The 60,000-nt window shown below is 46.0% G+C and overlaps 2 protein-coding genes and 2 long non-coding RNA genes across 9 annotated transcripts; 3 read left to right on the top strand and 1 right to left on the bottom strand.

Moving 5' to 3' along the window:
- Positions 1 to 8,165: 8,165 nt before the first annotated feature.
- LOC127925347 (uncharacterized) lies at positions 8,166 to 9,245 on the bottom strand. Its single transcript, XM_052510238.1, has one exon. The coding sequence runs from the start codon at positions 9,243 to 9,245 to the stop codon at positions 8,166 to 8,168; it is 1,080 nt and encodes a 359-aa protein (XP_052366198.1).
- A 1,094-nt stretch (positions 9,246 to 10,339) lies between these two features.
- On the top strand, positions 10,340 to 38,357 carry LOC118380050 (WW domain binding protein 1-like). 5 transcript variants are annotated; one of them, XM_052510247.1, is made up of 8 exons: positions 10,340 to 10,757; positions 30,803 to 30,844; positions 31,336 to 31,388; positions 32,468 to 32,512; positions 33,669 to 33,781; positions 34,247 to 34,394; positions 34,712 to 34,873; positions 35,622 to 38,357. In XM_052510247.1, exons 5-8 carry the CDS (start codon positions 33,704 to 33,706, stop codon positions 36,728 to 36,730), a joined length of 1,497 nt encoding a protein of 498 aa, XP_052366207.1. In that variant the 5' UTR covers positions 10,340 to 10,757; positions 30,803 to 30,844; positions 31,336 to 31,388; positions 32,468 to 32,512; positions 33,669 to 33,703; the 3' UTR covers positions 36,731 to 38,357. The 5 variants fall into 5 exon arrangements, with proteins under 5 accessions (XP_052366207.1, XP_052366210.1, XP_052366208.1 ...); XM_052510250.1 differs by lacking the exon at positions 33,669 to 33,781; XM_052510248.1 differs by lacking the exons at positions 31,336 to 31,388; positions 32,468 to 32,512.
- On the top strand, positions 12,050 to 13,670 carry LOC127925351 (uncharacterized). 2 transcript variants are annotated; one of them, XR_008120594.1, is made up of 4 exons: positions 12,050 to 12,710; positions 12,842 to 12,869; positions 13,267 to 13,322; positions 13,631 to 13,670. It is a non-coding gene; the product is annotated as an uncharacterized LOC127925351 (long non-coding RNA). The 2 variants fall into 2 exon arrangements; XR_008120595.1 differs by lacking the exons at positions 12,050 to 12,710; positions 12,842 to 12,869 and adding an exon at positions 13,160 to 13,209.
- A 3,185-nt stretch (positions 38,358 to 41,542) lies between the features above and the next one.
- On the top strand, positions 41,543 to 45,758 carry LOC127925350 (uncharacterized). Its single transcript, XR_008120593.1, has 2 exons — positions 41,543 to 45,265; positions 45,298 to 45,758. It is a non-coding gene; the product is annotated as an uncharacterized LOC127925350 (long non-coding RNA).
- Positions 45,759 to 60,000: the final 14,242 nt, after the last annotated feature.

The following is a 60,000-nucleotide window of genomic DNA, read 5'->3' as shown; positions in this document are numbered from 1 at the left end:
ACTCAGCGAGGTAGAGAGATCACACTAATACTAACTCAGTGAGGTTAGAGAGATCCCACTAATACTAACTCAGCGAGGTAGAGAGATCCCACTAATACTAACTCAGCGAGGTAGAGAGATCCCACTAATACTAACTCAGCGAGGTTAGAGAGATCCCACTAATACTAACTCAGCGAGGTAGAGAGATCCCACTAATACTAACTCAGCGAGGTAGAGAGATCCCACTAATACTAACTCAGCGAGGTTAGAGAGATCCACTAATACTAACTCAGCGAGGTAGAGAGCTCACACTAATACTAACTCAGTGAGGTTAGAGAGATCCCACTAATACTAACTCAGTGAGGTAGAGAGATCACACTAATACTAACTCAACGAGGTAGAGAGATCCCACTAATACTAACTCAGCGAGGTAGAGAGATCCCACTAATACTAACTCAGTGAGGTAGAGAGATCACACTAATACTAACTCAACGAGGTAGAGAGATCCCACTAATACTAACTCAGCGAGGTAGAGAGATCCCACTAATACTAACTCAACGAGGTAGAGAGATCCCACTAATACTAACTCAGCGAGGTAGAGAGATCACACTAATACTAACTCAGTGAGGTTAGAGAGATCCCACTAATACTAACTCAGTGAGATAGAGAGATCCCACTAATACTAACTCAGTGAGGTAGAGAGATCCCACTAATACTAACTCAGTGAGGTAGAGAGATCCCACTAATACTAACTCAACTAGGTAGAGAGATCACACTAATGAGATATCAGCTGATGTACGAAGGGCTATATAAATAAATCTGATTTGATTTGATTTGACTAATACTAACTCAATGAGGTAGAGAGATCACAAGTCCCACCAACTAACTCAGCACATCGTGTTCATAAGGAAGACGTGGTCACACACTGTTCTCCCCATAGAGAATGACTCACTCATAATAAACATTGCAGTTTGTGCTCTCCTGTCTGGAGACACACACACTAACACACCTCTCTGGAGAAAGACAGTGATCAGCAGGCTCCACTCCTGGCTACATCACGTGACCAGGTAACATAATCGAGAGAGATGAGTCATCCAGTTGTAAATCTTTCTTTATATGACTCCATTTCTTTCTTATATGGACCAATCATTCTAGTGGCTCATTTAAAGGAAGACAAAACACTGAACATAATAGGGATTGTTTGACAATCAACTCACTTACTCAATTTCTGACTCACGGCACAATTCAAACTTCTTGTTTGACTTTGTGTGTGTTGTACTGATTCTATTAAGAGGATGGCAATGACAAGAACATCCATATTATGGGCCTGGCTGTTTCCCTAATCAGGAAGTACATTTGAATTTGGAACGACTTGTTCTTCTGCATTCCTTACTTTCTGTTCCCTGAGCGTATAAAACATGAACAACGACTGGTACTTCCTGGAACACGGACTGAACTGGTGAATCCAGGTGAAAGCTGGGATCCTTTATTGATGTGACTTGTTAAATCCACTTCGATGAAAGGGTGGAAACAGGTTAAACAAGGATTTTTTAAGCCATGAGACAATTGAAAGGAAAACACCTAGTCAGTTGTCCAACTGAATGTATTCCACTGAAATGTGTCTTCGCATTAACAGTTTTTTTATAATCGCTAGGACACATTAGACCCAATACTTGGGTCACTGTCAGGGTTTTCCTGTGGTGAAGTAGAGGAGGACCAAAACGCAGCGTGGTTATATTGACTCATGTTTAATCAAAAACGGATAAACATGAACACTACAAAACAATGAACGTGGAAAACCAAAAACAGCCCTATCTGGTGCAAAACACAGAGACAGAAACAATCACCCACAAAACCCAACACAAAACAGGCTACCTAAATATGGTTCCCAATCAGAGACAATGACTAACACCCGCCTCTGATTGAGAACCATATCAGCCCAAACATAGAAATAGACAAACCAGACACACAACATAGAATGCCCACCCAGCTCACGTCCTGACCAACACTAAAACAAGGAAAACACATACGAACGATGGACAGAACGTGACAGTCACCTTTTCTAAACTCTTCACACAGTGAGCACAACAACAGTCTATGTGGGCAAAACTATGGATCATTTTTCATTTCTTTGGCACAAAATGCATTCAGTGACTACATCTTTCAATTTTCATTAACTATTTGCTCTGTCACGCCCTGACCTTAGTTATCTCTGTTTTCCTTATTATTTTGGTTAGGTCAGGGTGTCACGCCCTGACCTTAGTTATCTCTGTTTTCGTTATTATTTTGGTTAGGTCAGGGTGTGACGAGGGTAGGTATGCTTTTTTGTTGTTGTCTTGTCTAGGGTTTTTGTAGATCCAGGGTAATTGTAGATCCAGGGTAATTGTATGTCTATGGTGGCCTGAATTGGTTCCCAATCAGAGGCAGCTCTTTATCGTTGTCTCTGAATGGGGATCCTATTTAGGTTGCCATTTCCCTTTTTGGATTTGTGGGATCTTGTCTATGTGTAGTTGCCTGTCAGCATTTGTTTATACAGCGTCATGTTTTTAGTTTTTATTAGTTTGTTCAGTGTTCAGTTTGTCTAATAAAAGAGAATGTACGCATACCACGCTGTGCCTTGGTCTCCTCCATACAACAACCGTGACATTCTCACTCAGACACCACCAAAACTCTATGTACCTACAGGCCAATTTGCACATGTTTACATACTCTTTTCAAAACTGTTAAACTTAAGTTCAAAACCTAAAATAACACAACATTGAATAAGACATCAATTTTCTACATTTCTACAGTAATACCATACTGAAATATATTCCACATCTAAAACATGAAATCCTATCAAAACAATTAGACCAACCACAGCTGATTCCATTGTAGCCGAACATCTACACAGGTGTTAGTCTTTCAATTACATTACCATCTATACAAAAGGGGACATCTTCGGAATAATGCTGTACTGTAATGTAAACATGGACCCAGCCAGAGATAGAGAAGTGACAGAGGAAGAAGAGTGGCTGGGAGAGGGAGAGGAGTATGCACACACGCACGCACGCACGCACGCATGGTGGAAGAGGACTGAGAGGAAGATCAAGAGCTGTAGTCTCAGATGAGATTAGGGATACTATAATTGGTCATGTAATAAATCATGGTCTATCGATGAGAGAGGCTGGTCTGAGAGTGCAGCCAAATCTGCAACGCTCAACAGTGGCATCTATTGTGAGAAATGTCCTGCAAAACGATAGGTAAGATGTGCATTCTGCAAGGGCATCTGACTGAACTGCACATTACAGAAGTAAATTGAGCAAAGCCACCAAACCTTCTTGTGTGTAATTGTTTTTGTATTTCTGCTTAGGATCCAACGGTTACCTCCCACAGGCGGGAGAGGTAGGATTTTCACTGCTGTGCAGGAAACTGCAGTCGTTGATATGGTCATCAGAAACAACGGCATAAAACTCACAGAGATTCGGGACGAGTGTTGGCAGACAATGTAAGCATAACAAATATGCTTACATCAAGTCAGGATGAAGCAGTTGTACACACTGTCCCCTTTGAGAGGAACTCTGATGGAGTCAAGCAACTCAGGAACCAATAAGTCCAGGTAAGATGACTATAAAATACAGAACTGGTTTTGAACAAAACCAAACAGGACAGAGGCACACAATGGCATGTTTTAAGGTATAATGTAAACTACTGTAGTAGCCTAACTCTTATGTTACCTTGTGGATTTATTTTAGAGAGTCATGGAGATTGAAACCAGGAAAACACCCCACATATTAATCTTTGTGGATGAGGCTGGTTTCAACTTGGCCAAAACACGGCGGTGAGGAAGGAATGCGATTAGAAAAAGAGCCACAGTGGATGTCCTGGGCCAGAGGGGTGACAACATCACAATGTGTCCAGCAATATCCTCTGGTGGATTCCTGTTACACAAACCACTAATTGGGCCGTACAACACCGAGCGTCTCATTTCATTCCTGGATGACCTCTATGGAAGGGTTGTGCCAGGTGAGGACAGGGTTGCAGTGAGGCGAAATCAGCCAACGTTTGTAATTGCATGGGACAATGTGGCACTTCACCACTCCCATACAGTCACAGAGTGGTTTTACAGCCCATCCCAGGATGATGTCACTTTTCCTCCCACCTTACTCTCTATTCCTCAACCCCATAGAGGAATTATGTTCCTCCCACCTTACTCTCCGTTCCTCAACCCCATAGAGGAATTATTTTCCTCCCACCTTACTCTCTATTCCTCAACCACATAGAGGAATGATGTTCCTCCCACCTTACTCTCCGTTCCTCAACCCCATAGAGGAATTATGTTCCTCCCACCTTACTCTCCGTTCCTCAACCCCATAGAGGAATTATTTTCCTCCCACCTTACTCTCTATTCCTCAACCACATAGAGGAATGATGTTCCTCCCACCTTACTCTCCGTTCCTCAACCCCATAGAGGAATTATTTTCCTCCCACCTTACTCTCCGTTCCTCAACCCCATAGAGGAATTGTTTTCCTCCCACCTTACTCTCCATTCCTCAACCCCATAGAGGAATTGTTTTCCTCATGGAGGTGGAAGGTTTATGACCACCATCCACATGATCAAATGTCCCTCCTGGACCCAATGAATGGTGGATGCCTGGACATATCTGCAAAAGATTGCCAGGAATGGACCAGGCATGCCAAAAGATTAGTTCCTAGGTGTATTGCCCACGATGACATAAGATGTGATGTGGATGAGAACCTGTGGCCAAATGCAGAAGACAGGGTTAACTACTGTATCTGTATCGGTAGATGGTGTATATACAAATTATTGTATTGTGGAATCACTCAATGCCATAAAATGACATAAAACATATTGAAGCATATTGCATCATGTCTGATTCATTCCTGTAACATAAACTGCAGTGTATTCTAAACAGTAGAGAGGTGTCATTCTTGTTTTGTACAGAAAACATTGTGTAATGCTACCTGTTGTTAGTGTTGTTTAGGTCGTTGTTTTATGAGTGACAGTGTGCTTGTTGGGTGACAACCTTTGCTTGTGTTGTGGAAGAATGAGTTGATTTGAGACCTGTATGAAGTGTTTTGGTAGTTTTAGGGCATTTTGAAAATGAAATAAACTGCCGTGCCAAGCTGAAAGTTAGTTAGGAGAGCTGTGTGAAGAGTTTTGAAAAAGTGACCTAAGTATTGAGAAATGGGTCCTAGTGATTGTAAAAAACTGTAACCCAACCCCTCTGAATAAGAGAGGTGCGGGGGGCCATAATCAACATCCATGTCTTAACTGCCTTGTTCAGGGGCAGAACAACAGATTTTTACCTTGTCAGCTCAGGGATTTGATTCAGCAACCTTCCGGTTACTGGCCCAACGCTCTAACCACAAGGCCAATCGAGACATGGATTGTGTGTGTGTGTGTGCCACAAGGTGTTCCTAATGTTTTGTTGACTCAGGGTATGTACAAACAGTACACACTGATGCGTGTCTCTATGTTTTTACATTCCGGTTAATGATGATGATCAGAGGTGCTGGCCACTCTTCAGCCACTCGCCCTGCCTTGTTTCCTTCTGAGTGGCGTGACTGGGAGGTAGAGGTGACTGTACATTAGAGCAGACAGACAGGGCTGATAGCCAGGGGGTGGATGGTATGGCTTCTGGTGGGTAGGGCAGTACTGGTGCCATTCCTACCATTCCAAGTCAAAGCACCACAATGGACAAGTCTTTCTGAAGTTTTTGTCTGTAGCGTGACAAAAATGTGTTAGGGCTAGGCAGCATAGTCATATGGCTGTATGAGACTGTGTAGTATTGTTGAGTAACTGAATACAACAAACTGGTTAACTGAGTAGCCTGACTGGGAGGCTGGCAATGGAACGCTCAGACTTGGAGAAGGAAAGTTGGAGGGAAGAGTGGAGGAAGAGGAGCGTCCTCTCTGCCCTCGCCTGCTGTAGTGGGCCCATGATGATGGACATCCCTGGGGGCAGAGCACCAGATAAGCTCCCCGGGCCTCCACATGGCTTTCAGGGCTATAGGAGGCCGAGGGGGGTCAGGGGGCCCAGTGTGGGAGTGCCTCTCTGGGGCTCCATCCATCAGCTCTGCCCTTCAAGGGGCCAGGCCTGGGGCTGCCGTGTACGAACAGTATTTATGATGTGACATTTTCCTAAACGTCAGAGCGATGTTGATAACGTGTAGGATGTGAGGTTGTGTTGAGTGCAGATACAAATGTGTCATTTCTGTTAAGCTACAGTGTCATTTGCAACACCCTGCGTCTGTTGCACAACACGCTACAGTGTTGCCCTTCTGTCACTACAAAATGCCTCGAGTCAAAAGGAAAGTCCATAATTCAGAGCGTTGCGCCTTGTGAGTGTTTTTGTGTTTGGGTTTCCTTTCCTTCTCTTTTCCACTGTGACATCATCAGTCAGGCTCCTGACTTTTGACGGACAGCTTTTGAAAATAACATCATAGCAACGGCATGGCAACTGAAACATTCCGACGTCATCTGGAGGGCTTTCTTTATGACGATTTACAAACTTGTAGCCTGTAGCCTGCCTCTACATGTCATCTCTCAAAGACAGACCTGTAGCCTGCCTCTACATGTCATCTCTCAAAGACAGACCTGTAGCCTGCCTCTACATGTCATCTCTCAAAGACAGACCTGTAGCCTGCCTACATGTCATCTCTCAAAGACAGACCTGTAGCCTGCCTCTACATGGCATCTCTCAAAGACAGACCTGTAGCCTGCCTCTACATGTCATCTCTCAAAGACAGACCTGTAGCCTGCCTCTACATGTCATCTCTCAAAGACAGACCTGTAGCCTGCCTACATGGCATCTCTCAAAGACAGACCTGTAGCCTGCCTCTACATGTCATCTCTCAAAGACAGACCTGTAGCCTGCCTCTACATGACATCTCTCAAAGACAGACCTGTAGCCTGCCTCTACATGTCATCTCTCAAAGACAGACCTGTAGCCTGCCTCTACATGACATCTCTCAAAGACAGACCTGTAGCCTGCCTCTACATGTCATCTCTCAAAGACAGACCTGTAGCCTGCCTCTACATGTCATCTCTCAAAGACACAATTTTGTCATTCCTCGCACTGCTGTCACCAGCTGGCATTGACTGACACACTCATTTTCTGGAGATTGATTTATCTCTAGAGAAACTGTGCAATGTGTGCACTGAGCTTACAGAAATAAACTGGACAAAATGGAATTAAAATAATTAAACCGAAGTCAGTCAATTAGTTGTTTAAAAAACGAAAAGTAACCTACATTGCTCAGCACTAGTGGCTATTAACCACTGGTTACTTCCCAACGTACATCTATTTTAGGATGCTACTGGATACTTCATGACAATAATGATTCATAAAGTTCTCCTTCCATTGAAATGGGCTATGACTATGAAATGATAGTCGTCCCCCCCCCCCCACACACACACACTGCCAGTAAAGCTCATCGGATAGAACCAGTTGTGTTGTGAGTCCTTCCCTTTGTGTGTGTGTCATACTATTTCAAATACTTTCGGGGCCACACTCCCAATATGGAGGCTGAGAGAGAGGGGATGACCCTGGCGTGTGAGCGAGAGAGAGAGAGGAACACTGTGCTGCTGTCATTACACCCTCGAGGGAGGGAGAGAGAGAGAGAGAGAGAGAGAGAGGGAAGTCCGAGACGTGCTGGAACGACATGTACCGTAGTGGTTACAGTGTGTGGGTGTCACCGGTACATAGAGTGTGTGTGAGTTTAGTTCATGCTGACCAGGCCCTCTTCTCTGGGTGTGTACAACACTTTGTTCTGTGACTCAGATGTCATGACAGTGTTAATCTCCCCATAACAACTGATTTGGGATCAGTTTCTACATGCATTAGTGAGTAAACTGAGTTAAAAAGGCAAACACACACACACACACACACACACACACACACACACACACACACACACACACACACACACACACACACACACACACACACACACACACACTAAATACCAGCCAGACTAACGCTGCACGCGACTCATTGGCGCAGTAGAGGGTCATTACGCAACATTTCAATATGCTCCTAAAATACATCCTCTTGACTCTCTTGTGTCTCATTAACACCCATTGGTGGTTACATCCAACACTTCATACGAGAGACACACCATGTTCCTAACTTTAATCTGGCTCATCTCATACAAGTACAATTTGCCTCTAAAATATAAAGTTCAGGATTTATGCCATGTTCTATCCCTGTTTAGAACTGAAGTCAATGTATCAGGCTTTAACACCAGAGATGACAGAGAGAGGGCAGGGGTGTGAGAGGGTAGGGGTGTGAGAGGGCAGGGTGTGAGAGGGTAGGGAAGTGAGAGAGTAGGGATGTGAGAGGGTAGGGGTGTGAGAGGGTAGGGGTGTGTGAGGGTAGGGGTGTGAGAGGGCAGGGGTATGTGAGGGAAGGGGTGTGAGAGGGTAGGGGTGTGAGAGGGAAGGGGTGTGAGAGGGTAGGGGTGTGAGAGGGTAGGGGTGTGAGAGGGCAGGGGTGTGAGAGGGCAGGGGTGTGAGAGGGCAGGGGTGTGAGAGGGCAGGGGTGTGTGAGGGTTGGGGTGTGAGAGGGCAGGGGTGTGTGAGGGTTGGGGTGTGAGAGGGTAGGGGTGTGAGAGGGCAGGGGTGTGTGAGGGTTGGGGTGTGAGAGGGCAGGGGTGTGAGAGGGTAGGGGTGTGAGAGGGCAGGGGTGTGTGAGGGTTGGGGTGTGAGAGGGCAGGGGTGTGAGAGGGCAGGGGTGTGTGAGGGAAGGGGTGTGAGAGGGTAGGGGTGTGAGAGGGCAGGGGTGTGAGAGGGCAGGGGTGTGAGAGGGCAGGGGTGTGTGAGGGTTGGGGTGTGAGAGGGCAGGGGTGTGTGAGGGTGGGGGTGTGAGAGGGTAGGGGTGTGAGAGGGCAGGGGTGTGTGAGGGTTGGGGTGTGAGAGGGCAGGGGTGTGAGAGGGTAGGGGTGTGAGAGGGCAGGGGTGTGTGAGGGTTGGGGTGTGAGAGGGCAGGGGTGTGAGAGGGCAGGGGTGTGTGAGGGAAGGGGTGTGAGAGGGTAGGGGTGTGAGAGGGCAGGGGTGTGAGAGGGCAGGGGTGTGAGAGGGCAGGGGTGTGTGAGGGTTGGGGTGTGAGAGGGCAGGGGTGTGTGAGGGTTGGGGTGTGAGAGGGTAGGGGTGTGAGAGGGCAGGGGTGTGTGAGGGTTGGGGTGTGGTAACTGGTAACCTACGGCATAATAAATGTTGCTAATGTCAAGATTAGTGGCGGTGGTAAGTCCTGTTCTGCTCATCTACTCTTCCATGGCGACATGCGTAGTGTCATAATGCCCATCGTGCTAACCAGGGCCCTGCCCAATCACCAATACCCAGTGACTCACTAGGAAGATTACATACTGCACACACACACACACACACTCTTGCATGTACACATACCCAGGTGCACACATACACACTCGCGTGTGTGAGCACACCACACAGCATCGTTGGCTGAGACCATGAAAACCTTTAAAATTACCGCAACATTTGATTTGCTGTAAAATTAAATGAATATTGGCAGAAATAATTGTAGAAATGTGTGAAAATAAAAGTGTTAGGTTCAATGATGAATATCCATTACATTAGATGAAAATGTTCACAATTATTTCTGTCAATATTTACTTCGGTAATTTTACCGCAAATCAAGCATGATTATCTCTTAATTGTGAAGGTTTTCATCACAGCTGTAAAAGTAGGGCACCAAAATGACATTTCCAATAGTCTGCTCCCACCTTGTGGACAATAGGAATGTTGCGGGGTTTGTCCTGTGGATTTCCCCAAGTACTTATGTAAGGCACTTTCTTTTTATGGATTTGGTGGTAGGATAGGATAACCTGTCCTACATAAAACAGCTGCAGTTCACACACACACAGGGGTTTTGTACACTTTACACGTGTAGGGGTATGTACCATGCAAGTAATAAGCAACACGGTTGTCTCAGTCAATGTACAGCGTGTGTATTCACTGCTGTTTTCTTGTATCACTTGGAATTAAATGTGTACGTCCCCCTCTGACGTTATCTATTTCAACATGCATGTCTTTATCGGGTGACCTTGGCCAAGCATCCCTACCCCACCCCTACCCCACCCCATCCCTACCCCACCCCTACCCTACCCCATCCCTACCCCACCCCTACCCCATCCCTACCCCATCCCTACACCTCACGGTGGCTGAAACAATTAGGCCCCTATAAAAATAAATTGAAAATACGTTGCTTGCAAATCTACACAATGCTAGACATTGAATTTGGAATCAAAGTCGTTTAAAACGGAGTTTTACTAAGCAGCAATCTCTTTCTCTGCCTCTGCGACTGTTGCCAGGAGCCGGAGATCGTCCAATCATCTACATGACATCATTTAAAGAGCGCCCCCGTACCACCAACGAGGAAAAAAAGAAAACTTGAATCCTCACTCCTCCATCTTCCCGAGCTGGAAGAGAAAACACCTGAGGGTCGTTTGCCATTGGGACTCTTTCCCTTCCCTTGTCGATATCGCGCAGCCTGTAGCATTATTGGATTGGCCGCGGCGGTATCCCCGATAGTATCGGATTCGGGGAGGGGCGTTCTCTACGCTCGGGGAATGGCGGAGCAGCAGGCTGCTGTGCTAAGGATTCAGTGTGGGAGAGAGATGGGGATTTAGCACAATAAGATAGATCCCAGTCCTCTCTGTTTTCCACTCTCTCTCTGTTGTCGTTCTACACCTCTGCTGCCTCTGGCCATGGATCCAGAGAAAACGTTGACGTTCTGCCTTGGACTCAAAGCAGAGGCGGTATGTTGACTTACACATTTGGTATTATCAACATCTTCGCTTGATGTGATTGCTGTGAGTTATGGTGATTTTGTCAACAACTGGGCAATATTATACTGCAGGGGTATTAGGATACTGTGAATGCCGCCGTGATGTTTTCTAAGAAATGTTTCTAGATTGCACGGATTTGTTGTCATACCGTCGCTCCAGTGGATATATGTTATTGTTGGAAATAATTCAATTGATATTGCAACAAATATTTAGGCTTCACAGGACTAAGGTTTTATGGACAGTCTGAAGTTCAAGTTTTTCCTAAATCAGGCCTTTTGAGCATAGATAGACGTGTTGTACAGCACACACACAACTGCATGATTATCCTTTCATTTACGTTTTCATTTAAGATGTGTTGCTGATATCTGAAAGTTGATTTCCTCATCTCATTGTCTGGAAATTAATATGCTATAATGCACCAAAGAATGATCTCAATGTTACACAGCCCATAATTAAAAGTGCTTTTAGCTCCCGACCCTCATAATAAAGGTAATTTATAACCCCTCTGCCATTGGTGAAATACTATAGTGCTGATTCAATGAGATATAGGCCTCGGGCCGGGATAATGCACTATATACATTAGATATGTAGTATATTTCTTAAACCGCCAACCACAGGAAGACTCCGGAGCCCACTCTCAATGAGTGTAGGCAGCCTGCTGCCGCTCTGCTAATCATCAGATGGGGGAGGACAGGAGGTAGGGGGACACGTGGGTAACTGGGGGGCCCTGCCTTGATTGGGTAACTGATTATTAAATACATTTAAGTAAACTGCATTATAATTAAATGTGACTGGCCAATTGTGTGGATAATGGTCTGGGCCCAAAATCATAGGGGGCCCAAAATCATAGGGGGCCCACAGGACAACGTTTCTTCATAACTTCCACTGGTCACTGTTGAAGTGGTCTTAGCTAACGGTCTCTTCTGCCAGAACAATCAGCTCCTTTGTATCTGTCCAGGATGCTCCTGCGGTCACATTAGCTCGTAGAAAAAAGGGTTCCAAAAGGGTTCTTCGGACTGTCCCCATGGGAGAACCCTTTTTGGTTCTAGGTAGAACCCTCTGTGGAAAGGGTTTTCTGTACATGGAACCCAAAAGCGTTCTACATGGAACCAAAAAGGGTTCTTCAAAGGGTTCTCCTATGGGGACAGCCAAAGAACCATTTCAGGTTCTAGATAGCACCATTGTTTCTGAGTGTATAGCCTATTGTGTAAGAGGTGCCTGGGTTAACCAGGTCTCCCCTCAGTCTGGCCTGTTTTCTTACTCTCTTTACAGGACCATCATTCCTCACAAGGCCAGCCACACACACACACACACACACACACACACACACACACACACACACACACACACACACACACACACACACACACACACACACACACACACACACACACACACACACACACACACACACACACACACTGGTGAACAGGCAGGAAGTGAGGAAGTGTGTTAAGCTGTTTGTCTCGCTGTCTGTCTGTGGCTTTGCACCGTGGTTAGGTGTTAGAGTGGGAGACATCTACAACTTGTAGTAGAGGTGTCTTGTGGTTTTTAACATGGTCTCGGGGGATGATTGAATGACCTTTTCAGATCCAGTAATGTATGATGTATGATGTGGTGGGCTAAACCACAGACTCTCAACTTTACAGAGTGGAGGCCAGTGATATTACACGATTTCTCTTCCTGTAGATAAGACTGTTTGGCTGCCTGAAATCCCCTCCTATGCCAGTGAAAGGCATTTACTGAGTTGTCGTTGCCGATCACTTCCAGTCAGATACAGTAGGTCTCATACTCCCAGTCAGATACAGTAGGTTTTATGCTCCCAGTCAGATACAGTAGGTCTAATACTCCCAGTCAGATACAGTAGGTTTCATACTCCCAGTCAGATACAGTAGGTCTTATACTCCCAGTCAGATACAGTAGGTCTTATACTCCCAGTCAGATACAGTAGGTCTTATACCCCCAGTCAGATACAGTAGGTCTTATACTCCCAGTCAGATACAGTAGGTCTATACAGATACAGTAGGTCTAATACTCCCAGTCAGATACAGTAGGTCTCATACTCCCAGTCAGATACAGTAGGTCTTATACTCCCAGTCAGATACAGTAGGTCTACATACTCCCCAGTCAGATACAGTAGGTCTTATACTCCCAGTCAGATACAGTAGGTCTTATAGTCAGATCCCAGTCAGATACAGTAGGTCTCATACTCCCAGTCAGATACAGTAGGTCTTATCCCAGTCAGATACAGTAGGTCCCAGTCAGATACAGTAGGTCTATACTCCCAGTCAGATACAGTAGGTCTATACTAGTCAGATACCTAAGTCAGATACAGTAGGTCTTATACTCCCAGTCAGATACAGTAGGTCTAATACTCCCAGTCAGATACAGTAGGTCTCATACTCCCAGTCAGATACAGTAGGTCTTATACTCCCAGTCAGATACAGTAGGTCTAATACTCCCCAGTCAGATACAGTAGGTCTCATACTCCCAGTCAGATACAGTAGGTCTAATACTCCCAGTCAGATACAGTAGGTCTAATACTCCCAGTCAGATACAGTAGGTCTAATACTCCCAGTCAGATACAGTAGGTCTTATACTCCCAGTCAGATACAGTAGGTCTTATACTCCCAGTCAGATACAGTAGGTCTAATACTCCCAGTCAGATACAGTAGGTCTAATACTCCCAGTCAGATACAGTAGGTCTAATACTCCCAGTCAGATACAGTAGGTCTAATACCCCCAGTCAGATACAGTAGGTTTTATACTCCCAGTCAGATACAGTAGGTCTAATACTCCCAGTCAGATCCAGTAGGTCTAATACTCCCAGTCAGATACAGTAGGTTTTATGCTCCCAGTCAGATACAGTAGGTCTTATACTCAGATACAGTAGGTCTTATACTCCCAGTCAGATAGTCCTAATGATACTGTCACATACAGTCTAGGTCTTATGCTCAGATACAGTGGTAATACTCCCAGTCAGATACAGTATCCCCCCAGTCAGATACAGTCTCTCAGTCAATACAGTTGACAGTCCTTACACTGTGTCTATCTTGGGATACATCTTACTTTAACCCTGAACCTGACCCAAATATAACCTGAAAGCTGTTGCCCATCAACAGAGTTAAAGTTGATAGTTTGTTGATAGATCTGTAGAACACATATGGGAACTATCCAAATATAGTGTGACCAAACAATGGAATACAAGATTATCTAGATGTTTTCTAAAATCTCTGGTATTCCGTTCACACTGCCCAGTAACAGTACATTACTATCTTCACTCCTCTAACCAGGCTGACAACTGCTGTTAGTGGTCCTGCCGTCGACAGAGTGGGGTTTCCAGTCCGGAGCTGCCTGTGTAATGTTTATCCCAAACTAGTCTCACACTCCTCTGCTACGGCTGTGTGTGTCCCTCTGTGTGTGTGTGTTGCTCTGCTACTGTTTGATCAATACCTGGCACAGATGCCAGCTGCTTGTCCTCCCCCTGTACTCTACTGCTGCTGCAGTGCCTCACTTTGTTAGAGAGCAGCAGGAGTTGGATGGATGGAGACTACTAGGAGGACTCTGGGTCAACCCTGATAGGGTGTAATAGTGTGTAGTAGTGTGTAGTAATGTGTAGTAGTATGTACTGGTTTTTAGTAGTGTGTAGTAATGTGTAGTAGTGTGTAGTAGTGTGTAGTAGTGCGTAATAGTGCGCAGTAGTGTGTAGTAGTGTGTAGTATTGTGGAGTAGTTTGTAGTAGTGTGTAATAGTGTGTAGTATTGTGCAAATTGTGTGTAGTAGTGTGTAGTAGTGTGTAATAGTGTGTAATAGTGTGTAGTAGTGTGTAGTAGGGTGTAGTAGTGTGTAGTAGTTTGTAATAATGTGTAGTAGTGTGTAGTCGGGTGTACGCTTGTAATAGTGTATAGTAGTTTGTAATAGTGTGAAGTAGTGTGTAGTAGTGTGTAGTAGTTGGTAGTAATTTGTAGTAGTGTGTAGTAGTTGGTAGTAATTTGTAGTAGTGTGTAATAGTGTGTAGTAGGGTGTATTAGCGTGTAGTAGTGTGTAGTAATTTGTAATAATGTGTAGTAGTGTGGAATAGTGTGTAGTAGTTTATAATAGTGTGTAGTAGTAGTGTGTAGTAGTGTGTAGTAGTTTGTAATAATATGTAGTAGTGTGTAGTAGGGTGTAATAGTGTGTATTAGTGTGTAGTAGTGTGTAATAGTGTGTAGTAGTTTATAATAGTGTGTATTAGTGTGTAGTAGTTTATAATAGTGTGTATTAGTGTGTAGTAGTGTGTAATAGTGTGTAGTAGTTTATAATAGTGTGTAGTAGGGTGTATTAGCGTGTAGTAGTGTGTAGTAATTTGTAATAATGTGTAGTAGTGTGGAATAGTGTGTAGTAGTTTATAATATGTGTAGTAGTTTGTAATAATATGTAGTAGTGTGTAGTAGGGTGTATTAGTGTGTATTAGTGTGTAGTAGTTTATAATAGTGTGTAGTAGTTGTATTAGTGTGTAGTAGTGTGTAATAGTGTGTAGTAGTTTATAATAGTGTGTTGTAGGGTGTAATTGTGTGTATTAGTTTATAATAGTGTGTAGTAGTGTGTAATAGTGTGTAGTAGTTTGTAATAATGTGTAGTAGTGTGTAGTAGGTGTGTAATAGTGTGTAGTAGTTTAGTGTGTAGTAGTGTGTAATAGTGTGTAGTAGTTTATAATAGTGTGTAGTAGGGTGTAGTAGTACTAGTCAGACATGTAGAGTAGCTACAGTTTTGACTATGTGTGAAGGTTAAAATGGAGGATTTCCCTAACTAACTGATTTGAAATCAGTCATTGTCATTAGCTACTGACTAGTTTCTGTTAGCCTGCACTAGTACCCTCAAACTACACTCTGGACCTCCAAGACAGTCCACTGCTTTTCTTCATTGTTCCCCTCTAATCCTGGGACACCAGGTGGGTGTAATTAATTATCAGGTAGAACACCAGCAGGCTCCTAACCATGTTAAGGTCGAATAACCCTGATCTGGTATGCGATTGGGGCTCCATTATGCAATGTGCTTATTGGTGATTATAGGATGACACCAATACAGTGCAGGCTCGGGTGATAGGCCTAGTACCAAATCTATGTGTGAGTTCAAACAGTGCTGGGGAGAGAGATGCAGTGCTGGGGACAGAGATGCAGTGTTGGGGAGAGAGATGCAGTGTTGGGGAGAGAGATGCAGTGCTGGGGAGAGAGATGCAGTGTTGGGGAGAGAGATGCAGTGCTGGGGAGAGAGATGCAGTGTTGGGGAGAGAGATGCAGTGTTGGGGAGAGAGATGCAGTGTTGGGGAGAGAGATGCAGTGCTGGGAGAGAGATGCAGTGCTGGGGAGAGAGATGCAGTGCTGGGAGAGAGATGCAGTGTTGGGGAGAGAGATGCAGTGTTGGGGAGAGAGATGCAGTGTTAGGGAGAGAGATGCAGTGTTGGGAGAGAGAGATGCAGTGTTGGGGAGAGAGATGCAGTGTTAGGGGGAGAGATGCAGTGTTACGGAGAGAGATGCAGTGTTAGGGGGAGAGATGCAGTGTTAGGGAGAGAGATGAAGTGTTTGGGAGAGAGATGCAGTGTTAGGGAGAGAGATGAAGTGTTACGGAGAGAGATGAAGTGTTTGGGAGAGAGATGCAGTGTTAGGGAGAGAGATGCAGTGTTAGGGAGAGAGATGCAGTGTTACGGAGAGAGATGCAGTGTTTGGGAGAGAGATGAAGTGTTAGGGAGAGAGATGAAGTGTTTGGGAGAGAGATGCAGTGTTAGGAGAGAGATGCAGTGTTAGGGAGAGAGATGCAGTGTTAGTGGAGAGAGATGCAGTGTTTGGGAGAGAGATGCAGTGTTAGGGAGAGAGATGCAGTGTTAGGGAGAGAGATGCAGTGTTTGGTGGAGAGATGCAGTGTTACGGAGAGAGATGAAGTGTTACGGAGAGAGATGAAGTGTTTGGGAGAGAGATGCAGTGTTACAGGAGAGAGATGAAGTGTTTGGGAGAGAGATGCAGTGTTACGGAGAGAGATGCAGTGTTTGGTGGAGAGATGAAGTGTTACAGGAGAGAGATGCAGTGTTTGGGGGAGAGATGCAGTGTTAGGGGAGAGATGCAGTGTTAGGTTTTAGAGATGCAGTGTTAGGGAGAGATGCAGTGTTAGGCTGGGGAGAGAGATGCAGTGTTGGAGAGAGAGATGCAGTATTAGGGAGAGAGAGGCAGTATTAGGGAGAGAGATGCAGTGTTAGGGAGAGAGATGCAGTGTTAGGGAGAGAGATGCAGTGTTAGGGAGAGAGATGCAGTGTTAGGGAGAGATGCAGTGTTAGGGAGAGAGATGCAGTGTTAGGGAGAGAGATGCAGTGTTAGGGAGAGAGATGCAGTGTTAGGGAGAGAGATGCAGTGTTAGGGAGAGAGATGCAGTGTTAGGGAGAGATGCAGTGTTTGGGAGAGAGATGCAGTGTTAGGGAGAGAGATGCAGTGTTAGGGAGAGAGATGCAGTGTTTGGGAGAGAGATGCAGTGTTAGGGAGAGAGATGAAGTGTTTGGGAGAGAGAGATGCAGTGTTTGGGAGAGAGAGATGAAGTGTTAGGGGAGAGAGATGAAGTGTTTGGGAGAGAGATGCAGTGTTAGGGAGAGAGATGAAGTGTTAGGGAGAGAGATGCAGTGTTTGGGAGAGAGATGAAGTGTTAGGGGGAGAGATGCAGTGTTAGGGAGAGAGATGAAGTGTTTGGGAGAGAGATGCAGTGTTAGGGAGAGAGATGAAGTGTTTGGGAGAGAGATGCAGTGTTTGGGAGAGAGATGCAGTGTTAGGGAGAGAGATGCAGTGTTAGGGAGAGAGATGAAGTGTTACGGAGAGAGATGAAGTGTTACGGAGAGAGATGCAGTGTTTGGTGGAGAGATGCAGTGTTTGGTGGAGAGATGCAGTGTTTGGTGGAGAGATGCAGTGTTACGGAGAGAGATGCAGTGTTTGGTGGAGAGCTGCAGTGTTTGGTGGAGAGATGCAGTGTTAGGGGAGAGATGCAGTGTTTGGGGGAGAGATGCAGTGTTAGGGGGAGAGATGCAGTGTTAGGGGGAGAGATGCAGTGTTGGGAAGAGATATGAAGTGTTAGGGAGAGATGCAGTGTTTGGGGGAGAGATGCAGTGTTATGGGGAGAGATGCAGTGTTAGGGGAGAGATGCAGTGTTTGGTGGAGAGATGCAGTGTTTGGTGGAGAGATGCAGTGTTTGGTGGAGAGATGCAGTGTTTGGTGGAGAGATGCAGTGTTTGGGGGAGAGATGCAGTGTTTGGGGAGAGATGCAGTGTTTGGGGGAGAGATGCAGTGTTTGGGGGAGAGATATGAAGTGTTAGGGGGAGAGATGCAGTGTTTGGGGGAGAGATGCAGTGTTAGGGGGAGAGATGCCGTGTTGGGAAGAGATATGAAGTGTTAGGGGGAGAGATGCAGTGTTGGGAAGAGATATGAAGTGTTAGGGGGAGAGATGCAGTGTTTGGGGAGAGATATGAAGTGTTAGGGGGAGAGATACAGTGTTAGGGGGAGAGATGCAGTGATAGGGGAGAGATGCCGTGTTGGGAAGAGATATGAAGTTTTAGTGGGAGAGATGCAGTGTTAGGGGAGATATGAAGTGTTAGGGGAGAGATACAGTGTTAGGGGAGAGATGCAGTGTTTGGGGAGAGATGCAGTGTTAGGGGAGAGATGCAGTGTTTGGGGAGAGATATGAAGTGTTAGGGAGAGATACAGTGTTAGGGGAGAGATACAGTGTTAGGGGAGAGATGCAGTGTTAGGGGAGAGATGCCGTGTTGGGAAGAGATATGAAGTGTTAGGGGGAGAGATGCAGTGTTAGGGGGAGAGATATGAAGTGTTAGGGGGAGAGATACAGTGTTAGGGGGAGAGATGCAGTGTTAGGGGGAGAGATGCAGTGTTAGGGGGAGAGATGCAGTGTTAGGGGAGAGATGCAGTGTTAGGGGGAGAGATGCAGTGTTAGGGGGAGAGATACAGTGTTAGGGGGAGAGATGCAGTGTTAGGGGAGAGATGCAGTGTTAGGGGGAGAGATACAGTGTTAGGGGGAGAGATGCAGTGTTAGGGGAGAGATGCAGTGTTAGGGGGAGAGATGCAGTGTTTGGGGGAGAGATGCAGTGTTAGGGGAGAGATACAGTGTTAGGGGATAGAGTGCAGTGTTTGGGGAGAGATGCAGTGTTTAGGGGAGAGATGCAGTGTTTAGGGGAGAGATGCAGTGTTAGGGAGAGATACAGTGTTAGGGAGAGATGCAGTGTTTGGGGGAGAGATGCAGTGTTAGGGAGAGAGATGCCGTGTTGGGAAGAGATATGAAGTGTTAGGGGGAGAGATGCAGTGTTAGGGGGAGAGATACAGTGCCCAGTGCAGCCTGGCCAACAGAGACCCAACGTCAGCTGACAAAAGGCTGACTGCTCATTTGCATGTTTGGTGACATGCCGTCGGGTGTAAAAAAAGCCCAGTGTCTCCGTCCATGCGAGCATTGTGTCCTCTGTGGCTGGACCCCCGCAGCCCAATGCAACACTAAACAGACAGGCGTTTTCCTTTTACTGTTATTCAACCGTCCTCCTGTCTGTCTGAAATGTACACACACAGGCGTTGTGTTGCGGTGCGTTCTGTTGTGTGTTTGAGGTAGACGTGCCGAGTACAATGGAGGTATTGTATCTGGGGGTTGTAAGCGTGAAGTGGGCTTTCTCACTGATTTCCAATGCAGATGGACTTGGGTATCTGGGATGATAGCACGCTTACAAGTGATCACAATCACATGGCCCTTTTTGGTCATGCAAATCCTTTAGCCAATATGTGCTTTTGACTTGATTAATGACTAATCCTTTCTACAGGAACTGTCCTGTTCCACAGTTCAAATCAAATCAAATCAAATTTTATTTGTCACATACACATGGTTAGCAGATGTTAAATGCGAGTGTAGCGAAATGCTTGTGCTTCTAGTTCCGACAATGCAGTGATAACCAACAAGTAATCTAACTAACAATTCCAAAACTACTGTCTTATACACAGTGTAAGGGGATAAGGAATATGTACATAAGGATATATGAATGAGTGATGGTACAGAGCAGCATACAGTAGATGGTATCGAGTACAGTATATACATATGAGATGAGTGTGTAGACAAAGTAAACAAAGTGGCATAGTTAAAGTGGCTAGTGATACATGTGTTACATAAGGATGCAGTCGATGATGTAGAGTACAGTATATACATATGCATATGAGATGAATAATGTAGGGTAAGTAACATTATATAAGGTAGCATTGTTTAAAGTGGCTAGTGATATATTTACATAATTCCCATCAATTCCCATTATTAAAATGGCTGGAGTTGGGTCAGTGTCAATGACAGTGTGTTGGCAGCAGCCACTCACTGTTAGTGGTGGCTGTTTAACAGTCTGATGGCCTTGAGATAGAAGCTGTTTTTCAGTCTCTCGGTCCCAGCTTTGATGCACCTGTACTGACCTCGCCTTCTGGATGATAGCGGGGTGAACAGGCAGTGGTTCGGTGGTTGATGTCCTTGATGATCTTTATGGCCTTCCTGTAACAACGGGTGGTGTAGGTGTCCTGGAGGGCAGGTAGTTTGCCCCCGGTGATGCGTTGTGCAGTCCTCACTACCCTCTGAGAGCCTTACGGTTGAGGGCGGAGCAGTTGCCGTACCAGGCGGTGATGCCCGCCAGGATGCTCTCGATTGTGCATCTGTAGAAGTTTGTGAGTGCTTTTGGTGACAAGCCGAATTTCTTCAGCCTCCTGAGGTTGAATAGGCGCTGCTGCGCCTTCTTCATGACGCTGTCAGTGTGAGTGGACCAATTCAGTTTGTCTGTGATGTGTATGCCGAGGAACTTAAAACTAGCTACCCTCTCCACTACTGTTCCATCGATGTGGATAGGGGTGTTCCCTCTGCTGTTTCCTGAAGTCCACAATCATCTCCTTAGTTTTGTTGACGTTGAGTGTGAGGTTATTTTCCTGACACCACACTCCGAGGGCCCTCACCTCCTCCCTGTAGGCCGTTTCGTCGTTGTTGGTAATCAAGCCTACCACTGTTGTGTCGTCCGCAAACTTGATGATTGAGTTGGAGCGTGCGTGGCCACGCAGTCGTGGGTGAACAGGGAGTACAGGAGAGGGCTCAGAACGCACCCTTGTGGGGCCCCCGTGTTGAGGATCAGCGGGGAGGAGATGTTGTTGCCTACCCTCACCACCTGGGGGCGGCCCGTCAGGAAGTCCAGTACCCAGTTGCACAGGGCGGGGTCGAGACCCAGGGTCTCGAGCTTGATGAGAGCTTGGAGGGTACGATGGTGTTGAATGCCGAGCTGTAGTCGATGAACAGCATTCTCACATAGGTATTCCTCTTGTCCAGGTGGGTTAGGGCAGTGTGCAGTGTGGTTGAGATTGCATCGTCTGTGGACCTATTTGGGCGGTAAGCAAATTGGAGTGGGTCTAGGGTGTCAGGTAGGGTGGAGGTGATATGGTCCTTGACTAGTCTCTCAAAGCACTTCATGATGACGGAAGTGAGTGCTACGGGGCGGTAGTCGTTTAGCTCAGTTACCTTAGCTTTCTTGGGAACAGGAACAATGGTGGCCCTCTTGAAGCATGTGGGAACAGCAGACTGGTATAGGGATTGATTGAATATGTCCGTAAACACACCGGCCAGCTGGTCTGCGCATGCTCTGAGGGCGCGGCTGGGGATGCCGTCTGGGCCTGCAGCCTTGCGAGGGTTAACACGTTTAAATGTCTTACTCACCTCGGCTGCAGTGAAGGAGAGACCGCATGTTTCCGTTGCAGGCCGTGTCAGTGGCACTGTATTGTCCTCAAAGCGGGCAAAAAGTTATTTAGTCTGCCTGGGAGCAAGACATCCTGGTCTGTGACTGGGCTGGATTTCATCTTGTAGTCCGTGATTGACTGTAGACCCTGCCACATGCCTCTTGTGTCTGAGCCGTTGAATTGAGATTCCACTTTGTCTCTGTACTGCGCTAGCTTGTTTGATTGCCTTGCGGAGGAATAGTTACACTGTTTGTATTCGGTCATGTTTCCGGTCACCTTGCCCTGATTAAAAGCAGTGGTTCGCGTTTCAGTTTCACGCGAATGCTGCCATCAATCCACGGTTTCTGGTTAGGGAATGTTTTTATCGTTGCTATGGGAGTTCGACGCACGTTCTAATGAACTCGCACACCGAATCAGCGTATTCGTCAATATTCCCATCTGACGCAATACGAAACATGTCCCAGTCCACGTGATGGAAGCAGTCTTGGAGTGTAGAGTCAGCTTGGTCTGACCAGCGTTGGACAGACCTCAGCGTGGGAGCCTCTTGTTTTAATTTCTGCCTGTAGGCAGGGATCAGCAAAATGGAGTCGTGGTCAGCTTTTCCGAAAGGGGCGGGGCAGGGCCTTATATTCGTCGTAGTTAGAGTAACAATGATCCAAGGTTTTACCACCCCTGGTTGCGCAATCGATATGCTGATAAAATTTAGGGAGTCTTGTTTTCAGATTGGCTTTGTTAAAATCCCCAGCTACAATGAATGCAGCCTCCGGATAAATGTTTTCCAGTTTGCAAAGAGTTAAATAAAGTTCGTTCAGAGCCATCGATGTGTCTGCTTGGGGGATATATAGGCTGTGATTATAATCGAAGAGAATTCTCTTGGAAGATAATGCGGTCTACATTTGATTGTGAGGAATTCTAAATCAGGTGAACAGAAGGATTTGAGTTCCTGTATGTTTCCTTCATCACACCATGTCCCGTTAGTCATGAGGCATACGCCCCCGCCACTCTTCTTACCAGAGAGATGTTTGTTTCTGTCCGTGCGTGGAGAAACCCGTTGGCTGCACCGCCCTGGATAGCGTCTTCCCAGTAAGCCATGTTTCCGTAAAGCAAAGAACGTTACAGTCTCTGATGTCCCTCTGGAATGCCACCCTTGCTCGGATTTCATCAACCTTGTTGTCGAGAGACTGGACATTGGCAAGAAGAATACTGGGAAGTGGTGCGCGATGTGCCCTTTTTCGGAGTCTGACCAGAACACCGCCGCGTTTCCCTCTTTTTCGTAGTCGTTTCCTTGGGTCGCTGCAAGCGATCCATTCCGTTGTCCTGTTTGTAAGGCAGAACACAGGATGCAGTATTCTTGGTCGTACTGATGGTGAGTTGACGCTGATCTTATATTCAGTAGTTCTTCTCGACTGTATGTAATGAAACCTAAGATGACCTGGGGTACTAATGTAAGAAATAACACGTAAAAAAACAAAAAACTGCATAGTTTCCTAGGAACGCGAGCGGGCGGCCATCTCAGTCGGCGCCGGAAGTTCATGTGAATGCTGGGTCGTGTTCAGTAAGAATAACATGTTTTAACTGTGGTCCAACAGGGAACTTAGTACCAACAAAACTTGCTCAATAAGAACATAGATTTTCGTTTTCCCTTGCAACATGTACCCTACTACTGAACATGGGCCTGTCTGTCTGACTGTCGGTCTGTAAGGGCCTGTCTGTCTGACTGTCTGTCTGTAAGGGCCTGTCTGTCTGACTGTCTGTCTGTAAGGGCCTGTCTGTCTGTAGGGCCTGTCTGTCTGTAAGGGCCTGTCTGTCTGTAAGGGCCTGTCTGTCTGACTGTCTGTCTGTAGGGCCTGTCTGTCTGACTGTCTGTCTGTAAGGAGGTGCCAGGCTGGGAAATTGATAAATGATAACCTGAAAATGACATCACGGTTGTTTTGGACTCAGGGTACCTTGTTGTCCCCTGTCACTGCAGGAACACTGAGAGGTTGTTTGTTTGTGTGTGTTTGTGTGTATCAGGTTGAAAGTGTGTCGGGAGTTGACTGTGGTGGCCCTGGAGAGGTTATCTTTTAGGCGCATCCACAGTCAGGCTGTCTGGATAGGTGAACATCCACAGTCAGGCTGTCTGGATAGGTGAACATCCACAGTCAGGCTGTCTGGATAGGTGAACATCCACAGTCAGGCTGTCTGTATAGGTGAACATCCACAGTCAGGCTGTCTGGATAGGTGAACATCCACAGTCAGGCTGTCTGGATAGGTGAACATCCACAGTCAGGCTGTCTGGATAGGTGAACATCCACAGTCAGGCTGTCTGTATAGGTGAACATCCACAGTCAGGCTGTCTGGATAGGTGAACATCCACAGTCAGGCTGTCTGTATAGGTGAACATCCACAGTCAGGCTGTCTGGATAGGTGAACATCCATGTCTGGATAGGTGAACATCCACAGTCAGGCTGTCTGGATAGGTGAACATCCACAGTCAGGCTGTCTGTATAGGTGAACATCCACAGTCAGGCTGTCTGGATAGGTGAACATCCACAGTCAGGCTGTCTGGATAGGTGAACATCCACAGTCAGGCTGTCTGGATAGGTGAACATCCACAGTCAGGCTGTCTGGATAGGTGAACATCCACAGTCAGGCTGTCTGGATAGGTGAACATCCACAGGCAGGCTGTCTGGATAGGTGAACATCCACAGGCAGGCTGTCTGGATAGGTGAACATCCACAGGCAGGTTGTCTGGATAGGTGAACATCCACAGTCAGGCTGTCTGGATAGGTGAACATCCACAGTCAGGCTGTCTGGATAGGTGAACATCCAGTCAGGCTGTCTGGATAGGTGAACATCCACAGTCAGGCTGTCTGGATAGGTGAACATCCACAGTCAGGCTGTCTGGATAGGTGAACATCCACAGTCAGGCTGTCTGGATAGGTGAACATCCACAGTCAGGCTGTCTGGATAGGTGAACATCCACAGTCAGGCTGTCTGGATAGGTGAACATCCACAGTCAGGCTGTCTGGATAGGTGAACATCCACAGTCAGGCTGTCTGGATAGGTGAACATCCACAGTCAGGCTGTCTGGATAGGTGAACATCCACAGTCAGGCTGTCTGGATAGGTGAACATCCACAGTCAGGCTGTCTGGATAGGTGAACATCCACAGGGGAATTGGGGTCAGGTATGGGCAATTCCAGTGTTATGGATGTGACATTTGCATGCAAAATCACAAACTAAATGGCTCACAGAATTGACATACAAAACGTAAACAAATGATGTGTATAGTACCACTGGGAGGACCATATACCCAAAATACAGACTACTAAATATTGGCACTGAACAGACTACTAAATATTGGCACTGAGGGGGACCGTATACCCAAAAAACAGACTACTAAATATTGGCTTATAGGCATTACAAATGTTAAGTGTACTGGACAGGTTTTATGGTTAGGGGAGAGATGCAGTGTTAGGGGGAGAGATGCAGTGTTAGGGGGAGAGATGCAGTGTTTGGGGGAGAGATGCAGTGTTAGGGGAGAGATGCAGTGTTAGGGGGAGAGATGCAGTGTTTGGGGGAGAGATGCAGTGTTAGGGGGAGAGATGCAGTGTTAGGGGGAGAGATGCAGTGTTAGGGGGAGAGATGCAGTGTTAGGGGGAGAGATGCAGTGTTAGGGGGAGAGATGCAGTGTTAGGGGAGAGATGCCGTGTTGGGAAGAGATATGAAGTGTTAGGGGGAGAGATGCAGTGTTAGGGGGAGAGATACAGTGCCCAGTGCAGCCTGGCCAACAGAGACCCAACGTCAGCTGACAAAAGGCTGACTGCTCATTTGCATGTTTGGTGACATGCCGTCGGGTGTAAAAAAAGCCCAGTGTCTCCGTCCATGCGAGCATTGTGTCCTCTGTGGCTGGACCCCCGGCCCAATGCAACACTAAACAGACAGGCGTTTTCCTTTTACTGTTATTCAACCGTCCTCCTGTCTGTCTGAAATGTACACACACAGGCGTTGTGTTGCGGTGCGTTCTGTTGTGTGTTTGAGGTAGACGTGCAGTACAATGGAGGTTGGAGGTATTGTATCTGGGGGTTGTAAGCGTGAAGTGATTTCAGTGATTTCCAATGCAGATGGACTTGGGTATCTGGGATGATAGCACGCTTACAAGTGATCACAATCACATGGCTCTTTTTTGGTCATGCAAATCCTTTAGCCAATATGTGCTTTTGACTTGATTAATGACTAATCCTTTCTACAGGAACTGTCTTGTTCCACAGTTCAAATCAAATCAAATCAAATTTTATTTGTCACATACACATGGTTAGCAGATGTTAAATGCGAGTGTAGCGAAATGCTTGTGCTTCTAGTTCCGACAATGCAGTGATAACCAACAAGTAATCTAACTAACAATTCCAAAACTACTGTCTTATACACAGTGTAAGGGGATAAGGAATATGTACATAAGGATATATGAATGAGTGATGGTACAGAGCAGCATACAGTAGATGGTATCGAGTACAGTATATACATATGAGATGAGTGTGTAGACAAAGTAAACAAAGTGGCATAGTTAAAGTGGCTAGTGATACATGTGTTACATAAGGATGCAGTCGATGATGAGTACAGTATATACATAGTGATAGTGATATATTTACATAATTCCCATCAATTCCCATTATTAAAATGGCTGGAGTTGGGTCAGTGTCAATGACAGTGTGTTGGCAGCAGCCACTCACTGTTAGTGGTGGCTGTTTAACAGTCTGATGGCCTTGAGATAGAAGCTGTTTTTCAGTCTCTCGGTCCCAGCTTTGATGCACCTGTACTGACCTCGCCTTCTGGATGATAGCGGGGTGAACAGGCAGTGGTTCGGGTGGTTGATGTCCTTGATGATCTTTATGGCCTTCCTGTAACAACGGGTGGTGTAGGTGTCCTGGAGGGCAGGTAGTTTGCCCCGGTGATGCGTTGTGCAGTCCTCACTACCCTCTGGAGAGCCTTACGGTTGAGGGCGGAGCAGTTGCCGTACCAGGCGGTGATACAGCCCGCCAGGATGCTCTCGATTGTGCATCTGTAGAAGTTTGTGAGTGCTTTTGGTGACAAGCCGAATTTCTTCAGCCTCCTGAGGTTGAATAGGCGCTGCTGGGGGACGCTGTCAGTGTGAGTGGACCAATTCAGTTTGTCTGTGATGTGTATGCCGAGGAACTTAAAACTAGCTACCCTCTCCACTACTGTTCCATCGATGTGGATAGGGGGTGTTCCCTCTGTGTTTCCTGAAGTCCACAATCATCTCCTTAGTTTTGTTGACGTTGAGTGTGAGGTTATTTTCCTGACACCACACTGCCCTCAGTAGGCCGTTTCGTCGGTTGGTAATCAAGCCTACCACTGTTGTGGTCCGAAACTTGATGATTGAGTTGGAGGGTGCGTGGCCACGCAGTCGTGGGTGAACAGGGAGTACAGGAGAGGGCTCAGAACGCACCCTTGTGGGGCCCCCGTGTTGAGGATCAGCGGGGAGGAGATGTTGTTGCCTACCCTCACCACCTGGGGGCGGCCCGTCAGGAAGTCAGTGTTGCAGGGGGGAGATGCCCAGGGTCTCGTTTGATGACGAGCTTGGAGGGTACGATGGTGTTGAATGCCGAGCTGTAGTCGATGAACAGCATTCTCACATAGGTATTCCTCTTGTCCAGGTGGGTTAGGGCAGTGTGCAGTGGGTTGAGATTGCAGTGTCTGGGACCTATTTGGGCGGTAAGCAAATTGGAGTGGGTCTAGGTGTCAGGTAGGGTGGAGGTGATAGTGGTTTGGGGAGCACTTCATGATGACGGAAGTGAGTGCTACGGGCGGTAGTCGTTTAGCTCAGTTACCTTAGCTTTCTTGGGAACAGGAACAATGGTGGCCCTCTTGAAGCATGTGGGAACAGCAGACTGGTATAGGGATTGATTGAATATGTCCGTAAACACACAGCTGTCTGCGCATGCTCTGAGGGCGCGATGCCGTGTGGGCCTGCAGCCTTGCGAGGGTTAACACGTTTAAATGTCTTACTCACCTCGGCTGCAGTGAAGGAGAGACCGCATGTTTCCGTTGCAGGCCGTGTCAGTGGCACTGCATTGTCCTCAAAGCGGGCAAAAAAGTTATTTAGTCTGCCTGGGAGCAAGACATCCTGGTCTGTGACTGGGCTGGATTTCATCTTGTAGTCCGTGATTGACTGTAGACCCTGCCACATGCCTCTTGTGTCTGAGCCGTTGAATTGAGATTCCACTTTGTCTCTGTACTGACGCTTAGCTTGTTTGATTGCCTTGCGGAGGGAATAGTTACACTGTTTGTATTCGGTCATGTTTCCGGTCACCTTGCCCTGATTAAAAGCAGTGGTTGAGCTTTCAGTTTCACGCGAATGCTGCCATCAATCCACGGTTTCTGGTTAGGGAATGTTTTTATCGTGTATGGGAACGACATCTTCGAGCACGTTCTAATGAACTCGCACACCGAATCAGCGTATTCGGACGACGAAACATGTCCCAGTCCACGTGATGGAAGCAGTCTTGGAGTGTAGAGTCAGCTTGGTCTGACCAGCGTTGGACAGACCTCAGCGTGGGAGCCTCTTGTTTTAATTTCTGCCTGTAGGCAGGGATCAGCAAAATGGAGTCGTGGTCAGCTTTTCCGAAAGGGGCGGGGCAGGGCCTTATATTCGTCATTTAGAGTAACAATGATCCAAGGTTTTACCACCCCTGGTTGCGCAATCGATATGCTGATAAAATTTAGGGAGTCTTGTTTTCAGATTGGCTTTGTTAAAATCCCCAGCTACAATGAATGCAGCCTCCGGATAAATGTTTTCCAGTTTGCAAAGAGTTAAATAAAGTTCGTTCAGAGCCATCGATGTGTCTGCTTGGGGGATATATACGGCTGTGATTATAATCGAAGAGAATTCTCTTGGAAGATAATGCGGTCTACATTTGATTGTGAGGAATTCTAAATCAGGTGAACAGAAGGATTTGAGTTCCTGTATGTTTCCTTCATCACACCATGTCCCGTTAGTCATGAGGCATACGCCCCCGCCACTCTTCTTACCAGAGATGTTTGTTTCTGTCCGCGATGCGTGGAGAAACCCGTTGGCTGCACCGCCCTGGATAGCGTCTTCCCAGTAAGCCATGTTTCCGTAAAGCAAAGAACGTTACAGTCTCTGATGTCCCTCTGGAATGCCACCCTTGCTCGGATTTCATCAACCTTGTTGTCGAGAGACTGGACATTGGCAAGAAGAATACTGGGAAGTGGTGCGCGATGTGCCCTTTTTCGAGTCTGACCAGAACACCGCCGCGTTTCCCTCTTTTCAGATGGACTTTCCTTGGGTATCTGCAAGCGATCCATTCCGTTGTCCTGTTTGTAAGGCAGAACACAGGATCAAAACATATTCTTGGTCGTACTGATGGTGAGTTGACGCTGATCTTATATTCAGTAGTTCTTCTCGACTGTATGTAATGAAACCTAAGATGACCTGGGGTACTAATGTAAGAAATAACACGTAAAAACAAAAAACTGCATAGTTTCCTAGGAACGCGACGGGAATCTCAGTCGGCGCCAAGTTCATGTGAATGCTGGGTCGTGTTCAGTAAGACTAACATGTTTTAACTGTGGTCCAACAGGGAACTTAGTACCAACAAAACTTGCTCAATAAGAACATAGATTTTCATTTTCCCTTGCAACATGTACCCTACTACTGAACATAACCCTGTCTGTAAGGGCCTGTCTGTCTGTAAGGGCCTGTCTGTCTGACTGTCTGTCTGTAAGGAGGTGCCAGGCTGGGAAATTGATAAATGATAACCTGAAAATGACATCACGGTTGTTTTGGACTCAGGGTACCTTGTTGTCCCCTGTCACTGCAGGAACACTGAGAGGTTGTTTGTTTGTGTGTGTTTGTGTGTATCAGGTTGAAAGTGTGTCGGGAGTTGACTGTGGTGGCCCTGGAGATCTTTTAGGGCGTTATCTTTGAACATCCAGGGCGCATCCACAGTCAGGCTGTCTGGATAGGTGAACATCCACAGTCAGGCTGTCTGGATAGGTGAACATCCACAGTCAGGCTGTCTGGATAGGTGAACATCCACAGTCAGGCTGTCTGGATAGGTGAACATCCACAGTCAGGCTGTCTGGATAGGTGAACATCCACAGTCAGGCTGTCTGTATAGGTGAACATCCACAGTCAGGCTGTCTGGATAGGTGAACATCCACAGTCAGGCTGTCTGGATAGGTGAACATCCACAGTCAGGCTGTCTGGATAGGTGAACATCCACAGTCAGGCTGTCTGGATAGGTGAACATCCACAGTCAGGCTGTCTGGATAGGTGAACATCCACAGTCAGGCTGTCTGGATAGGTGAACATCCACAGTCAGGTTGTCTGGATAGGTGAACATCCACAGTCAGGCTGTCTGGATAGGTGAACATCCACAGTCAGGCTGTCTGGATAGGTGAACATCCACAGTCAGGCTGTCTGGATAGGTGAACATCCACAGTCAGGCTGTCTGGATAGGTGAACATCCACAGTCAGGCTGTCTGGATAGGTGAACATCCACAGTCAGGCTGTCTGGATAGGTGAACATCATCCTGTCTGGATAGGTGAACATCCACAGTCAGGCTGTCTGGATAGGTGAACATCCACAGTCAGGCTGTCTGGATAGGTGAACATCCACAGGCTGTCTGGAGGTGAACTGTCTGGATAGGTGAACATCCACAGTCAGGCTGTCTGGATAGGTGAACATCCACAGTCAGGCTGTCTGGATAGGTGAACATCCACAGTCAGGCTGTCTGGATAGGTGAACATCCACAGGGGAATTGGGGTCAGGTATGGGCAATTCCAGTGTTATGGATGTGACATTTGCATGCAAAATCACAAACTAAATGGCTCACAGAATTGACATACAAAACGTAAACAAATGTGTGTGTATAGTACCACTGGGAGGACCATATACCCAAAATACAGACTACTAAATATTGGCACTGGGGGGACCGCATACCCCAAAAACAGACTACTAAATATTGGCACTGAGGGGACCGTATACCCAAAAAACAGACTACTAAATATTGGCTTATAGGCATTACAAATGTTAAGTGAACTGGACAAGGTTTTATGGGGAGACTGTATTTATTCGATCTATTAGCTAAACTGTAAATACAGATCGAAGGGTTGGCCTCTCTCTCTCCTCCCATTCCTTTCTTTCTCTGATGTGCAGCCTGTCTGTCAGTCAGTCAGTCTGGCTCTGCCTGTGTAAATGTCAGCTGTATTACCCCCCTCTGTTCTCTCTTGTAGATGACCATCTCCCTGCAGGGGCCGGGAGGACCAGCAGCTACGGTAAGGAGTCTAACCTTTCAATATGCAGTCATTCACAACAACCAGCACAACACATAGAAAGGAACTAGCGGAGAGAGAGAGAGAGAGAGAGAGAGAGAGAGAGAAAGAGAACACAGACTGACTAATGTGAGCGAGTAATAATTGACCTCTGCCGACAGCTCAGTGAAAAATATGTAAAGACATATTCCTCTCTCTAACAGAGAGAGAGAGAGAGAGAGAGAGAAGGGAACTAATAACAGTACAACACTGAAGATGAACTGAGAATGGAGACAAGGGAGGGAGGGAGAACTAGTTAAGAAAACATTAAGAAAAGGGGATGGAGAGAGAGAGGGAGGGAGGGGTGAAGAGAGAGAGGGAGGGAGGGGTGAAGGGAGAGAGGGAGTGTGGGGTGAAGAGACAAAGGGATGGAGGGAAGACACTAGAGGGCTAACACCCATTCTGAAAAAACAAGGAATGTTCATCTCACACTGTGTTGCTACCTGCTCTCATAGCTGCAGGGTTTCTACATATTGGATCTGCTGTTTGTCCAGCTCCTGTGAAAAAGGTGTGGTTGTGTTGTCTGTAAAACCCTCTCCTGGTATCACTAACACGCTAACTAACCTTGAAATAACACGTAAAACAGCCTCGGACTTATGTACCTATAACAAGCATCTTCAGCATGAAATCCACTATGGATTAGATAACAGGCCTCCTGCTGGCCCACAGTCTTCACTCCTGCTAGCCCACAGTCTTCACTCCTGCTGGCCCACAGTCTTCACTCCTGCTAGCCCACAGTCTTCACTCCTGCTAGCCCACAGTCTTCACTCCTGCTAGCCCACAGTCTTCACTCCTGCTGGCCCACAGTCTTCACTCCTGCTAGCCCACAGTCTTCACTCCTGCTAGCCCACAGTCTTCACTCCTGCTGGCCCACAGTCTTCACTCCTGCTAGCCCACAGTCTTCACTCCTGCTAGCCCACAGTCTTCACTCCTGCTAGCCCACAGTCTTCACTCCTGCTAGCCCACAGTCTTCACTCCTGCTAGCCCACAGTCTTCACTCCTGCTGGCCCACAGTCTTCACTCCTGCTAGCCCACAGTCTTCACTCCTGCTGGCCCACAGTCTTCACTCCTGCTGGCCCACAGTCTTCACTCCTGCTAGCCCACAGTCTTCACTCCTGCTAGCCCACAGTCTTCACTCCTGCTAGCCCACAGTCTTCACTCCTGCTAGCCCACAGTCTTCACTCCTGCTAGCCCACAGTCTTCACTCCTGCTAGCCCACAGTCTTCACTCCTGCTAACCCACAGTCTTCACTCCTGCTAGCCCACAGTCTTCACTCCTGCTGGCCCACAGTCTTCACTCCTGCTAGCCCACATTCTTCACTCCTGCTAGCCCACAGTCTTCACTCCTGCTAGCCCACAGTCTTCACTCCTGCTAGCCCACAGTCTTCACTCCTGCTAGCCCACAGTCTTCACTCCTGCTAGCCCACATTCTTCACTCCTGCTAGCCCACGGTCATGTGGATGTTTTGGTCAAAGTGTCAAACCAGTAGCCTAGTGATTCAGCGGTTTTACATTACACGTCAACGATGATGAATGTGTGGAAAGACCAGATTAAGACTTCCTAGATAACGTTTATTTTCTCATTGCAGACGACTGTGTCTCCAAAGGGTTCAGACATGGGAACCATCAACAAGGTTAGAGATGTATTCAGTTTATGTCTGCTATCCACTGTTTCTCAATAAAACATACAGTGCATTTGGAAAGTATTCAGACCCCTTGACCTTTTCCACATTTTCTTACATTACAGCCATATTCTAAAATAGATTAAATAGTTATTCCCACTCGTCAATCTACACACAACACCCCATAATGACAAAACAAAAACTGGTTTTTAGAAATGTTTGCTAATTTATAAAAAATGTAAAAAAATTACACAAGTATTCAGACCCTTTACGCAGTACTTTGTTGAAGCACCTTTGTCAGTTATTACAGCCTCAAGTCTTCTTGGGTATGATGCTACAAGCTTGGTACACCTGTATTTGGGGAGTTTCTCCCATTTTTCTCTTCAGATACTCTCAAGCTCTGTCAGGTTGGATGTGGAGCGTCACTGCACAGTTATTTTCAGCTCTCTCCAGAGATGTTCGATCAGTTTCAAGTCCGGGCTCTGGCTGGGCCACCCAAGGACACATCTCCACAGCATGATGCTGCCACCACCATGATTCACCGTAGGGATGGTGCCAGGTTTCCTCCAGACGTGACGATTGTTATTCAGGCCAAAGAGTTCAATCTTGGTTTCAATTAGACCAGAGAATCTTGTTTCTCATGGTCTGAGAGTTCTTTAGGTGCCTTTTGCCAAACTCCAAGAAGGCTGTCATGTGCCTTTTACTGAGGAGGGGCTTCTGTCTGGCCACTCTACCATAAAGGCCTGATTGGTGGAGTGCTGCAGAGATGGTTGTCCTTCTGGAAGGTTCTCCCATCTCCACAGAGGAACACTGGAGCTCTGTCAGAGTGACCATCAGGTTCTTGGTCACCTCCCTGACGAAGGCCCTTCTCTCCTGATTGCTCAGTTTGGCCGGGCGGCCAGCTCTAGGAAGAGTGGTGGTTCTAAACTTCTTCCATTTAAGAATGATGGAGGCCACTGTGTTTTTGGGGACCTTCAATGCTGCAGACATCTTTTGCTACCCTTCCCCAGATCTGTGCCTCGACACAATCCTGTCTCTGAACTCTACAGACAATTCCTTCGACCTCATGGCTTGGTTTTTGCTCTGACATGCACTGTCAACTGTGGAATCTTATATAGAGAGGTGTGTGCTTTTCCAAATCATGTCCAATCAATTTAACTTTCCACAGGTGGACTCCAATCAAGTTGTCGAAACATCTCAAGGATGATCAATGGAAACAGGATGCATCTGAGCTCAATTTCGAGTCTCATAACAAAGGGTCTGAATACTTATGTAAATAAGGTATTTCTGTTTTATATTTTATATATTTTTTCAAATAATTTTTCTAACATTTCACTTTTCACACTTTGTCATTATGAGGTATTGTGTGTAGATTGATGGAGGAAATGTTTTTTATTGAATCCATTTTAGAATAAGGCTGTAATGTATCAAAATGTGGAAAAACGGAATGGGTCTGAATACTTTCCGAATGCACTGTGTATGCCTGGTTAAGTAAAGGTAATGAATACATTTTTGTTTGACGCTACCACATCTGAGCCACTCAACTATTCAAGGGTTTGATGACTAGTTAAGTAGTTAAATCAGATGAGATGGTGCTGGGCTGGAACAAAAAAGTGCAACCCTGGGGGGTACTCGTCTCCAACCCCACAACTGGAAATTTGAGAAACACCCTGCTCTAGCTAAACGACCATGTTGTTGTTGTTGTTTACCATGTACGTTGTTGTCATGTCATGTCTTGTCCACTAGGGGGTGAAGGACCAAGCTGGCTCAGGCAGCCAGCCCATGCTCAGTCATAAGTACTGCCCTGGTGTCAACAACAACCCAGGCTACCTGTGTGAGACCGGCCACTGCTGTGGGGAGACAGGATGCTGCACCTACTACTACGAGCTGTGGTGTGAGTAACAACCAGTCGATACCAGCCAAGAGGCTAGTCTTGTCAGCATTTGCTGTCACACAGCTATACCGATGCATTGTGGTATGTAACCAGACCAGATCGGGAGTTTAACATGAGCAAGCCCTTAAGGCTGGTCCTATGGTCAAACTGTGGACAGTTTGTCTTATTACGGTATAATAAATATCCATTTATAAAAGCTTTTTCAATGTGATTATGCAACAGTATAGCTACCAGAGGCTGTTCAATAATTGGGATTAATAAAGTTGCTTGAATTCAATTCAGTATTGCCAGTGTCTCTGTGTGTCTGTATCCTGCAGGGTTCTGGCTGCTGTGGACCATCGTGATTCTGTTCAGCTGTTGCTGTGCCTACCGCCACCGGCGGGCCAAGCTGCGTGTCCAGCAGCAGCAGAGACAGAGGGAGATCAACCTGATCGCCTACCACGGAGCCTGCAACTACCCTGCGTCCATGTTGGACCTCAGTACGTATAGCTACGGTCGCCTCTCTCCCCGGTCCTTTCATTGTCTGCGTCACCTTATCGTCTTATTAGCAGAACCTGGGTTCAAATAGTATTTGAAATGTTTGCTCATTTGCTTGAGTCTGTCTAGGGTGACAGACTTTTGGGACTCTTCCATTGGCTGCATTGTGCCAGGGAAGGTCAAGGAAGTACAACTTATAGCCCCGATGCAGTCTTCTTAATTTTATTTTCAAATGTAAACAACTCCGGATATATTTTTTTATAATTTGTTTTCCCGAGCCTCCTTTTGCCATTGAAATGCTCAGTTTGATTGTGTGGGCGTCTTGATACAAATGTTAATTTACAGTATTTACATACTGGCGGATAGGAGTGTCTAGACTCTAGAGCCTCTAGAGTACCTCTTCAAAGTAGGAGGATACATACGCAAATAAAAGATGACTAGTCATTGGTCAGAATAATCAGATCTGATTGTGAAGTCATGATCTGGGCCAAAAACTCCATCTCGCCTGAACAGGCTGAAATTCCAGGATTTCTTTTCAAACAGCTCTTACACAAAAATGGCATCATAATTTTCTCAATTTCAGAGTGTCATTTCAACCTCATAGTGTGGAAGTATCATTAAAAAAACAGGACTTTTGAATGCGCTGCACAATGACTATTTTGGAGTTTGGTGTCTCAGTCCCTATTGCTGGTCATGTAACCCTAGTGGTTAGGAGATGAAATTGATTATCTGTCATGTGTTATACTGTAGGTTTCCTGGCCTCCTTCAAGCTGCCGTCCTATGAGGAGGTGGCAGCCCAGCCCCCCTCACCCCCTCCATCCTACAGCTCCGTCTTTGCTCTGCAGGGGGCAATGGGGGGCGCCACCGCTTACACAGCCACCCCTTACGGTTCAGCCTACCCCCATCACCACCAGCAACAACCCCTTGGCCCTCCCTCCTACTTGGTTAGCTCCAGGCCGGGCCCAAGCGGTGCCGGTGGTGGCCTGACCTCATCTCAGAGTTCAGACAACTACACCAGCTGCTCCTGCGAGTCCTGCTCCCTCCTCACCTCCCCATCCAGCACCTCCTTCTCTGTCCAGGTGACCTACGAGACGGATAATACCAGCCATGCCTCCACGCCCGGTAGCGAGGTTGGAGGAGGAGGGAGGGAGGTCCTGAGAGGCTTCCCCAGGGAGGGTTCATCTCTGGAGGGAGTTGTGTCTGCCAGGTCCCCTTTGTCTCCTGGAGGATATCCAGCTCCTCCTCTGCCCCCTCCTCCACCTGAACTTCTACCTACACCTTCTCCCACAACGTCTTCTCCTCTCCCTCCTACTCTCCCCCCTCCCAAACTATCTTCTCCCTCTCCACTTCCTCCTCCACATCATCCGCCACTCCCTCCACTCATCCTTATGGACCCCCTGGCTGTGCTGGCTGAGCAGAGAGGGGTAGAGGGCGGCCTGAGTGAGGGTGGGGTCACAGAGAGACAGAGCCCTTCCATCCTCTCTCCCCCCAAGCCCACCCAGTCTCCCCCCAAACACGCCCTCTTCTCCACCAACGTGGACTTCTTCGAGCCCGTGGAGAAAGAGAAGAGAGAGGAAGAGGAGGGGGAAGAGGAGGATGAGGATCATTTCCGTCACCGCCGGCTCACAGGCGACTCCGGCATCGAAGTGTGCCGCTGCCAAGTGAAGAGCGAGGAAGAGGATGTGGAGAAGAAGGTGGAAGAAGATCAAGTTGGAGGAGGGGATGGAGAGGAGGGGGCGGATTCCCTCCATGACAGTGTGGACTGTTCCCTCCGAGCGCAGCAGGTCTCCCAGTGTGGCCACGCCTCCTCGGCCATCCCCAGGGGCGGGGACGCCATCATCACCGTGGAGTCGTCATGAGGACAGCCAACGAGGGCCAAATAATTTGGTCAGGTGACCAAAACTCACTTGACTGACAACAAATGGAGCCAATGGAGCTTAAAAGTGTTTACTTTGACCCAGTAGCACCCCCTACTGTTCAAACCAGGAAGGAAGCCAAGGCCCACATCAACTAGTATGGGCCTGCTTGTGTTAACGGCTTACTGTAGTAATGTGAAGTCACCATAGTAACACAGAGGAAGAGGATCATCACAGCCTTCTAATTGAAAGGAGGAAGGAAGTCGTTACAGAGGGAGTCGGACAGTTTATCTGTGTTGATCTTTCTGACGGTCATTATCATTCTGTCCCAATGCGCTGCCACCGGGAACAAAGACACCTTTTATTATTTCTCAAAGTGCAGAAACCAATGCTGCAGTGAAACTGCTAATTATACTCTCTCTCGCTCTCTCTTTCTGTCTCTCCGTCTTTCTGTCTCTCTCTCCCTCTCTCCCTTTCTGTCTCTCTCTCTCCCTCTCTGTCTCTCTTTCATCACAGGAAGAGGAGCAACAGCTGCATGAGACAGTATAAAGTCAGCATAATGTTCACACAGTCTCGCTCGCACACACACACACACACACACACACACACACACACACACACACACACACACACACACACACACACACACACACACACACACACACACACACACACACACACACACACACACACACACACACACACTGTTGACTGTCCACCTGCTGTGTCTGAAGCTCTGCTGCACCTGCCCTTTTGCTTTTCAAAATTACCTCCCACTTTCTTCCTCTCCCATCCTCCCATCAGAGTACTGTTAGCTCCTCTTCTCTTCTCCTCCTCTCCTCCTCTCCCATCCTCCCATCAGAGTACTGTTAGCTGCTCTTCTCTTCTCCTCCTCTCCTCCTCTCCCATCCTCCCATCAGAGTACTGTTAGCTCCTCTTCTCTTCTCCTCCTCTCCTCCTCTCCCATCCTTCCATCAGAGTACTGTTAGCTCCTCTTCTCCTCCTCTCCTCCTCTCCCATCCTCCCATCAGAGTACTGTTAGCTGCTCTTCTCTTCTCCTCCTCTCCTCCTCTCCCATCCTCCCATCAGAGTACTGTTAGCTCCTCTTCTCTTCTCCTCCTCTCCTCCTCTCCCATCCTCCCATCAGAGTACTGTTAGCTCCTCTTCTCCTCCTCTCCTCCTCTCCCATCCTCCCATCAGAGTACTGTTAGCTCCTCTTCTCTTCTCCTCCTCTCCTCCTCTCCCATCCTCCCATCAGAGTACTGTTAGCTGCTCTTCTCTTCTCCTCCTCTCCTCCTCTCCCATCCTCCCATCAGAGTACTGTTAGCTCCTCTTCTCCTCCTCTCCTCCTCTCCCATCCTCCCATCAGAGTACTGTTAGCTCCTCTTCTCCTCCTCTCCTCCTCTCCCATCCTCCCATCAGAGTACTGTTAGCTGCTCTTCTCTTCTCCTCCTCTCCTCCTCTCCCATCCTCCCATCAGAGTACTGTTAGCTCCTCTTCTCTTCTCCTCCTCTCCTCCTCTCCCATCCTCCCATCAGAGTACTGTTAGCTCCTCTTCTCCTCCTCTCCTCCTCTCCCATCCTCCCATCAGAGTACTGTTAGCTGCTCTTCTCTTCTCCTCCTCTCTCCTCCTCCCCATCCTCCCATCAGAGTACTGTTAGCTGCTCTCTCTTCTCTCCTCCTCTCCTCCTCTCCCATCCTCCCATCAGAGTACTGTTAGCTCCTCTTCTCCTCCTCTCCTCCTCTCCCATCCTCCCATCAGAGTACTGTTAGCTCCTCTTCTCCTCCTCTCCTCCTCTCCCATCCTCCCATCCTGTTAGCTCCTCCTCCTCCTCTCCTCCTCTCCCATCCTCCCATCAGAGTACTGTTAGCTCCTCTTCTCCTCCTCTCCTCCTCTCCCATCCTCCCATCAGAGTACTGTTAGCTGCTCTTCTCTTCTCCTCCTCTCCTCCTCTCTCATCCTCCCATCAGAGTACTGTTAGCTCCTCTTCTCTTCTCCTCCTCTCCTCCTCTCCCATCCTTCCATCAGAGTACTGTTAGCTCCTCTTCTCCTCCTCTCCTCCTCTCCCATCCTCCCATCAGAGTACTGTTAGCTGCTCTTCTCTTCTCCTCCTCTCCTCCTCTCCCATCCTCCCATCAGAGTACTGTTAGCTCCTCTTCTCTTCTCCTCCTCTCCTCCTCTCCCATCCTCCCATCAGAGTACTGTTAGCTCCTCTTCTCCTCCTCTCCTCCTCTCCCATCCTCCCATCAGAGTACTGTTAGCTCCTCTTCTCCTCCTCTCCTCCTCTCCCATCCTCCCATCAGAGTACTGTTAGCTGCTCTTCTCTTCTCCTCCTCTCCTCCTCTCCCATCCTCCCATCAGAGTACTGTTAGCTCCTCTTCTCCTCCTCTCCTCCTCTCCCATCCTCCCATCAGAGTACTGTTAGCTGCTCTTCTCTTCTCCTCCTCTCCTCCTCTCCCATCCTCCCATCAGAGTACTGTTAGCTCCTCTTCTCTTCTCCTCCTCTCCTCCTCTCCCATCCTCCCATCAGAGTACTGTTAGCTCCTCTTCTCTTCTCCTCCTCTCCTCCTCTCCCATCCTTCCATCAGAGTACTGTTAGCTCCTCTTCTCCTCCTCTCCTCCTCTCCCATCCCTCTCTCTCAGAGCAGCCTGCGTTTGACGAGGGCCAGTGGTTGATGTTGCTGTTGGATGTACAGTCATTGACAAGGTGAGACTGGGTCTAGTCTAGTTACAAGCTGGTACAGACTGACCTCGCTGTCTGACACTCACATTGACCTGTTGTTGCGCTGCTGCTCGGACGATCGGCAATCTGCAAGGCAATAATGATATGAACAATGATTATGACGATGGACAAGAGCCAGTGAAATCACTCCAAGACTGTCTGACTGTCCGTTGGATTCTGAGTGGTCAGTGACAAGAATATGAACACTGAGAAAGAGGTGGTGTGTACAGTTACAACACGCCAAGACTTTGCGTTGGTTTTCTAATACGTATTCTAGTGCTGTTTCACTGTTAGCTGATAGTACACATCCAGACTTTGTCCTATTCTGACATTTCTAAAGAGGAATTGTGGTGTGTATTTCTCCCAAGGTTTAGAACTATGTACCATGTGAACTGATCTTAGTGTGCTCTCTACCCAATCTACGCCATCTTCTCTCTGTCCTCTTCGATGGAGTTTCCTTATCTGCTCAATTGCTCATTCAACAGCCTAACTCTAACTTTAAACCTTCACCTATGATATTGAATGTAATCATTTGCATATTAGCAACACCAAGCAAAGGAAGTGAAATGGAAAACTTTAACTGGAAATGAAGTGCTAACTGGACGAAGGACTGTTAATATCAGAAGTTACAGCTTTGATTTCAAGGCATTGCACTTGATTTTCGTCATCTGTATTGAAGTGCCCCTTTTGTCGTGACCTAGACTGTTTCATCCTAAATAGTTCCCTCTCCCATATTGTCCTAGACCTAGAGTGAATGGAGGAGTTGTTTTGTGAGCTTTTCAAACTGGAACCGTGTCAGGGCTTTCTCTCGTGTGCTTTGGTGTTGTGTGTTTATGTTCATTTTTAATAATCATGAATCATTTATTTTTTCATTCAACAGAACCATTTTACCATAATCGCCTAAGGATTGTTACAGATTGAGTACTCACTAGTCAATTACAGAATGACTCAATTTAAACAGCGATCAAAACATACTGCCGAATGTTATTGTGCTGAACAGGCGTAGTGTGAAAATGAGACAAATCACAGCTTTCATTTCATGTTGTTGTTATTGTCACATATATAGTTATCTGAAGGCTACATTTAGTTTCTCTGGTAACAAGCAGTGGCTTCATACTGTAGGAATGGTTGCCATGGATTTCCCATGTACTGAGTCTTTTTTGAGACCCAAGCCTGACTTCAAAGCTATTGACCTCTAGATTGGCTCAAAGCTACAGTAGATTGATTTTAATACTGTAACCAGTTGGACTATTCTCTGCGACTAGCATCAAGGTGATGATGGAGATCTTGTTATCTGGGCTGGAGAAATAGCATGTTAACTCTTAGTGTGACTACAACCACAGACAGGAGATGATCCTTGCATTTCATTTTCTACATCTCTCTTTCACCACTATGTGTGCATGTGTGTGTGTTTATGTGTGTGTGCATGTGTGTGTGTTTATGTGTGTGTGCATGGGTGTGTGTTTATGTGTGTGTGCATGGGTGTGTGTTTATGTGTGTGTGCATGGGTGTGTGTTTATGTGTGTGTGCATGGGTGTGTGTTTGTGTAAAGCTCTTATTCGGCAGCTTATGTATAATTACAGTTATTGCTGATGAGTCACTCGCTCCCACTGGCTCATTCACCTGGGTGGACATTTCTGGGAAAATGTTTTTTTTTTATACCACATTTCCATGTTCAGACATCCTGTATGGTTAAAGAAAACATTGTGTACGTGTAAACGGTGGGACTCAGAGACTCACAAAGCATGATGTCATGTCATCACGTCAGTCAGTGCAGCCGCATAGCTGAGCGTGGGGTGGGGGGTGGGGGAGATAGATAGGGGGAGAGGGAGAGAGACTGGGGAGGGAGAGAGATGGGGAGAGAACAAGAGAGAGGGGTGGAGAGAGAGTAAGGAAAAGAAAATGGCATATATTTTTATATATTTTAACAAGAGAGGGGGAGAGTGAGAGGGGGAGAGTGAGAGGGGAGAGAGAGAGAGAGAGTGGGAGGGGGAAGAGAGAGGGGGAGAGAGAGGGGAGAGAGGGGGAAAGAGAGAGTGGGAGAGGGGGGGAGAGGGGGGAAAGAGAGAGGGAGAGAAAGGGGGGAGAGGGGGGAGAGAGAGAGCGATAAAGAGAGAGAGAGAGAGAGAGAGAGATCATGAACAGCCAGTGGGCTCATTGCTCATCTGTGTCTTGCTGACGGAGAGGCTGTTTTTCATGACTAAGTATTTGGGTTCTCCTATGTTATGTAGTACTGTCCTATGTGTGGTTGTCTTCTAGTCGTATACCCAAACCCATGTTCAGCAGTACTATTTCAGCAGTCTCTTTTTTAAAGATACTCACAGTACAACTATGAAACCCATGTTCAGCAGTACTATTTCAGCAGTCTCGTTTTTAAAGATACTCACAGTACAACTATGAAACCCATGTTCAGCAGTACTATTTCAGCAGTCTCTTTTTTAAAGATACTCACAGTACAACTATGAAACCCATGTTCAGCAGTACTATTTCAGCAGTCTCGTTTTTAAAGATACTCACAGTACAACTATGAAATCCGAGACGTGCAAAAGAAAAGGTACATGTTTAGCAATAGAATGGCATTAACTGTTACCCCTTCATCTGATCATTATAGTTTGAAAACTGGTTGTAATCAAGTTGTAAACCTGTTATAATGACAACATTTACCTGTCGATAGTGATCAATGACTTGTGAAACTGCATTTTAATAAGAACCATGTCTGTTTCAAAGGTACCTTTTAACTACAGGTCTCAGACCAGCTGACTCGACCCCCACTCCTAATCTTAACCATTGGGACATGAGAAGCAAAGCTGACCTCAGAGCAGCTCCTTTTTGTGACTATGACCATTTCTTTTGCCTTGTCAGCTGCCAGTTGTATCCTATGAACAGTATGCTACTTCTAGCCTGGTCCCCTATCTGTTTGTGCTGTCTTCTCAGATCTGGAACCAGGCTATGCCCCCCCCCCCTGCCCAGTCCCTTTGTTGATAGGCCAAGGCAAAATGTCAGACTGTTACCTCGCCGAGTTATTTTGACTGCGAATGGATGTTGACCCTTTTTTTCTGATACTATATAGCCTCCTCTATATTTGTACTACTAGCTACTACCTTTATTTTGTATACCCTGAGAATTTAATGAGAAGCATTGGTACAGTAGTGCCAAGTTCATTTTGTGGAAAGCTGGGTCATATTCATTAGGGCGCACCGTAGCAAAATGTTTTGCAATGGGGGGCGACAAGTGTTTCTTATTGGCCAAAAGAAGGAAGACCTTCTCTGTTTCAGTCCATTTTCTACAGCTTGGTATATAATGAATATGACACTGTTGGGCCAGGATGTCTTAAGACTGTTGGTTTTGCTCCAGGCAGGGAAGAATGTCTCACGTTTCACTGACTTCCTAATATGGATGCTGCACTATCCTGCCATTGACTGACAGCAGGCTTTAGCAACTACAGTTGAAGTTGGAAGTTTACATACACTTAGGTTGGAGTCATTAAAACTCGTTTTTCAACCACTCTACAAATTTCTTGTTAACAAACTATAGTTTTGGCAAGTCGGTTAGGACATTTACTGTGTGCATGACACAAGTCATTTTTCCAACAATTGTTTAGATACATTATTTCACATATAATTCACTGTATCACAATTCCAGTGGGTCAGAAGTTTACATACACTAAGTTGACTGTGCCTTTAAAGAGCTTGGAAAATTCCAGAAAATGATGTCATGGCTTTACAAGCTTCTGATAGGCTAATTGACAGCCTTGAGTCAATTAGAGGTGTACCTGTGGATGTATTTCAAGGCCTACTTTCAAATTCAGTGTCTCTTTTCTTGACATCATGGGAAAAGAAAGAAATCAGCCAAGACCTCAGAAAAGACATGTAGACCTCCACAAGTCTGGTTCATCATTGGGAGCAATTTACAAACGCCTGAAGGTACCATGTTCATCTGTACAAACAATAGTACGCAAGTATTAACATCATGGGACCACGCAGCCGTCATACCGCTCAGGAAGGAGACTGTTCTGTGTCCTAGAGATGAACGTATTATGGTGCGAAAAGTGCAAATCAATCCCAGAACAACAGCAAAGGACCTTGTGATGATCCTGGAGGAAACAGACGAGTCCTATATCGACATAACCTGAAAGGCCCCTCAGCAAGGAAGAAGCCACTGCTCCAAACCGCCATAAAAAGCCAGACTACGGTTTGCAACTGCAAATGGGGACGAAGATCGTACTTTATGGAGAAATGTCCTCTGGTCTGATGAAACAAAAATAGAACTGTTTGGCCATATTGACCATCGTTATGTTTGGAGGGAAAGGGGGAGGCTTGCAAGCCGAAGAACACCATCCCAACGATGAAGCACGGGGGTGGCAGCAATATGTTGTGGGGGTGCTTTGCTGCAGGAGGGACTGGTGCACTTCACAAAATAGATGGCATCATGAGGAATGAAAATTATATTGAAGCAACATCACAAGACATAAGTCAGGAAGTTAAAGCTTGGTTGCAAATGTGTCTTCCAAATGGACAATGACCCCAAGCATGCTTCCAAAGTTGTGGCAAAATGGCTTAAGGACAACAAAGTCAAGGTATTGGAGTGGCCATCACAAAACCCTGACTTCAACCCTATAGAACATTTGTGGGCAGAACTGAAAAATCGTGTGCGAGTAAGGAGGGCTACAAACCTGACTCAGTTACACCAGCTCTGTCAGGAGGAATGGGCCACAATTCACCTAACTTATTGTGGGAAACTTGTGGAAGGCTACCCGAAATGTTTGACCCAAGTTAAACAATTTAAAGACAATGGTACCAAATATTAATTGAGTGTATGTAAACTTCTGACCCACTGGGAATGTGATGAAATATAATAATTAATTATCTCTACTATTATTCTGACATTTCACATTCTTAAAATAAAGTGGTGATCCTAACTGAATTCTTACTACGATTAAATGTCAGGAATTGTGAAAAACTGAGTTTAAATGTATTTGGCTAAGGTGTATGTAAACTTCCGACTTCAACTGTATGTGATATACACTGAGAGTACAAAACATTAAGAACACCTTCCTAATATTGAGTCCCCTCCTATGTTGACTCCAATGATTCCCACAGTTGTGTCAAGTTGGCTGGATGTCCTTTGGGTGGTGGGCCGTTCTTAATACACACAGGAAATTGTTGAGCGTGAAAAACCCAACAGCGTTGTGCCTGGCACCTACTACCATACCCTGTTCAAAGGTACTTCAAACTTTTGTCTTGCCCATTCAATCTCTAAATGGTATACATACACAATACATGTCTCAATTGGCTCACCTGAATTCACCTGGTCAGTCTTTGTCATGGAAAGAGCAGGTGTTCATAATGTTTTGTACACTCAGGGTTCATGAAGCCATAGCAACTATGTGATATACATGTAGCTATAGCAACTATGTGATCTACATGTAGCTATAGCAACTATGTGATATACATGTAGCTATAGCAACTATGTGATATACATGTAGCTATAGCAACTATGTGATATACATGTAGCTATAGCAACTATGTGATATACATGTAGCTATAGCAACTATGTGACTGTTAGTTCATTATATTGAACAATGTGTATTCCTTGAGGGTATGCTACTGTACAAGTAATTGTAATTCTGTCTCTTTTGTCTATCATGCATGTTTGGTTCTGAGAGAGAAGGTTGACAGCACTGTCACCAGTGTAACTGTATGTATCATCATTGCAGCTATTGATTATAATAAACATATTAATGATGAAGATATTGATTATAATAAACATATTAATGATAAAGCTATTGATTATAATAAACATATTCATGATGAAGGTATTGATTATAAAAACATATTCATGATGAAGGTATTGATTATAATAAACATATTAATGATAAAGCTATTGATTATAATAGGCTTCCTAAAGCTTAACGCTTGTTGATGGTGGTATTTGTTAATTTGATGCTATTGTCCGTTGACCAGTCTCAGCCCCTTTTTCAGAAACGTGACATTATGAATATCTCATTGGTTCATTCTGTATTCCCTGTGTGTAGCAAATATACAGACTAATGACATGGTGATTTCTAATCCATCTCTCGGTGTAACACATGCTACAACTGTACTCTGACGTTGTTGACCTGGTTCTTTTCTATCTCAACCAGTGCTTTTTCAGATGCTTCATTGCGTATTAGGTTGAATATTTATGTCACTCTCACCTACAGGTCCTGGTTTTGACCATATTGCACTTGGTTGTCCACAATGATTATTATGAAACAAACTGTGGATTTTGTGTGGAAATAAATGTTGCAAAGTGCTGCACAAACTCTAGTCTAGGTGCACGTTTTTATTTGCTTGCACAGCATTGAACATGGATGAGAATGGCGCCGGAGGAGATGGCTGCCTTTTTACGGGCTCTATCAGGAATCAAGGTAAGAACCAAGTGCAGACTGTGTGAAGTAACAATGTCATTATGACAGGTCACGGCAGGCAAGGGTCGATATTCCAGAGTAGTAGCAAGGTACTGGACGGCAGGCAGGGTCAGGGACGGGCAGAATGGTCAGGAGGGATGGTACAGGGTCAGGACAGGCAAGGGTCAAAAACCAGGAGGACGAGAAAAAGAGAGGCTGGGAAAAGACAGGAGCTGACAGGACGAACGTTGGTAAGCTTGACAAACAAGACAAACTGGCCACAGACAAACAGAAAACACAGGTATAAATACACAGGGGATAATGGGGAAGATGGGTGACACCTGGAGGGGGGTGGAGACAGGTGAAACAGATCAGGGCGTGACAGGCTCCTAATCAATTGTGCTATTTTGTGTGTTTTTTCATGTAGTTTGTAACTTATTTTTGTTTCTGCCACCGTCTCTTATGACCCGAAAAGAGCTTCTGGATATCAGAACAACGATTACTCACCTCGAACTGGACAAAGATATTTCTTTAACGAGTCGGTTTGCGAAGGATGTACTCCAGACACCGGACCAGGCCCAAATCCCAGCATTTGCATGAATAAACAATGCCTATACAGAGGACGCAGGTCCGGGTGCCTTGTTAGACTTGTTGGCGAGCAGGTAACCCATCTCTACCATCCTTCCTATTGGCCAATGTGTAATCATTGGAGAAAACACTGGATGAGCTCCGTTCAAGACTGTCCTACCAACGGGACGTTAAAACAGTTTCACCAAGTCGTGGCTGAAGGATGACATGGATAATATACAGTTGGCTGGGTTTTCCGTGCATCAGCAAGACAGAACAGCTGCCTCCGGTAAGACAAGGGGTGGCGGTCTAGGTCTATTTGTCAATAACAGCTGGTGCGCAAAATCAAATATTAAGGAAGTCTCAAGGTTTTGCTCCCCTGAGGTAGAGTATCTCATGGTAAACTGTAGACCACACTATTTACCAAGGGAGTTTATCTTTATTTTTCATAGCTCATAGAGAGCTGGGCTCCCGAGTGGCGCAGTGGTCTAAGGCACTACATCTCAGTGCAAGAGGCTGCAGTACCTAGTTTGAATCCGAGCAGCAATGTCATATGGGTGTCACTGCAGTACCTAGTTTGAATCCGAGCAGCAATGTCATATGGGTGTCACTGCAGTACCTAGTTTGAATCCGAGCAGCAATGTCATATGGGTGTCACTGCAGTACCTAGTTTGAATCCGAGCAGCAATGTCATATGGGTGTCACTGCAGCAATGTCATAGTTCACTGCAGTACCTAGTTTGAATCCAGGCAGCAATGAATCCGAGCAGCAATGTCATATGGGTGTCACTGCAGTACCTAGTTTGAATCCGAGCAGCAATGTCATATGGGTGTCACTGCAGTACCTAGTTTGAATCCGAGCAGCAATGTCATATGGGTGTCACTGCAGTACCTAGTTTGAATCCGAGCAGCAATGTCATATGGGTGTCACTGCAGTACCTAGTTTGAATCCGAGCAGCAATGTCATATGGGTGTCACTGCAGTACCTAGTTTGAATCCGAGCAGCAATGTCATATGGGTGTCACTGCAGTACCTAGTTCAAATCCAGGCAGCTTCACATCCGGCCGTGATTGGGAGTCCATCGGGCGGTGCACAGTTGGCCCAGCGTAGTCCGGGGTAGGCAGTCATTCTAAATAAGAATTTGTTCCTAGTTTAAATAAAGGTTACATTTAAAAAATATGTTTTACCACCACTCAACGAGTTGTATAAAGCCATAAGCAAACAAGAAAATGCTCATCCAGAGGCGACACTCCTAGTGGCCGGGGATTTTAATGCAGGGAAATCCGTTTCACCAAGTTTCTACCAGCATGTTACACGTGCAACCAGAGGGGAAAAAACTTTTACAAGCAAAAACTAAAGCAGGAAGAACCAGTGACTCGACTCGCTCAATACGGAAGTGGTCAGCAGATGCTAAGCTACAGGACTGTTTTGCTCATCTCAGACTGGAATATGTTTGTAAAGCTATGATTGTCCAAAATGGGTCCCCACCCGTCTTCTACTGTTGTTCTCCTCTGCAGTCGTCCGGTATACGGGGACTTGTCGTGTAGTCCTGAACAGAGCTGCAGAGTTGATTCTACTTCCATTCGCTCTGGAAGATGCTTCTTTGAAGATAGGCTAGCCAGCCGTGTCGATGGTTCCCAGTGGGGTGATGAGGGTAGCGTACTCTGGTGGTTTTGAGTAGCAGTAGTATGGTTCTACTGTAATTCACTTTTCTATATACTTTACTAAGGACAGCTAATCAGCCGTACCAGTGATTGTCCGGGAGGTGACTTTATCGTCTCTACCTCGTGTTGAGATTCAGAGTTCAAACCACTTTAAACGTGAGCTGCAACTCTATGTCTCTCTGGTCTGATATGTTAATTCTTAACCCATCATTTTACACAGTTTGTTCAAAAGGGGCGGTTTCGTCAGGCTGACACGCTCTCTGACCACACTCAAGGGGGCGGTGACTGCTTACTGTGCACAGTTCATTTCCTCTTATAGTTTCTAAAATCACAACCCTCTCTTAACAAAAACACTTTCATCAGGTTTCATATAGCATGCGCAACGCAGAGGATGGACATTTTGTACATGTAGTGTGTATACTTTTCAAGTACAGTATTTCCTTTATAACATTTTTTATGACATCACAAAATAACATATGACAGTCTTCTTTAGACCGCTTTTGACCATTCCCCACATTTTATGTTAGAAACATTGTTACAGTATTCGCTTTAGAACGTGTTAGCGTTTTGGTGGGAAAAAGTAAGTGAAACAAAGGCATATTCCTCTAGTGAACATTGGAGAGGGAGATGCTGAATGTTCTGTTCTTGATTTACAACAGGGTATGAGGTGCTAACCCCCAAAAAGATTTGTCATGGGTCTTCAGATCCTCAAATTCTTACAGCTGCACCATCGAGAGCATGGTTGCATCACTGCCTGTTATGGCAACTGCTCGGCCTCTGACCGCAAGGTGCTACAGAAGGTAATGCGAACGGCCCAGTACATCACTGGGGCCAAGCTTCTTGCCATCCAGGACCTCTACACCAGGGGGTGTCAGAGGAAGGTCCTAAAAATTGCCAAAGACTCCAGCCAACCTAGTCATATACTGTTCTCTATGCTACCGCACGGCAAGCGATACTGGAGTGCCAAGTGTAGGTCCAAAAGGCTTCTTAACAGCTTCTACCCCCAAGCCATAAGACTGCTGAACAGCTAATCAAATGGCTACTCAGACTATTTGCATTGATTCCCCCACCCCCTTTTTTTACGCTGCTGCAACTCGCTATTTATTATCTATGCATAGTCGCTTTACCCCTACCTACATGTACATATTACCTCAACTACCTGCACATTGACTCTGTACCTGTATCCCCTGTATATAGCCTTGTGATTGTTATTTTATTGTTGCTCTTCTATTTTTTTTACTTTTGTTTATTTTGTAAATATTTTTCTTGACTCTTGACTTATTTAAAAAAAATGTCATTGTTGGTTCAGGGCTTGTAAATTAGCCTTTCACTGAAATGTATAATAATATAATATAATTTGATTTGAAAGCTTGTGTCTGAGAAAATGACTGATAGTGAGTAGTCTCAATAATAAGTAGTCTGTTTTAATGCAGCAGTCAGGTTTTTGTAGCAAATAGCCTAAAATTTCCCTCCTGTTCTTTCTTTTTGCTACAGTCTCGCTAACACCAGCCTCTACGTCATCCAAGCTAGTGGCTACTGCACTAAAGAGCCAATCAAGAATTGCATGTTGCGTTGGCGCCATCTTGTGTGAGTTTTGGCCATCTCAATTGCAGAACAAAAAATGACATTTCCCCTGTCTTCTATTCGTAAGGGTAGGCAGATACACCCATATGTATCAACCATTCTATAGTAAGAGTTCTGATCTAGGATCAGGTCCAGGTAATCTTATTTGTGGTGATCTACACTAAATGGCAAACCTGAACCTAAATCTGCTCTCCTACTATTGAGACATTCTTCTCTAACTTTTCTTAAATCACCACTGGGCAAGCAACCCATTGCAAAGCCACAGCTATGGAGCTAGCCCTAACACCAACATCCACCCACCACTAGGCCGTCACAGAACAGCTCCTGGTTTCCCTAAAGCATCTTAACGCTAAGTTCCTCCTATGGTTCTAACCATAAACGTAGCCTTAAGGTGCTCTTGTGAAACCGGGCCCATATCTGTGAGAGCTGTACTGGTCTGATGAGATGCCAAAGCCACAAAGAAGTCCAGTGGTATTCAGGTGGTGAGCCACACATCTGACACGCTGCCGTCACATTTAACAAGCATTTCAACAACCTGCTTCATTACGCTGTGTAGCATCAACAGCTTAAGTCCCTGTTTGGAGCAACAGTCAGCAAGATTGTAACCAAAGGCATCTGACTTGACATAATGCAGAGGACTGGGAGTTTGTTTGTGGTCCAAGATCAAGGGCTGAGTTGACTCCAATACACTTGAACATATCCAGCAAATGTTTATATGAATTTGGTAAACATTTCAATAAATGTAGTGTGGAGTGATGGGCATCGCCTCCTAAATACTACCACAAAAACCTCAATCCCCATATGGCATTGCTGCCTGGAGGCGTGGCTTTCTAATTAGACAGACTTGTAAAGGTGTGTGAGAGCACACAGCCAAGGTAACTAAGTAGCCTTCATAGAGATAGATATCAGTGCCATTCTAGTGTTTGTGACAGCATAGGCAGAGCCAAGTTGACTACTTGACTACATTCAAATGTCGGATGATGGCAATGTCCAATAACAATGGCAATGTGCATCCTAAAATGTGTTATATCCACGATGAGTCCTCTATATATCTCTATGGTAGCCTTGCACAGGCCTTGGCTTGTGGGAGCTGGAACAGCTCATAGGAGCAGGAGCCTGTCTCCTGTTTCTGTAGCGTGAGGCAGCTTGATGTACAAATATGTATATCCCCTGGACAGGACGCTAGTCTATAGTAGGGCCTTGTATTACACCCCCTGGACAGGACGCTAGTCTATAGTAGGGCCTTGTATTACACCCCCTAGACAGGACGCTAGTCTATAGTAGGGCCTTGTATTACACCCCTGGACAGGACACTAGTCTATAGTAGGGCCTTGTATTACACCCCTGGACAGGGACTAGTCTATAGTAGGTAGCCTTGTATTACACCCCCTGGACAGGACGCTAGTCTATAGTAGGGCCTTGTATTACACCCCCTGGACAGGACGCTAGTCTATAGTAGGGCCTTGTATTACACCCCTGGACAGGACGCTAGTCTATAGTAGGGCCTTGTATTACACCCCCTGGACAGGACACTAGTCTATAGTAGGGCCTTGTATTACACCCCTGGACAGGACACTAGTCTATAGTAGGGCCTTGTATTACACCCCTGGACAGGACACTGGTCTATAGTAGGGCCTTGTATTACACCCCCTGGACAGGACACTAGTCTATAGTAGGGCCTTGTATTACACCCCTGGACAGGACACTAGTCTATAGTAGGGCCTTGTATTACACCCCTGGACAGGACACTAGTCTATAGTAGGGCCTTGTATTACACCCCCTGGACAGGACACTAGTCTATAGCAGGGTCTTGTATTACACCCCTGGACAGGACGCTAGTCTATAGTAGGGCCTTGTATTACACCCCCTGGACAGGACGCTAGTCTATAGTAGGGCCTTGTATTACACCCCCTGGACAGGACGCTAGTCTATAGTAGGGCCTTGTATTACACCCCGCTATGGACAGGACGCTAGTCTATAGTAGGGCCTTGTATTACACCCCTGGACAGGATGCTAGTCTATAGTAGGGCCTTGTATTACACCCCCTGGACAGGACGCTAGTCTATAGTAGGGCCTTGTGTTACACCCCCTGGACAGGACGCTAGTCTATAGTAGGGCCTTGTATTACACCCCCTGGACAGGACGCTAGTCTATAGTAGGGCCTTGTATTACACCCCCTGGACAGGACGCTAGTCTATAGTAGGGCCTTGTATTACACCCCCTGGACAGGACGCTAGTCTATAGTAGGGCCTTGTATTACACCCCCTGGACAGGACGCTAGTCTATAGTAGGGCCTTGTATTACACCCCTGGACAGGACGCTAGTCTATAGTAGGGCCTTGTATTACACCCCTGGACAGGACGCTAGTCTATAGTAGGGCCTTGTATTACACCCCCTGGACAGGACGCTAGTCTATAGTAGGGCCTTGTATTACACCCCTGGACAGGGACGCTAGTCTATAGTAGGGCCTTGTATTACACCCCCTGGACAGGACGCTAGTCTATAGTAGGGCCTTGTATTACACCCCTGGACAGGACGCTAGTCTATAGTAGGGCCTTGTATTACACCCCCAGGACGCTGTCTATAGTAGGGCCTTGTATTACACCCCTGGACAGGACGCTACACCCCCCTGGACAGGACGCTAGTCTATAGTAGGGCCTTGTATTACACCCCTGGACAGGACGCTAGTCTATAGTAGGGCCTTGTATTACACCCCCTGGACAGGACGCTAGTCTATAGTAGGGCCTTGTATTACACCCCTGGACAGGACGCTAGTCTATAGTAGGGCCTTGTATTACACCCCCTGGACAGGACACTAGTCTATAGTAGGGCCTTGTATTACACCCCCTGGACAGGACGCTAGTCTATAGTAGGGCCTTGTATTACACCCCTGGCCTTGTATTACACCCCCTGGACAGGACGCTAGTCTATAGTAGGGCCTTGTATTACACCCCCCCCTGGACAGGACGCTAGTCTATAGTAGGGCCTTGTATTACACCCCCTGGACAGGACGCTAGTCTATAGTAGGGCCTTGTATTACACCCCTGGACAGGACACTAGTCTATAGTAGGGCCTTGTATTACACCCCTGGACAGGACGCTAGTCTATAGTAGGGCCTTGTATTACACCCCCTGGACAGGACGCTAGTCTATAGTAGGGCCTTGTATTACACCCCTGGACAGGACGCTAGACAGGACACTAGTCTATAGTAGGGCCTTGTATTACACCCCTGGACAGGACGCTGGACAGGACACTGGACAGGACGCTCTATAGTAGGGCCTTGTATTACACCCCTGGACAGGACGCTAGTCTATAGTAGGGCCTTGTATTACACCCCCTGGACAGGACACTAGTCTATAGTTGGGCCTTGTATTACACCCCCTAGACAGGACGCTAGTCTATAGTAGGGCCTTGTATTACACCCCCTGGACAGGACGCTAGTCTATAGTAGGGCCTTGTATTACACCCCCTAGACAGGACGCTAGTCTATAGTAGGGCCTTGTATTACACCCCCTGGACAGGAGGCTAGTCTATAATAGGGCCTTGTATTACACCCCCTGGACAGGACACTAGTCTATAGTTGGGCCTTACCCCCAATAACTCTCATTGTTGAGTGGCAAGCAGAGACTCTTTCAGTCCCATATTTACAATCTCTGTTGGAGGCTCCTACATTTAGGATGTATACTAACTGCTATATATGCATATAGTCCTATGTAACTGGTCACTGTGTACTTCCTGTTGCTGTGAGAACCTGTATAACAACCACAAGTCCCCCTCAACAGGAAGAGAGATGGGGGCTGAGAAACCAGGCACCTATTCTTCATTTTTCATTTACAGATGATACAAAAGAGATTCTTCAAACTTGGGATCTCTCACTATGGGGCGAATCCTGTCTTCTACCTAAGTGACATTTTCACTTATTCATGCATTGATGTATGTATAGTACCTGTGTCCACAGAACGCAGGGAAGAGACCCTTCCTACTTGCTGCATTGTGTCTGGGGCTGCTGTGTGTTCTACTGGCTGGGATCATAGGCCTGTTTGTCTACTATAAGCAACTCAACTTTATGTTACACTAAACCTCACCTAGACTGTGCCATTTCAGCATGTGATTTCTGCGGAGAAGTGTATGTTATTGGTCAGGGCTGTTTGTTGGGTTATTCTTCCTCTCTACAGATACCAGAGTGATTGGTGATAATGAGAAGAAACACAGTGTTCTGTATTAACTTGTTACAGACCAGCTACAAAGCCCTGACTAAAGAGAGAGACCAGATAGAGACCAGCTACAACTTGTTACAGACCAGCTATGAAGCCCTGACTAAAGAGAGAGACCTGCCACAGAGAGATCGAGACAGGTTTCAGGATATGTTTGCTGTGCTTGGTTCGTGCTGGACAATAACATGGCCAGCCTGGACATTTGGCAGGTATAGACAACCACCTAGAGGGGCAGATTAAAAAGGGCAGCATTTTATTCTCTATATGGTGCAATAATAGACAACAGTTACAGGAGTGTTACATTGCCCTGACCAATGAGATGGCAACCAGAGGAACCTTTACCGTCCGAGCCACCAACGATCGCAGATTCACTTCTTCCTTCCCTGCCAACATCTCCATGGTGACTGGGGGCGGTGCAGCCAACGGTACGGTGAGCCTCATGGCGCCCACCAACACCCCGTCAGGAACAGATGTAATTCTAAAATTGTATTTTTTTCAAAACTCTAAAATGCCTTCCTTTTCTCATATCCTCTCTCCCTCGCAGCCACTGATTTGAAAGGAATTGGTTGCTGTTTAGCTACCAGTTGTTATCAGCTACATCCGTTGTCTGACTAAGCTCTCTTGCTCTATCTATCTCTGTCTCTCGCTCTATCTATACCCTCTCCCTCTTACCCCCCTTCTCCTTCACTTCCTTCCTCCCTCCAGGTGACAGATTTTACCGCTCCCCAGTGGGGGCTACCAGGCGTCTCCTCCAAGGGACCTGCGTTCTGGTCTAGAAGCCCGGTTTTGATTGGTACTAGAGTTTAACGGACGCTTGCACCAGAAAGACCATTTTCCATACACGGCCTCCATACACGGCCTCCATACACGGCCACATAGAGAATCCAGATTTGAATATTCCTAATAAGAAACTTTAGGGTTACGTTTGAGCACAAAACATCCATTGAATTCTTCAAATAATTGTCGCTGAGGCCGATTTTTAAAAATAATTTTAAATTCATCCAATGTCTGCCATGTTTTTGGATGACGTAATGGTGTCGTTGCTGCTCAAATGAAATTGTATTGGTCACATACACATATTTAGAAAATGTTATTGCGGGTGTAGCGAAATGCTTATGTTCCTTTTTATTTTGTATTTTATTTCACCTTTATTTAACCAGGTAGGCCAGTGGAGAACAATTTCTCATTTACAACTGCGACCTGGTCAAGATAAAGCAAATCAGTGTGACATACAACGACACAGAGTTACACATGGAGTAAAACAAACATACAGTCAATAATACAGTAGAAACAAGTCTATATACGATGTGAGCAAATGAGATGAGATAAGGGAGGTAAAGGCAAAAAAAGGCCATGGTGGCAAAGTACATACAATATAGCAAGTAAAACACTGGAATGGTAGATTTGCAGTGGAAGAATGTGCAAAGTAGAAATAAAAATAATGGGGTGCAAATAAATAAATAAAATAAAATAAATACAGTTGGGAAAGAGATAGTTGTTTGGGCTAAATTATAGGTGGGCTATGTACAGGTGCAGTAATCTGTGAGCTGCTCTGACAGCTGGTGCTTAAAGCTAGTGAGGGAGATAAGTGTTTCCAGTTTCAGAGATTTGTAGTTTGTTCCAGTCATTGGCAGTCAATGAGTATGAAGCGAGGGCCAGCCAACGAGAGCGTACAGGTCGCAATGGTGGGTAGTATATGGGGCTTTGGTGACAAAACAGATGGCACTGTGATAGACTGCATCCAATTTGTTGAGTAGTTTGTTGGAGGCTATTTTGTAAATGACATTGCCGAAGTCGAGGATTGGTAGGATGGTCAGTTGTACAAGGGTATGTTTGGCAGCATGAGTGAAGGATGCTTTGTTGCGAAATAGGAAGCCAAATCCTAGCTCCAACAGTGCAGTAACAATACACAACAATACACACATCTAAAAGTAAAATAATGTAATTAAGAAATATACAGTATAAATATTAGAACGAGCAATGTCAGAGTACAATTGACTAAAATACAGTAGAATAGAATACAGTATATAAATATGAGATGAGAAAAACAGTATGTTAACATTATTAAAGAGACTAGTGTTCCATTATTAAAGTGGCCAGTGATTCTATGTATATAGGGCAGCAACTCTAAGGTGCAGGGTTGAGTTGCCGGGTGGTACCAGGCCAGTGATGGCTATTTAACAGTGATGGCCTTGAGATAGCAGCTGTTTTTCAGTCTCTCGTGATGTGATGTAGGTGTCCTGGAGCGCAGGCAGTGTGCCCCCGGTAAATGCATTGGGCAGACCATACCACCCTCTGGAGAGCCTCCTCTGCTCCCTATACCCACTGAGTGCTAGTGAGCATGTGATGTTGGGCTGTATAAACCGGATGCAACCCAGAAAAATACGTCCATGCATCTGCATATGCGAACATGATTACCTTGGAAACAACAACATCTTGGACACAGTCTCCAGTTGTTATTATACCTCAGTGGTCTCCTCTGACTGTCTGTTAGCATGTAGCTCCTCAAACTGTTGTTATGATATCTCAGTGGTCTCCTCTGACTGTCTGTTAGCATGTAGCTCCTCAAACTGTTGTTATTGTACCTTAGTGGTCTCCTCTGACTGTCTGTTAGCATGCAGCTCCTCAAACTGTTGTTATTATATCTCAGTGGTCTCCTCTGACTGTCTGTTAGCATGCAGCTCCTCAAACTGTTGTTATTGTGCCTCAGTTTCAATTGGTCTCCTCTGACTGTCTGTTAGCTCTGCAGCTCCTCAAACTGTTGTTATTATACCTCAGTGGTCTCCTCTGACTGTCTGTTAGCATGCAGCTCCTCAAACTGTTGTTATTATACCTCAGTGGTCTCCTCTGACTGTCTGTTAGCATGCTCCTCAAACTGTTGTTATTGTACCTCCTCCTCTGACTGTCTGTTAGCATGCAGCTCCTCAAACTGTTGTTATTGTACCTTAGTGGTCTCCTCTGACTGTCTGTTAGCATGCAGCTCTTCAAACTGTTGTTATTGTACCTTAGTGCTCCTCAAACTGCAGCTCCTCAAACTGTTGTTATTGTACCTCAGTGGTCTCCTCTGACTGTCTGTTAGCATGCAGCTCCTCAAACTGTTGTTATTGTACCTCAGTGGTCTCCTCTGACTGTCTGTTAGCATGCAGCTCCTCAAACTGTTGTTATTATATCTCAGTGGTCTCCTCTGACTGTCTGTTAGCATGTGTAACGGATGTGAAACGGCTAGCTTAATTAGCGGTGTGCGCTAAATAGCGTTTCAATCGGTTACGTCACTTGCTCTGAGACCTTGAAGTAGTAGTTCCCCTTGCTCTGCAAAACTGCTGCTCTTGTGGACTGCGATGGGGATGTGAACGATGCTTCGTGGATGACTGTTGTTGATGTGTGCAGAGGGTCCCTGGTTCACGCCCGGGTATGGGCGAGGGGACGGTATAAAATTATACTGTTACACATGCAGCTCCTCAAACTGTTGTTATTATACCTCAGTGGTCTCCTCTGACTGTATGTTAGCATGCAGCTCCTCAAACTGTTGTTATTATACCTCAGTGGTCTCCTCTGACTGTCTGTTAGCATGCAGCTCCTCAAACTGTTTTTATTGTACCTCAGTGGTCTCCTCTGACTGTCTGTTAGCATGCAGCTCCTCAAACTGTTGTTATTATACCTCAGTGGTCTCCTCTGACTGTCTGTTAGCAGTGGTCTCCTCTGACTGTCTGTTAGCATGTAGCACCTCAAACTGTTGTTATTGTACCTCAGTGGTCTCCTCTGACTGTCTGTTAGCATGTAGCTCCTCAAACTGTTGTTATTATACCTCAGTGGTCTCCTCTGACTGTCTGTTAGCATGCAGCTCCTCAAACTGGCAGCTCTCTGCCAACCTCACTGACTGTGTCAAAGGGACAGGAATCATCTGCATCAGCCTATACCAGGGCAATGGGACCCTCAACACGTCTAGGGCAGTGGGCCCCAGGTCCAAGAATGTGACCAGGTTGGACTACAGCTTCACCTGCTGTTCAAAGAAGGTAGAGCTGGTGGTAGTGGACAGGTCAGGCAACGTGGGTGTGTGTCTGGGGTTAGTGAAGGACTCTGTGGGGGTGGTTGTGAGCTCTACAGGGCCTGGTTTCCCAAAAGCATCTTAAGTCTAAGTCCATCGTTTCAACCATTGGATCCTACTTTTCTCAGATGAATTTAGCCTTAAAATGCTATTGGGAAACCGGGCCCAGGTCTCTGTCACCAACACTACAGCTGTACCTGTAGTTAGTACAACATCCACCCAGGTCTCTGTCACCAACACTACAGTTGTACCTGCAGTTAGTACTACATCCACCCAGGTCTCTGTCACCAACACTACAGCTGTACCTGTAGTTAGTACTACATCCAACCAGGTCTCTGTCACCAACACTACATCTGTACCTGTAGTTAGAACTAATATCCACGCAGGTCTCTGTCACCAACACGAAAGCTGTACCTGTAGTTGGTACTACATCCACTCAGGTCTCTGTCACCAACACTACAGCTGTACCTGTAGTTAGTACTACATCCATCCAGGTCTCTGTCACCAACACTAAGCTGTACCTGTAGTTAGTATTACATCCACCCAGGTCTCGGTCACCAACACCACAGTTGTACCTGTAGTTAGTACTACATCCACCCAGGTCTCTGTCACCAACACTACAGTTGTACCTGTAGTTAGTACTACATCCACCCAGGTCTCTGTCACCAACACTACAGTTGTACCTGTAGTTAGTACTCCGTCCACCAGAGGGACACCTTTGACTCTGTCCCTGTATCTAATGGTCTGTGTGATGTTTTCTCTCCTCCTGTGGAATAGAGTAGAGCTGTAGAGTTGTATAATAGTTCATGTAGGTAGATGTCATGTTGAACAGTGGAATCAGTGCAGAGAGAGTTGTGTCATTAGATGTAACCAGTATGTATATGTGATGTTGTACTGAAAGACAGGGTGGAAATATGAACTTTTTGTCATAAAACGTGACTTTTTGAAATCCTTTTTCTTTTCTCTTAAATATGTCAAACTGAAAATATGGATATTTTCAGAACTTCTGCTTTTTCATTCTGAGTAACTCTTCACAGACAGCACAGGTAGAAAGATCCCTGTATGACCATTGGTGACCGGTCACACTCCGGGGGGAAGTTTCCCCTAGGTACAGATCTAGGATCAGGTCTTTCTCCCCCAATCCTAACCTTAACCATTTGTGGTGGAAATGCAAATCCGACCAAAGATCAGCGTCTAGGGGCAACTTCCCCCCACACCACCAGTCACAGAGTGAGATCCATAATGTGTTCTCCATTTGAAGGCTGGGGGTGCTGTAAACTCAGTCAGGATATATGTTGTGTATATGTCAATTAACAGGATACACATTTTTTTAGCAGATACAAAATTGTTAACCTGTGAATTCACACTGGTGAGAGTCATATAATAATTAATATAATTAATTCACCTTTCAGCAGGACAATAACCTAAAACACAAGGCCAAATATACACTGGAGTTGCTTACCAAGAAGACAGTGAATGTTCCTGAGTGGCAAAGTTACAATTTTGACTTAAATCTACTTGAAAATCTATGGCAAGACCTGAAAATGGTTGTCGAGCAATGATCAACAACCAATTTGACAAACTTAAAGAATTTTGAAAAGAATAATGGTCACACGTTGCTCAATCCAGGTGTGGAAAGCTCCTAGAGATTTACCAGGAAATACTCACAGTTGGAATCGCAGCCAAATGTGCTTCTACAAAGTATTGACTTAGGGGTGTGAATACTTATGTAAAATCTATATTATATTTAATTTTCAATACATTTTCAAACATTTCTAAAAATATGGGGTATTTTGTGTAGTTGAGTGAGAGAAAAACATATTTACTGCATTTTAAATTCAGTCTGTAACAAAATGTGTAAAAGTCACTGTATGTTAAGATGAATGCTCTAATTGTAAGTCTGCTAAATGACTGAAATGTAAATGTAAATAATGTATTGTGTAACTTTGGAGTCATTTTTATTGTAAATAAGAATAGAATACCATGATTAGACAATCGTGAATGAATTGTGAATAATGATGAGTGAGGAAGTTAGAGGTATAAATATCATACCCCCCAAAAATGCTAACCCCCTATTATTGGTAATGGT

Source organism: Oncorhynchus keta, unplaced genomic scaffold, assembly GCF_023373465.1.
Source record: "Oncorhynchus keta strain PuntledgeMale-10-30-2019 unplaced genomic scaffold, Oket_V2 Un_contig_5459_pilon_pilon, whole genome shotgun sequence".
NCBI classification, from domain to species: Eukaryota; Metazoa; Chordata; class Actinopteri; order Salmoniformes; family Salmonidae; genus Oncorhynchus; species Oncorhynchus keta.
The sequence above is the reverse complement of the archived record's forward strand: the minus strand, read 5'-3'. Positions and strand labels throughout refer to the sequence as shown.

Bases quoted from the DNA above. Each gene is read 5' to 3' on its own strand.
- LOC127925347 (XM_052510238.1), bottom strand. From the start codon at position 9,245: ATGAGCAGAACAGGACTTACCACCGCCACTAATCTTGACATTAGCAAC.
- LOC118380050 (XM_052510246.1), top strand. From the start codon at position 10,707: ATGGATCCAGAGAAAACGTTGACGTTCTGCCTTGGACTCAAAGCAGAG. The intron at 30,845-32,467 runs GTAAGGAGTCTA...TTCTCATTGCAG, and splicing joins CGGGAGGACCAGCAGCTACG to ACGACTGTGTCTCCAAAGGG. The intron at 32,513-34,246 runs GTTAGAGATGTA...CTTGTCCACTAG, and splicing joins ACATGGGAACCATCAACAAG to GGGGTGAAGGACCAAGCTGG.